This window comes from Indicator indicator, chromosome 14 (genome assembly GCF_027791375.1).
Source record: "Indicator indicator isolate 239-I01 chromosome 14, UM_Iind_1.1, whole genome shotgun sequence".
NCBI classification, from domain to species: Eukaryota; Metazoa; Chordata; class Aves; order Piciformes; family Indicatoridae; genus Indicator; species Indicator indicator.
Genome location: NC_072023.1, coordinates 4,668,101 through 4,739,629, shown reverse-complemented (window position 1 = coordinate 4,739,629; position 71,529 = coordinate 4,668,101). Strand labels below are relative to the sequence as shown.

General features: G+C 42.5%; 2 protein-coding genes across 4 annotated transcripts; both read right to left on the bottom strand.

Moving 5' to 3' along the window:
• Nucleotides 1-14,305: 14,305 nt before the first annotated feature.
• GAS2L3 (growth arrest specific 2 like 3) lies at nt 14,306-25,162 on the bottom strand. Its single transcript, XM_054386899.1, has 8 exons — nt 25,133-25,162; nt 24,176-24,344; nt 23,673-23,791; nt 22,087-22,228; nt 18,731-18,794; nt 17,922-18,060; nt 16,840-16,947; nt 14,306-15,667 (listed from the first exon to the last, which is right to left on the bottom strand). The coding sequence occupies exons 1-8, from the start codon at nt 25,160-25,162 to the stop codon at nt 14,306-14,308; spliced, it is 2,133 nt and encodes a 710-aa protein (XP_054242874.1).
• Nucleotides 25,163-32,562: 7,400 nt separating this feature from the next.
• On the bottom strand, nt 32,563-68,438 carry NR1H4 (nuclear receptor subfamily 1 group H member 4). Of its 3 annotated transcripts, none has more exons than XM_054386740.1 (9): nt 68,354-68,438; nt 59,100-59,462; nt 53,132-53,284; nt 48,419-48,543; nt 47,828-47,926; nt 46,614-46,713; nt 44,835-44,981; nt 34,589-34,702; nt 32,563-32,801 (listed from the first exon to the last, which is right to left on the bottom strand). In XM_054386740.1, exons 1-9 carry the CDS (start codon nt 68,436-68,438, stop codon nt 32,563-32,565), a joined length of 1,425 nt encoding a protein of 474 aa, XP_054242715.1. The 3 variants fall into 3 exon arrangements, with proteins under 3 accessions (XP_054242715.1, XP_054242716.1, XP_054242717.1); XM_054386741.1 differs by having other exon boundaries at nt 53,144-53,284; XM_054386742.1 differs by lacking the exon at nt 53,132-53,284.
• Between the last annotated feature and the right edge of the window lie 3,091 nt (nt 68,439-71,529).

Here is a 71,529-nt window from a genome sequence, read left to right as displayed (position 1 = left end):
AAACTAAAATCTAGAAATATAGAATGCAATGAATATGTACAAAAAAAAAATACACAATATCTATATATATATATATTTGTAAACAACACAAGAACCCCCCCTGGACAAAACCAGGGGGTTCCCAACAGCTTCCCCCTCTCTGCTCCTTTCCCCCCAACCCAAAGAGAGAGAGAAGAGCAGAGAGTAGCTTTGTAGTACTTAACCACAACAAGAATGCAGCCAAGGCCAGCAACAGCTAAGCAAAAGCTAACAGCTAGTATCTGCTAGAGCAAGGAAGCCAAAAAGAGAAAGTGTTAGCTTACACAACTAACTTTATGGTAGTTATTAGACCAATGGATTATTTAGACTTCATTATTGCTTTTCTTTTGCATCCAATGGTAATTTATTTACATTCCACCACTTTCCTACTCCATCTGTGGAAAATTTTCCTAGGCACCAGCCTAAAACTACCACACATGGATCCAAGCTCAACAAAGAGTTGGTCTACAAGTTTTAGAGCAAAGATGCAGTAATTATATTAACTGTGGCTGAGAACATGCTGCTCCTTGGTTCTGATTATTACAAGCAATTTGCCTTGTGGTTTAAAAAGAGAACTTACTTGGCACAAGCATAAATTCTTTTGTGAAGTTCCTGTGGCCTAAGCCTTCCTTAGGAGGCAGTCAAAGCAGTCTGGCAGCAGAAACAGCTATTTAACTTGAGCACTAAAACTGCTGATTAAACTGACATGTAAAAGTGAAATAATCACTTACCTGTAAAGTCTTGACTCAAAGTCTCTTGACTGCTGCTGCTGTAAGAAGGCACTGGAGTGATGGAAAGTGAAGCTGGGCAGGATAATGGAAATGAGAAGTCATTTTGTGGAGTGAAACATGGAAATACAGGAACACAGGCATCTTCAGAGGTGATGTGAGGGAGATGAGGGTCCCCATGCACACAGGGATTTCTCCAACGAAGCAATCCTGTTGGAAGACAGCCAACAATATCAGAACCTGGCAATAAACACAAGTTAAAACCTGTGTCCTTGCATTAGAGCAGCTTCTCAGTTTGGAGAAGACAGCTATAATAAGACAATCTAAATTCCTGGGTTTATCATTAAGTTAGTCTGCTGCCTGTAAAAGAGTCTCATCTCTTCCTCTGCTCCACTGTTAGCAATGTTGCTAAATGCTGAAGGTATGGGCATGGAACATGCTTTATTTTCATTTCTCATTTTAATATCCATTTTTAATTTTAATTTACAGCATTTAACATGAAATAAGACAGCATAATCCCACTGTAAACCTACAATTTGTCATGGTCTTGCTTATGTCTGGATTTCTGCAGGGCCTCACTCACACACTACCAGAAAGCCAGAGTTGATCATTTTAAATCTTTAAAGAACCAACACCTTGCTGCCACTGTTGCACTGAAGCTTCTTGGTTCAGAGCTCGGTGGAAACTGAAAAGTGGGAGGCATAGCTGCCCCACTGCCACTTCAGATCCCACTCTGGGGTGTGCAGGATGTGCCCCGATGCAACTCACTCTTGTTCTGCTATAGTCTCCAACAATTCTCTTATCCACTAATCACCAGCTTGGTCGTTGTTTTTTTTTTCTTTTTTTCTTTTTAACCCTATTTCACGTTTAAGTTAAACACAACACCCTGGATCATTGCAGGAGGCAAGGAACATTGGCTAACCCTGCAGGAGCATAAACACAGGCACTTAACTGCACAACACACAGGCTGCTCCTGCCTGCTTGCTTTTACCAGCTGACAGAAAAACAACAGCTGAAACAAGAAAATACCTAAAAAAAGGAAACTTCTGCAATGAGTACATAATTTTCAAGTTGTGCCAAGAGTTTCAAAATTACAACAACAACAAAGGAAATCAGCATCTAGCTCTCAACACAGTTTCTTGACACCAAGGCAGGGAAAGGGTTGCTGAGATGGGCTGAAGGAAGCAGCCTAATAGAATTTGTGGTTGGAAACTCAGCGACACCAAGGACTCTGCAGACAACGTTCTTGTTGCAAGCTTAATGCCATTCCCAGTTATTCAGATACAACTACACTTTGGGGGACAACAAACACATGCACCCTCGATTAACGCTATGGAAATGAAATTAAATTGTATATCCTGGAGCTGTTTCTCTTTCAGTCAAGAGGACTGAAAGGAGCTTGCTAGTCCTCAGAGCTTTGCAGATACGAGGCACTGAGGAGTAAATCTTAAAGTTTGGAAATGGGAACAAGCCTGGCTACCCCAGCCCCTCAGGTTTTCCTATCAGACAGACACATTTCATGGAGTCCCTTGACTGTTACAGATGTTTCGGTTTCTGTCTGCAGTTCTCTGTGAAGTGGTTGATTTGCATCTCTGAGTTTTCTCCCTGCTGTGCCTGGATTGCCCCCAGGCTTTTTCTCTCACAGACACTACCATGCCCTGAACCATTTAGCTTTTCTCCCTGAAAAACTAAAATTTTGTATATCCTCCTGAAGCAGTAATCCTCAAAAAACAATCCCTTAATATTCCTCCTCCTCTTCCTCTACAAACACAGTGATGCCAAGCAGCAACCACATTAACTCAATGAACTCCTGCCTCTGCTCTATAACACCATGAGCCAAAACAACCTAAGAGAGATGGAAGAAAAAAATGTATACCCTGCACGATCCATGCATGCAGCCTACTTGAGCCAAAGCAATCTGAGGTGGGGGCTGGGAGGGAATTTATACCCTGCACAGTCCATGCATTCAGCCTACCTGAGCTCCAGGCTGAGTTTGCTTCAGGGTGAGATGGGAAGGTCAGTCGTGCCCCGTGCACCTGCAGACCCCTCCTGCCTGCAGGGGTCTGGGAATCCCCCATCCTGAAACACCTCTTCTCCTCTCTGCTGCTTCCCAGCTGGAGCCTCCTGCATGTACTCCTGCTGCCTCCTGATGCCTGTATGGCACATGCTGGCCACATGCTATAAGCTCAGTCTTGCCATTTAAAGCTATTATTCTCCTTTTTGTTTCACCTCCTCTCTCACTTCTCCAGCTAGTCCTGATCCTACTGATCAGGCACACCTTGCCCCTCCTGCAGCCGAGGTGGAGCTCAGGCTGCTGTCTCTCCACATGGTGCATGTGGCTGCTGCTTCAGCTAGAGCTGATCCGTAGGGAGCCAAACTCCCTTGGGGGTGGAGGGGGTGGGGCTCATGGAAAAGGCACCAACACGCAGAGGAGGGTTTGCAGACACAGGTGTGTGTATTCACCTAGCACCTTCTTTGGGAAGAACCCTCCCTGAGCCATAGTGATAAAGGATAATCAGGCACAGCCACTCTGCATGGGGACTTGAGACTGCTGCAAGATGGATCAAATGAATCTGCAGAGAAGCTTGTACAAAAGAGGTGTGTATGTGAGGAGAAAGCCCCCACAGGGTCCATAGCACAAAACAAAGATCAGTCCAAAAGATCTGACTGATAAGTTTTACTGCTGTATTACAACCTGGGATGCTCTCCAACCTCACCTGCCCCTGTTCAGAACAGGAGGCAGAAAGGCAAACAGATTAGCTGGTCTTAATATTTAGTAAATCAGGACCTAGCTGGTTCCTCTCCTCCAGTGAACACACAAGAGGGAGATTGTGTCCACCTTAGGCTCACACCCTGATGGAAACTCCTGAAACCTCTTCTCAGACCGTCCTACATTGAATCCCTCTAACACAGTAACATCCTGAAAGGCCTTAACACACTGAGGAGAACCTGCCATTGCTGGTGAGAGCTGGACCTGGCAAGGCAGAATACCCTTTGTCTTCTGGGGTAAAACTCCCCCAGTTGCAGTAATAGCTCTGAGTTTGTCCCAGGAGGCTAATTATAAGCTCTGCAATGCAGAGTGGGAGGACAGAACAGAAGAAGAATGATGCCTGGGATCAAAGCTTGTCTTGCTGCCTGATCAGCTTGCTTACAATCCGACCTGAAATAACCCACTGGAAGGGTTCTCAACCACTAGGATAGGCTCCCCAAGGAGGTGGTTGAATCCCCATCCCTGAAAGTGTTTAAAAGGCACAGAGGTGTGGTACTGAGGGACATAGCTTAGCCCCAGACTTGGGAGAGTTAGAGAATGGTTGGACTTGATGATCTGAAAGGTCTTTTCCAGCTCAAACCTATGCTTCTGTGGTTCTATTTCCTAGGGGTACCTACTCCAGAATATGTTCTCTACATTCTCTGACCTTCTAAGCAGTCAAAGGGGTTGAGAGATCTCATTTCCAAATTTAGTTTCCTTCTTTGAAATAATTTGTTCTGAATAAACCTTTTGCATTTCTTTCTTCTGGAAAGATCCCTTTGGGCTTTATGTAACACATAGGCAACCACAAAAGAATATCTTACTAACAGACAAACAGGACCAGTCCTCAAATAAATTTAAAGAACTCCTAAGTTTCTATCAGCATTTTTTTTTAGGCTTGCATATTTCTGGTATGTGTGTAGATATATTTAGCCAAATGGGATGGCCATAATTACTTTCAAGCAATTCTGTTCCAGCTAAGCACATTTGACATTCACACACAGCATAAAACTGAAAGTGCATACGTGGGATTTTTTCAAAGTTTGGGTTAAGCAGAAAAGTAGCTTTTAGCTTTATGCTGTCCATATGTGCCCCAGTTCAAGCTTTTGAGCTTAAAATCTCCTGGCCCAGCTTTCAAATACTGGTGTCAGCTAGTAGGCTGGTTAATACCTAACAGGATACAAAGAGAAATTTGACCATGTTATGTTAGCAGGGATTTGCCAGGACTGATTTACTTTTCATCTTGGCAATCAGGCTGTCCTCTCCCCTTTGTGGAAAGGGAATTATTCTTTAGCTGCTTCTCATTTGGATACATGCTCTCATTTGGATACATGCTCTCTAGGGCAAGCCACATTTCCCATGGTTGTTGTCAGTTGCTTCACATCTAGAGGAGACAAGAACTGCAATATATGCAAACTCCTGAGAGAAAATAAACACAGCCATTTACATCTCCTCTACTAAAGATCTAAGTGCCATTCATGCATGTATTTAAGAAACAACAAAAGTGCTGTTATTGTCTACCCTGCTCACATTACATCTGCTGAGATGCGAGAGATTTCCTATGGTCCTTCTCAAGACAAATGCACATCCAAGGACAGAGCTTTGGATTCACCAAGGAAGAGACACACAGCAGACCATCTGGCGTACAGCAGAGGGGCCTATTCTCACTGCCTGACTTCAGTTAGCTGGGTTAGATGGCTGCTGTCCATAAGTTTCTTTAATAAATAAAGCAAGGATGAACTCAAGAGCAATTTGTAGTAAGGTCCTAACTGTGGGTCTGCTAATCTTTCCTGATAAGAGCTTTTCTTTGTTGCCATTAAGCACACATACAGCACAAAGGAACTACTTACTTAATTTATCTGGCTAAGCTAGTTCTCTGTGATGGGAAGTATAAAGGATAAGCCCAAGTGTCTATTTTGTGATTCAGTCTCTTTCCCATTATTTCTGGATTCAGTAGGCACTGCAGAGCTTGTTTCAGGGAGGTGATTCCACAAGTGCATTTCCCAGTTGTGTGGGAAAGAGCAACATCTACCCTCCACCATCACAGCTTGTCCTCCACTGCACAGGGGATGCATCAAAATCAGGACAGAGTGCAAATCATCAGCAGATGATGCAGGTTACACTGGCCATCTCTACAGCTGAAGATAAAGTATGATAGCAGGGACACAGTGTTTTTGTCACAGGTCCCCCTGCAGAACAGTGAGCAGGACACCTGGCAGAGCCAGAACAGCCAGAAGCTTCAAAAACTGCAAAAGAGTTCCTTGTCCTCTGAGGATTTTGAGACTACTTCCTGTGAGAGTGCAGATAGGAGCTTTGGGAACGTCTGAAAGGAAATAACAGGGAAAACTTCTGCTCTGCTTATGCACAAAAGGATCTCTATCAGTGACAAAAGCCTTGGTCTTCCGTTTATCAGCTCAGACTCTGTCAGATGACTTCAGCTTGATTGAAAGCTCTTGGTGAGTCTTTTCACCTCACTGCAATAGAGTAGGTTGTTAGGGATATCCACAGCATCAGGGGTGGGGCTGACAGATTGGACGTTTTTGAGAATCTCTTTAGCTACAGAGGATGTTGCAGGAGCACTACAGATCACTGCTGTAGACACACCAGAGCAGAGGGACTGGAAAGAGTTTGAGCACGTGCCTGGGAAAAAGATTTCATTTGCATCTTCAGTAGGGACTGCAACTTCATTACCAATCCCCACTGCTGAAACAGCTCAGGAGAATAACTATTACCAACCTCTTCCCTGGAAATGCTTAGTGCACAGCCTAAGGGAATTCTTCTTACTTATGTGTGAGGTGTCCCTGCCCATGGCAGGGGGGTTGGAACTAGATGATCCTTGAGGTCCCTTCCAACCCTAACAATTCTGTGATTCTATGATTCTATATCCTTTATATCTCACCAAGACAGCAAAAGCACTGCCTAACAGAGTCTCTGAAAGCCATTTACCCCTCTCCCAAGCTGGAGCAAAGATCTACTTAATTCTCCACCACTGCAACCAGTATGAAATACTCTGACTCCTGCTTCCTCCCCTCACTGACCTGTAGCCCCAGGAACAAACCCAGGCATTTTGCTAGAGCCTGGGCAAGAACAGAGCTCTTGAATTCTGATCATCACTCCACCTGTGGTTCCATGGCTCTTTCAAACATTTAACAGAAAAAAACACTCTGCTAATTTTATTACAATTCTCTCTTATTTGTGTTCTTACATGTGGTAAGGAACATGGTAGTTGCTTTCAAGTAAGGCCAAGGAATTGATGGACAGGCTAGAGTAGGAAGTATTCAGAGAGTCTGGAACCTAGATGACTCAAGGTGTGGAGTTGATAGTCATCCTCTTTCCCAGTAGTGGTTTATAAAGGTTTCAGTAATCTATTTTAATTGAAAAACAGCTGGCTTGCTGCATTCTGTATCCTACAAAGGGAGAAGCCTTTAAAAGTTTTGACATCCAGAAGTACCAAAACACACAACCTTAGCAGCTCTTCTTCCCCTCAGGAACCATGATACTCTAACTACTAAGAGTTAAATACATCCTAGAAGCTTTAATCTTTACTGTGGAAGTGGGGAATACAATATTAAGCTTCACAGCAGCATGAAATTCACCCAGGGCTCTCTATTTAACTAAGTTTTCATACCTAGAAAAAAACAGAAGTGTGTTCAGAAAACAGCCTTGTTGCAAGTGCTGACAAATGGCTAACACAGGGTTTGCTACAAACCTTGACAAAACATAAATGAGACCATCAATCACCATCTATTTGGGAAGTCTCACTGTGGATTAGATGCAAGTCAAGAATGTACCTCTCCAGTTCAAGCATTCCATCAACAGGAATGAAGAGATGCAGAGTGTCAGCTGCCTGAAAAACATAATCTAACATAATGACAGATTATTTAACTATCAGTTTAAAGTTAACTTTTTACTTAAGGAGAAGAAAAATAATCTTGGCATAAACTCTTGTGTACTTTGAGCAATTATCTTCAACATTTTTCCCCTGAATGTATTCTTCCTGTATGTATTTTGACATAGCTGAATACCACTACTATAGCAGAGCATCCACTAAAATCCAGACCATACAACTCTGGATTCTCAAAAATCTCCCAAATCTAAAGTAATGTACAGGGCTCAAATTCCAGGACTACAGACCCAAAGCGCTTACATTTAGTTTGCTTTTTGAACAAACTCATTTTGCTGCTTTCATTCCTTGAACATTGAATGCAGCAATAAACATCTTCAAGGGTCAATGCTGCAGACTCTACATAATAAAAATAATTTATTATGGTTTTGCTTCACAGGTGTCCATAGAATAGTTTACTCAGCAAAGTGAAAAATAAATAATAATAATAAAAAAGTGCTGTGAAGAAGCTCTACTGTTCATCAGAATGACACACCGTGGTAATTATTGCTGTTCTTCTGGGAATATAGGTTCCAGTACAAGGAACTCTCTGTTACAGCAGCCTTGCTGCAGAAAAGTGAAAAATAATCATGCTAACCTAAAAGATCAGCAAATTACAAGATTCTACACTTGAATTTCAACAATTCTATTTCCAAATGCAAGAGAGGTGAAGCATCTGCTCTCACGCTGTAAATACACATGGAAAAAATTAAAAAGACAGTTTCAAACCATCACAAACTGATCATCATCTGGCTCTTATGAGGTGCCACATCTGTGTGCTTTAACAAACACTAATGAGGGAGCTGGGGCTCTTTAGCTTGCAGAAAAGGAGATTAAGGGTGACCTCATTAATGGTTATTAATATGTAAAGGGTGAGTGCCAAGAGGCTGGAGCCCAATAAGGGGCGATGGGTGACAGGATAAGGGGCAATGGGTGAAAGTTGAGGCACAGGAAGTTCCATGGAAACATGAAGAAAAATGTTTCCACTGTGAGGGAGATGGAGCACTGGAACAGGCTGCCCAGGGAGGTTGTGGAGTCTCCCTCTCTGGAGATATTCAAAATCCACCTGGATGCATTCCTGTGTGACCTGGTATAGGTGATCCTGCCTTGGCCAGGGGGTTGGACTGGATGATCTTTGGAGGTCCCTTCCAGCCCCTAACATTCTGTGATTCTGTGATGCATGCTGCTTTTCCTGTGTGAACATTGAGGAAATATGCAAGTTTAGCTTTGTTTTGGAGGACCTTAGCTTTGTACACCACTTTCTGACTCAGCACTAAATGCCAATTTGATATCTAAATTCTCTGCTGCAATCCTACCTCCTAAAAACTCTTAGCACAACTCATCTGTCAATATTTTCTGCCTAGCTCCATTCCTTGGAGAGAAGGCCAGCTGCTCCCACCCTGTAAGGTTTTTCTTCCATCTGGAATGCAATATTTCATACAAAGTGCTGTAACAGCATTGATCAGACAGCATCACTTCACCTCCCCAACTAGAAAGCCATCCACTGCTGGCATGCCCACCAGGTCACAATCCTGAAAGTTCATTTCTGAGTTAAAAGGGATTTCTGGCTAGCTGGATCTATACTGTGAGCAGACTTCACCTCCCAAATATGTTAATGTTTTAATTTTTTCCTTAAGATGTCTGAAATGGGTAAAAGTGTAGAGCTTGTTTACATTTCACACAATTCATTTTCCAAAACTTTTATTTTCTTTGATCTTGGCTCTTAAAAAACAAAAAAACAAAACCAAAACAAACAAACAAACAAAACAAAAACAAAAAAGTGAAAAGAAGGTTTTCCAAAATCTATGTGCATCAAATTAAAAGGTCTCACAAAATTAAACACCTCTTGCATTATTTATTGTGTGCCATGTCTGAATTTTGTTAGCTACAAGGTTTCATTTGAGTCAGTGAGAAAGGTTTTTTTTTTCCCGTGGATTTTAAGTGAAGTTCAAAGTCTCACATTGCTGGAGGAGCTTTTGCTAACTTCATAGACACCAGGTGGCCCCATAGCACTCACTCATGTAACTAACTGGTTTTGGTTTCCCTATATGAAAATAGAGCAGGAGCTGCTTGAAGTTTTAGAAGGAAAACTGCCTTGCATTTTATCAGATGTACCCATGCGTGTGTAGATGTGGGTGGATATAAATATGTGCACTTGAAACCCAGAAGGCCAATGGTATCCTGGGCTGCATCAAAAGAAGTGTGCCCAGCAGGATGAAGGTGGTGGCTCTCACCCTCTACTGTGCTCTTATGAGAACCCCACACAGAGTACTGTGTCCAGTTCTGATGCCCCCAGCACAAGGACATAGACCTTTTGGAGCAGATCCATATGGACATAAAGATGACCAGAGGGCTGGAGCACCCACCCCACCCCCACTTCCCCTTGGGAGCATGACAGTTACACTGAGTAATACACTTCTGGCAGAGGAAATGGAAATGTGGTTGTAGGACATTTTGTTGTGGAGTTGCACAATCAGCACAAGGAGGAAAGCCTGGGTAGGAATTCTGCGTGGGAAGAGTAGCTGGAGCCCCAAGTTAAGCATCTAGAATACACCAGAGAGGCTACTCTGAGTATGGTGCATCTATAAATTAGGGAGGAACTATCATTTTCCATTGCCTAGTTTTGAGCAGGGCCACAACTTGAAATTATATTCTGCAATAAAGTTCAAGAAGCAAGAGCTTAAGACTTTAAGAATACCTCTCCACTGAGCTAGAACAATGGCTTTGGACTGCAGACAGTAGAAGCCACCCTCTCCTCCATCCCCAACCCCTCTTTTTTTTTTTTTTCTTCCTCCCTTCTTTTTTTATGTTTGGAGTAAGAGCTAAAACACCTTCCACATCTCCTTTTAAAGCTTTACTGGTGAACAGGAAGTGATTTAAGATTCCCTGGGACAAGGACACATGAGGTCTTGAGCTGAGAGGCATCCCTGCCCATGGCAGAGAGGTTGGAATAGGTCCCTTCCAACCTAAGCCATTCTATGATACTGACCTGAGTCTTGGTCTGTCTGCATTTTATTGGCCAGCTGTGATGTCATTATCCCTTTAAAGAAAGCCATAACTAAACAACTCTACAAAGCTTGAGGTATGGTAGATGCCCCAAGAACACACTTAGTAGGCAAAACTGAAGTGGAAGGATGATTAGGCACCAGCCTCAGAGTGGCAGGAACTGAAACTACTTTGGAAGAGGCAAAATATGCAGGTATTAAAATATTTTTGTAGCAGTCAGGGAGAAAAAATAAATTAACTAGGAGCCCCCAGTGAGAAGGTCCAATTCTCCTCCCAACAAAACCAGTTAAGTTTCTGTTATTGACAGCAACATGGGCCTAAAGTTTGTTGAGAAGATGTAAGCAGGGAAAACATTGGCACACAAAAGATTTACATTTCATAGAGCTGCAAAGAATAAACTCTCAGAAGCACAGATCTGAAACTCTTCAGGCACATTGAAAAGAGTAGGAAACTCTTTCTACACCATTAGTTGTACTGAAATGAGGCTCAGAACAAAGAGGTCCTGTACTCCAAACAAAGCAATGGATTAGGAGAAGCTATTTATGTATTTATAATACATTTGGATGTTAGGAACAGGTTCTTTACCATGAGGGTAGTGGAACACTGGAAGAGGTTGGGACCCTGGAGATAGTCAAGGTGAGGCTCAACAGGACTCTGGGCACTAGTTGAGGATGTCTCTGCTGACTGCAGAGCAGGTTGGACTAGATGACCTTTGGAGGTCCCTTCCAACCCAGACCATTCTATGAATATCCTGAGGTAGAAACTGCTGTTTATGTGATGGTAGAGTAAAACCACAAGCCTTCTGAAATGCATTCCCTCTTTAACCCTACAAAAAGATAACAGTAGGGAAGAAATAAAGAAAGTGTGCACGTCAAAAAGGTGGAGTATATGTTTATTTAAAACAAGCACTCATACAGAAGGACATTGATAACACATGGAGAATTCAGGCAGATTCTTGCTCCAAGTTATCATTCCCTTACAAGATTAATACAAGCTGAAGATTAGACTTGCTGTTTGGCAATGCAAACATTGCTAAAAGAGGGTGAATTTCCATCAGCAGGTACTTGGCTACATGTTCCTCTTGGCTCACCTCATGACACCTGCAGTTAGAATATGACTAGGAAGGTGAAGACTTCAACATCCACACAAGTTGGACTCTGCTCAACTATTTTTGTAATAAATCCAAACCAAGCCTACCCACATGTAGCAGGTGAACCATCTTTAGATTAGCTGATTAAGGTTTCAACTGTTAAAAGCTTATGCCAATTTCATTTTGAACCATAAAATTCAGTCCATTACAAGGCAATGGATCACAAAGATGAAGCCATCTGCTTTATTTTCTCTGAGGTTATAGTTCAAAAAGGTAAATGTTGAGATCAGTTTGCACTGAGATCCAAGAGTCTCAATGTTTAAATTGCTACTAAAATCCTTGTAAACTGTTTCAAAGTGGTTGTGGGTTGACCCAGCCAGCAGACAAGCACCCACAGAGCTGCTCACTCTCTCCCTGCTCCATCCCCTGCAAGACAAGGGAAAGAAGAGCAGCAAAAGCCAGAAAGCTCACAGGTTGAGATAAAGACAGTTCAGTGAGTGAAAGGAACCAAAAGGGGTTGTGCAAATACTCTGGAGATACTCAAAACCTGCCTGGACACTATCTTGTGCAGCCTGCTCTGGATGAACTTGCTTTAGCAGGGGGGTTATGATATGAAATAGCCCTTGGCCAATTTGAGTTGGCTGTCCTGGCTGTGACCCTCCCATCTCTTGCCCATCCCACAACCCACTTGCTGTGGGGGCAGAGCAGGAAAAGAAGAAAGCCTTGACCTTGTGCAAGGACTGTTCAGCAAGGGCCAACACATTGGTGTGTTATCAACACCCTTTTAGCCACAAATCTGAAACACAGCTCTGTACAGGCTGCTGTGAAGGAATTTAACTCCCTCTCAGCCAGACCCTGTACAGGAAGAAACCTCAGGAATTCAGCTATTAATCTGCATGAGACAGATCATGTTGTAACTCACTATTTGGAAGCCTGAAATCAGCAGCAAGTCATTTACTGTAAAATGCTTTCAGCATAGGCAGCTGCATGTCATGCAGTCCATTACAGTCAATGCTGTTCTTAAAGACATTAGAAGCTTTGACCAGTGTGTATATAAAACAAGTAAGCCTAAGGCCCACAAGGCTGTGGGACTTTTTGTCCACATTATTAAAACTGATCTCTTTTTCTCCCTACAGTTTGGATACTCATGTTTACTGTTTACTCCCAGCAGGTTGTAAGCAGTATTGTACAGTAGATATGCATAAATAGAATCATAAATACAACAAAAAAAGCTAACAAGGTGCGCTCAGAAAGGCAGCTCAGTGACTTTGCCACTGCACCTGAGGACTCAGTCTGTGATGCTTGCTTACTCTACTTCCAGAGGAAAAAAAAATAAAATTAAATAGGTAACATCAGAAACTGCAGTTTCCATGCATCTCTTCTCCCACCCATAAGTAAATATCCTGGGAACAGAGAGCAAAAGTAATTGTCTGTGGAAGTCAGCAGTGACTCTTCACAGACCCTGAGAGCTCCTCAATGTTTGTAGGAATGACTTGTAGTTAAGCCCCAAATAAGCCAAAAAAAACCCTACTCCCAAAGACAGTAATTTTTATTGATTGACCAAGAAAGTTGCTTTTGTTAAGGGTAAAGGTTTAGAGCACCACAGATGTTTAACCCACTGAAGACCTTCAGTAATTGGGCATAAACACTGCAGAGCTTTTTGAGATTTGAAGGTAAATGCAGTCCCTCAGTACCTCTCCAGCGAATTACTCCTTACCTCCAGAAAGCAACAGAGGAGAGCCAGCAAGGAGGTCTCCATAAATAAAACCAAAAAAAGGCCACTGCACACTAAGACTGCCCACAAAAATTAACTTGTAGCACTAAGTATTTAGTGACTCAGTTTTACATGTAAAGGCCACTCCTGCAGAGCAGTAAGACTCTGCCAGTGCAGATCAGTACTTGCAGCTCTGCATTGCTGGAGCAGGAGCTGGTCTGGGGCTCCATCCCTGGAGCAGGAACTGCTTTGGGGCTCCTTCTTAGGGAACAGTGAACTCCTAGCAACTCAGGACCTTTGCTTCATGCAGCAAGAACTTTCTGAGAAAGTTTGGGCTCTCAGATTTGCACATGAACTAAGGAAAATTGTCTGCCCAGGGTTTTAAAAGCGACATTGCTCACTGAACAGACCTGTCATGAATTTGAGAGGTTAAGGCACCATGAGTGAGGTCATAATTTTCCCTATTCTACTTAATAGAAACCAGGAAAGTTCCACTTCCAAGTGAGCTGAAGCCACTCTAAGGCATGTGGGGGGCACAGTGAACGCTGGTTATGGCAGCTGTCAAATCAAAACATGACTAGAGATTTCTTTCTCTTTATACATAATACATACAGGTGACCCAAACTTGGATTCTGGGACACTGGTGAATTAAAAGCCATAGCTTTGTTTGAGGTATTAGAAATTTTACAGCTTGTGCACAGCTCTGTTTCTTGCCAGGGGCCTCAATGCAGGTGTGCCAGAACTACCAGAATCACTCAGGCTCTGCCCTAGGTAGATGTTTCCTGGGCAGGCTTCGCACCCTTGAAAACGATCAGCAGCAAAAGCAGCAGCCCCAGCTCCCTTTTCCTCTCTCCTGCCTCCCCCATAGCAGGTCAGGCTAGCAGCAAACAGGGATAGTTTGTTCCATGGCACTACACAGCAGCAAGCTCAATTCTAAAAATATCCAAATAAAACTTTCTAAACCACAAAATACAGTTTGTACTGTAAGTGATGCAGCAAAATGTAGGTTATACCTAAAATTTCATGGTAAGTGTAGTGTTAACTTTTTTTTTTTCCCTGCCTTGTCCTCAGGGTAGCAGATACAAGAGGCTCATGTCAACAAAACTAACAAATAAGTTTACTTTCTGGGTTTTTTACTCCCTGTCATAACGAAATAGTGATCATCTTGCTTGTTCTTTTTAAGAGGACCTTTTGACACCTCAGGCATTCCTTTGTTACACACTGCTGCTGATTTTCCCTTAGGCAGAGGCTTCTTAGCTGCTGGGGCCAAGCCTGCATTGGCTTGCAAGTTTTTGGTTGAAGGCTGAGCTTTTGCAGAAGGCTGTGCTGGGCTTTTGGTCACTGCCGCTTTGGCTGAAGCCTGAGGAAGTCGCACAACAGATAAGGGAGTGCGCTCAGGAGCTCTGCATGGAGTAGGTCCAACCTGAGGGAGTTTACTGACATTTGGCTGCTTACTGACAGCTGCTGATACTTTTTTGCCTGCAGTTACCAGTGTAGGTGGTGACTTTGATGCTTTGCTAAGCGCAAGGGAAGGTGCAGAAGCTGAGTGTTTCAGGACTGAAGCGTTTTTCGTGGTCCTTGCCAGGTAAGGAGCCGTTTGTGAAGCTTTCTGAGGCTGCCGAGATGCAGTTCCTGAGGTCTGAATAGCTCTTTCAGAAGGAGGTTTTGCAAGGAGCTGCTGAGAATGTGCAAGCTTGGCAACAGCACGCAGATTTGTGGCAGGGTGCTGAGCAGCCCTCGGAGCAACAGGACTCGCTTTGGCTTTGGCAACAGATACAGGTTTGCATTTAGCAGGGACACGCTTCTGCTTTGAAGCCAGTGTTTCAGCTGCCCCAGCCAAGTCTGATGGCTGCTTTTTTGGCAGGGCAAGGTGTAGTGCTGGTGCTGGGGAACCCTGAGGCAGGGCAAACTTCTCTTTGGGAGCATCAGGCGAGCGAATCCGTTTGCGCAGTGTTTCGGAGTGGACAAGAGCTGCTCTCGTGCCTGCAGAGGAAGAGCTTTTGCTGGCAGGAGCAGAAGCTGGTGAGCTGTGTGCAGGAGACTCCAGTTTCTTTGAGGTGCCACCCAATGTTTTGAAAGGAGACTGCATGCCTCCATTTAACCTGGACCTGAAGGTCAGTGCCTTGGCTGTGGAGGATGGGAGTGCTGGCACTTTTGGTGATGCCAGGGCAGGGGACTGAGGACGTTTGGATAAAGCCTTCTTGGCACCGGCCCCAGAAGCTGAAACAGGAGTAGTGGGTTTTGCTGATTGCTTCTGATACCTACTGACAGCTGACATAGGATTCATAACAGGAGGCTCCTGAACTCTAGCTGAGGAGCTGGGGACACTGTCACTGGTGACTCCTTTCTGAAAGGCCAGGATTTTTTGTTCCAGTGTTGCAAACTGAAGCACTCGGCAGGGATCGTATTTAAGGAGAAAGCCTTGCAGGGTGTCCCAGCCTCCACCAACACGCACCATCACATGCTTGCCATGTAGCATCTGAGAATGGGGGAGAAGGGGGTGGGAGGAGGAGAAGGACAAGAGAAATTTCTGTTTTGTTTTATGCAGCATTATGCCTTCATCTTCCATTAACATCTATTGCTATTGGCTGGAAACAGAATCACTTTTCTTTCTGAGAAACATTTAAAAAAAAGAGAACTTACATGATAAATAACAGTTTATGCTTCCCACTTCTTTCATTAGATAGTTTATCCTGCAGAGATAGTCATTATGTGTGGGGAAATAATGAAAATATATACATATCAAAGACATTTTAACCATTCTGTCAGCATATTTTTTTTAGTATATGGAGTTCAGCATTCAGGTTTTGTTCAAATTATGGATGTCCTCATAACACAAACTCTTATGCCTGGCTGAAGAGCGTGCTCAACTACCCTGCCAACTATAAACCCCAAGCATTATCTTTATTTATATTGCAAGTTGTGCCTGAAACTTTAGAAACGAAAACAGGAAAGTATTAGCTTACTTATTTTGGTGTGTTTGTAAAACCAATGGTTGCAAGATACCAGCTGTGGGACCCCCAACACAAAAGGGGCATAGGACCTATTGGAGCAGGTCCAGAGGAGGGCCACAAAGATGATCAGAGGGCTGGAGGACCTCTCCTATGAACCCAGGCTGAAAGAACTGAGGATGTTCAGCCTGGAGAAGAGAAGGCTCCAGAGAGACCTTGTTAACTACATTTCAATATCTGAAGGGGATCTACAGGAAGGCTGGGCAAGGACTGTTCAGAAGGGCTGGTGGTGATAGGACAAGGGGCAATGGTTGCAAACTGCAGCAGGGTAGATTTAGGTGGTACATAAGGAGGAAGTTCTGCACAATGAGAGTGGAAAATACGTGAATAGGCTGCCCAGGGATGTGGTTGAGGCCCTATCAAGGTCAGACCTGATGTGGCCGTGGGCAGTCTGATCTAGTTGGAGGAGTCCCTGCTCACTGCAGGGGTGTTGGACAAGATGACCCTTGAGGGTCCTTTCCAACCAGATACGATCTGTGAATCTGCAACCTGTGACTCTAACTAGCCACACCTACTTTGAATAGGGACATAGTGTCCAAGCCCAAATCATTCTGGAGTGCTAAAACAATATCACAGAAATGAGGTATTCCACTTAAAAGCATTTCTCTCCCCATTATGAATATAAATTGGAACTACTTACTCGTATGAAAAGTATTTTATCTCCCAGCCTATAACGTCCCTCTGCTAAGTATTCGATCGAAAATCGATGGGAACAACTGCAGGGAGGATCTTCTGCTATATGTTTAACCTAGTTGTTAAAATTGGAAGCATTTGTTAGCATTTGGACAGAACCATGTATTTAACAGTTTACTGAGATATTTAAAACAAGAGACTGATATATTCATCCCAGCATCTAAGAAAACAGTAGAACTCTATTTCCTCACAAGAAAAATCTCAGCTACGGAGACCTTTAAAATGTAGACTGAAAGATTAAAAGAACAAACTCTAGTACAGACAAATATTTCAAGTTGCTTCAATACCATTTTCATTACTTCTTTAATTTTAAGTTATTTCTACTTTCCTTTTTCAGATTTGTCCATAACACTGGTGCACAGAAGCGTCAGTTCCGAGCCCCAGCTGTCTCCCTGGGCAAGCTGTTCCGGTGTTCCACCACCCTCATAGTGAAGAGCTTCTTCCTGATATCCAATCTAAATCTGTCCTTCTCTAATTTGAAGCCATTGCCCCTTGTCCTGTCACCACAGGCCCTTGTAAACAGCCTCTCCCCATCCTTCCTGTAGCCCACTTCAGTTACTGGAACGTTGCTATCAGGTCTCCCTAGAGCCTTCTCTTCTGCAGGCTGAACACCCCCAGCTCCCTCAGCCTGTCCTTGTAGCAGAGCTGCTCCAACCTCCTGATCATTTTCATGGCCCTCCTCTGGACCTCTCCATCAGGTCCATGTCCTTCGTATACTGAGGGCTCCAGACCTGTACACAGTACTCCAGGTGAGGTCTCCCCAGAGCCAAGTGGCAGATCACCCCTCTGGCTCTGCTGGCAACACATCTTTTGATGCAGCCCAGGATGTGATTGGCCTTCTGGGCTGCAAGCTCACACTGCCTGCTCACGTCCAGCTTTGCACACTGTCTGCTCATGTCCAGCTTGCCCTTCTGTTTTCTATTTAAGGAGGCTCACAAATATTAAATGAAAACGAGCCTGTGCTTACTGAGCCAGATCACCTTAGAGTTTGATTTAAAGCATGTATCCTAATAAATAAGGATTACTTACTGCCTCATGTAGCTCCCCGTGGTGGCAACATGACTTTGGTGTGCTAACAGGTGATGGTGGCCCAGAGGTCATCAGCAGTGTTTCTTCTAGCTCAATTTCCTTCTCTAGCTTGATTAGTACAGGAGGTTCAACTCCATAACTCAAATATAAAAGTAGAGTTTAATTGCTAATTTACCAAAGAAAACAAAAATAAACTGATGATAATAAACATACAAAACTCTGAGTGGCTTGACCAAATCAGTCAGAGGAATAACTGCCTTGATAATCCAAAGAGAAGCAGCAGCCCTGAGTTTCCAATAAAAGCGCTCTCTGGACATGGTCTTGGAGCTACCAGAGAAGGCAAGAAAAAACACTGCTAAAACCACACTATTTAGGTCACCTCCAATTAAGATAAATTATCTTAAAAGTTTCCAGCACTGCACTAGAAATAAATTACAAAGTCTAAATTTAGAGAAGGATCGAGATACCTGCCAAAAAGCTTAAAAAAAAACTAAAGACCTTCAGACTGTATTACTTGTTCAGTGAGTTCTTCCAAGATGTCCACACATATCTGCAGGTTCAAGGTAGCATTTAAACATTCAGCTGTACAAAGCAGTGTGGATCATCTCCTCTCCATGCAAAGAGTCTGAAGAGTATGTTTTCAAATATTTATATAGCACAGTGGGCCTAGAAAAGCTACTCATTACTTTCTGTGTGGAATTAATACTCTACTGCATTGCACTTAATGACTGTAGACTGTCTTTACTTTGTCTTTGCTTCTACTTCTGCTTCCTCAACTTCATTTTTCTAAGCAGGTGTGGATCACATACCTGGATACAATGCGTCCGATTTCCAACAGGCAAAGATAAACTTGTCTTGGATTCTTGTGCAAAACTAAAAAGAGAGATAAATAAAGGGAGTTACAGCTCATATTTACTGTGAAGAGGCCTGTGCAATTAGATACAGAGAAGGGAAGATAAGGAATAGGTGACTATAACTTTGCCATCATTCTACCCACAGATATTCTACCCATTTACATCATCATGGATAAAGCACTCTATGGTTTCCAGCTCTGATTTTCCAGCAGGATATTCCAGCTCTGTTCCATAAAGTGTTTAAAGTCATCCTAGCACTCTTGAAATCAAACTTCTCTCTCTCTCCTAAGAAATATAGCCTTTATTTGGTTTTAAGCTGTTCCTTCTTGAAGAGAACAGAAAAAGACAGAGATCTGAGAGCCCCCCTACCCCATGCTATATTCACATTTCACCCCTTCCTATCATCCTTCATGTCCTGCTCCATCCACCAAGAGGTTTTCTTCAGAATTTAGTATCTTTCTGAGGCTGTAGCTGAAAAGGATGGTCAAAACCCCTGACCATAAGAAAAGATAAATACTCAGATCGAACATCAGAACCTGGCTGTGATCACAATAAAAAGCAACACTATTTCAGATAGGTTAGCAGCACAGTTTTGCACTAGGCTTTGCTTCTCAAGGACTGTGCCCACATTAACCCAACTAGTGCCCAATGCAGAGTCTGCTTTGCACCCCTCAGTTCAGAGCAATTCTAGCAGCTGTATGCACTTGACTGTGTAGGAACACTAAATGATGTTCAGGAGAGCTGAAGAACGAGATGAAAGAGTGGAGTAATAGTCAAATGGTGTGAAGGTGATTGTGGCAGGTCCTCTAGGTTTTCTCAACAACTTTGAAATTAAAACGTTCAATTATTTCTACTGCTGCACTGAAGAATGGAAGAGGCAGAAGGAAAACAATGCCTGCTTTGGTTTCTCTTTCTTTGGTTTCTGAAACGACCATCTTTATGTGTGCAAAAAAGGAAAAAGAAACAAGGCCATAAAGAGGGAAAGAAGAGAGTTCAAAATCTAACACACAAGTAATAAAAGCCTATAAAAGCCTCAAAATTGGGATGCTTTTAACATGCTCTAAGAAGAGTTGTGAGAATGCTTTAGAAAACAAACCATCCTGGTGCTGCTTTTTCAGCCAGCTAGGAATACTGCCTAACAACTCAGAAACCAAAGGCTGGGAAGAAGGTCATTCAGTTCCCCTCAGCTCACATCACATGGCACAGTTCTTTCCTCCACCAACATCAAGTAGGAAAATGGGAAAAGCTGTAGCTGCAGTTTTCCTGTGATGTGACATTTACATGAAGAAGTCTGACTTTCTTCACACTGTGCCATCGCAGTATGCAGCAGAAACTGGAATTTCACTCTGAAACCTAATGAGCCAGCTCTGTCTTTACAGATGAAATCTCACCTCTTTCTGATGTTCAATTTGATATTTAAAATGACTTTGTTTTAAATAAGGCTGAAGTGTTTCCTAAAGCATAAGCTGACTGAAGTCAGATGTTCTTGTTTACATCATCTACTCCAGTCTGTAAGTCTACTTTGCAAGGTAAACCTAGAATAGAAAATTGATCCAAAAAGTACTAGAGGTAATTTAAATTTTGTGTCAGCTGTGACAGAAGGTATAATTTGCCTAAATCCAGAAGAGAAAAATCCACATATACCCCTAGCATTTGTTTTTGTGTGATGTCAAAGGGCATCTCATGATGTCTGCTCTCCCTTTCTGCTGTCTCAGCAGCCACTTGTTTATGTCCTTCACAGCCATTCAAGCTTTTCAGTAGGTGCTGCTATATATATCCCCTGGGAAAAAGAATTGTCAAATTGTCTTTCCCCTATTAGGTTGATAAAGAATGGCTTGGAATTTTGGTGGAGAACATCAGGGGAAAGAATGTTTAATGAAGAAGGCTGCTCGGCTGCTCATTTTGACTGCCAAAAGAGTTCACAGAAGACATTTATGCCATAAAGAAAGTTTGTGTCAAGAGTTACAGCCAGACTTCAAAACACTTCTTGGCTATGAGGGAAAGCCACAGCATTAGGAAATCCTGTCTGCTTATCTCAGGGAGGCTGAACAGGTTCTAGTTAGCCATCCACTTACAGGAACTAAGATGCTTAAGCAATACAATTCATACCAGTTGAACTGAAAAAAAAAAATATTAAAACTAATGTTCTTATAGATCAGTTTACTCATCTATTTTGCATGGCTCTGAAAACAAACAAAAAAGATACAATCACTAGTTAAATCAGAATGAGACAGACACAGGTGAGGATGTTATCTCAATCAACTATTTCAAAAGATGACTTATCCAGCAGAGAAAGCATGGGCAATTCAGCTAGCAGGGAGGAGAGCTTGAAAGAAAAGCAGTTCATGAAAAGAGTGCCCTCCCATTTAAATAACATTGGGGTGCACAAACTCTTCCAGAAAAACCTGGTAAATATTGGGACAAATTCATTTGATTACTAGAAACAAAGGTACTTTAAAAAAAATATTAATATTCTGCTGGTAGGAAGATCTTTTGCCTTTTATCTAACAAAAAACCCTGCAAACACCACAGCAGTATATGGCTTGTCACAGAAAGGTTTATGTGAATTAATTTTTACTGACATAAGAGACTAGTAGAAGAGCATTTCATTATTTACCATGTGATGAAAGCTCAGTTCCCCTTAATTAGCAGTCAAAACCAAAAATGTATTCCATCTGGAAGTATCAGTCTGGACGCTGTTTGACGTAAGGGGCAGGCTGTGCACTGAGGCAGGCACAGGCACAGTTGGCAAGATTTGTAACTATGTTGTGAAACGGGAAAACACAAACGGTTTAGAGCTGTGTCAAGTAGGTCCTGAAGTAAATGTTAATCACCAACAGACCATTGCCACTTCAGGCACAACACCCTGCTGTAGTTACCAAATATAGCTGTCATGTCATTATTCTGAGGGCTTTCTTGCACCAAGACTGAGCTCCAATACCAAATAAAGGATCTTATTGTGAGTTGACTCCATGGCCCTTGTGGTCTTCCCGCACAGGGAAAGCAAACCCACGCTCTTCTCCTCTCTGCTTCTCAGTGGGCCTTTTACTGAAGGGAAGCATGTGAGTTTGCTGCACAGCTGTCACTCCCCTCATCCCACACAGCACCTTGGAGAAGTTTGGAAAAGCAACATGCAAGTTAGAGCAGTCACCAACCTGATTTTTCAAGGTTTTCACTTGCACGCTGCCTTAAAATAAATAAAAGCATTAATAGCTTACATGAGACAGGCACAGTCATAACAAAGAGATCTCCCCCACCAAGTAGTTATCTACACAAAGATCAAAGCAAGTCTTAGAAAAACACAGATTTACCTAAACCTTCAGATTCAAAGAGATAAGTCTCATCAACTCCAATGGCCCTACACCAGTTAAGAAAGTTGGCTGTATTATCTCGGGCAAAAAAAGATCCTGATGGAGCATCCTTCTTACATGGAACTTTTCTCATAGGAAAATTCTGGCAGGGGAAGAAAACAAAAAGTACATTGTGCACATCAACATTGCCAACAGATTCCGAAGCACATTTGCAAAGGGAAATAAACCCTAAACTCAGAGTACAGAAACAGTGGTTAGTGACTACTTTGTGTTCAACCCACCATGGATTCTGTTAAAAAAGCCAGGCTAATCTTGACAGCATTCCAGCTTATCACTGTAAGCTGTCACTGAGTGAATGATCCTTAGCTCAGCAGCCTCTCACAAAGCTGCCCATAAAGTTGCTTCCCCATTTCCCCACATGCTGGGGTAGAATTCTTACTCGTGGCTTCACAGGTCTGGATAATAATTACCCCCTTCCCAAGCTCTTTTTACAGCAGCAGAATGAGCACAGCTAGACAACTCCAAATCACCTAAACTATACTTAGCTGCTAGATTTCAACATTTTACAGCATTTTAGAGTCTGTCTTAGGAAGCAGAGGGAATGACAAGGGTGCAAGGAGCAGTTTCCTTTACAGCAATTCAGTATTTATTTGTTTTTAGATTGATATCTTCAAAACTAAAAAAAAACCCCACAGTTGAGGATACACAAGTTGAGCATCTTGCCCTCTCTAAGGCCAGCAGCATTCATATGGCTCTTGTAGGAACACCATTTGGCATCCTAAGATTGCTGTCTTGTCCCCCTCCATTTAATAATAATTTTAATATTAGTAATTTTGTTACCTTTGGGTCAATATCCATCATTTAAAGCTATTGTTTTGTTAGATAAAACAGGATAAAGTTAAACACAAAAAAAGGTCTGGATAAAATGAAACAGTTCCTCCTGCTCCCAAGGGAAACACCATCAATCCAGGCACATTAGCTGGTGATCTACTACTTGACAAATGGAGGCATTGCTGTAGCTACAGAAGTCACCTTATACACTGAACATATGCTACCTGAACCAGGGTTACACAGTTTCATAGTCAAAAAAAAAGTGACAGATCAGTATTTTTTTATTGTACAAACAGATTGGAAGCAGCTTGAGCCTGACATTTCAACCCACTGAAGATTGGCATTTCAGAAATGCTGCAGCCCCTTCTCCAGGTACATCTCATTTGGGATATATTCTTGCTGACCCATACACTAGAGTTCAGCCACCAGTTTCTGGCACAAACCATATCACCAAGTTACCAACTCACTGATTTCAGGGCAACAAACTCCACACTTGGATTGGCCCTTGCTCTGGCAAGATTCCTCCTGAAATCAAGCTGCAAATTCAGTAAGGACTTGAAGATTTAATTAATAAATCAAGTCAGTAATTTGTTGCATGAGGCTAGTTTACCCATTCTATAAAGCCACACTGTTGTTAGTCAGCCAGGACACATAGCACACAGAATTCTATTTAAGTAAGTCTCACTAACCTGCTTTTCCTTTTACTAGTACTTACAATAAAGAGTTTATGAAAAAAAAATCACAGTGTAACTCACCCTTAAATTATTTGAGCTACAGCATTTTTTAATGGTGTTTTGAAGAACACCAACCAATTGGCAGAGCAGTACCCCATTATCCAGTTCTTCTAGCAGTTGCTCTGCTTTGACTTCTGTTCCTAAAAAAACAGGTCAATATTAAGAGTTATTCCACAGAAGGTGAAGAAGCTTCAGATGGCCTTAGAGGCAACTCAAACAGCACTCCAGACTGAAAATTACTAGACATGTGTAAGTAAACTATAATCAATTATCCACTTAATTCCATTTTAATTAGACTAACAAGATTCAGGAATATAAATCAGAACACTTAATCATCCTCCCTCTAAAAGGTGGCAGCTTATAAAATCCAAACCTAAACTATGCATTTGCATGCAATCCTCCGAGCCATTCGTACTCAAACACACCAGATCATAACAGTAGTAAAGATATTAAGTGTCAGCATTGTCTGCAGTATTGGAAAGGGCTTTGAAATTCATTAGAGAGTGATTTATTTTTAACCTCACCCAGCAAGCCAGACAGCCAGATTGACAGATCTTCCTTCATGGGCTCCAAGGTTGCTTCGTGCCGCACAGATATCCACTGGTCATACAGGCACACGTCCGCCAAACCTGGCCCATGTCTGGGAGTCAGAGGACTTCGAGGACTTAAGGGAAGATCATCTCCAAACCACACCTGCAGAAGATTTCAGCAGGCTCTAACACTTGCAGCCAAATGATGAAAACCCACAGCTCTGGATCTGTTATTCAAGAGCCGATTCCAGATACACCCAACCAACACAACAGCAGCCGTGAATGGTACTGCTCTCAGCAGTAACTCCTGCATCTGAAGTACTACTGCATCCATTCCCTTGACTTCTTTGGATTTAGAAATTACATACTTTCCTGAATGTTAAAGTCATGCATAACATGTAGGGTGGGGTTTTTTCATTTGTTTGCTGTTTTTTTTCACTTCAACCCATTTTAAATAATGAAATCTGGAGTTTATCACCTAATTTACTACAGGCTACTGATTGACTAATCAAACATTTCAGAGGCATTTTGTGCTTAAATCCTTAAAATGATGATGATATGAAAAAAGGAAACAGATTCCCATGCAAGAACATAACACACTTCTTGAATATGAATCCTCAGCATTTCTCCTAAGGGCTGTATGTTTTCAAACTCAAAGCTATCTTTACATTTCAAGAACAGGACAAACTGAGATTTCATGTATGAAATTCACAAAGTCTTGCTGGTATTCTTAACTACCTTCAGCTCAGGAAGTGTATGTGTTTATAAAATACATTTCTTTGTATTTTTCAAAAAACATCTCTGAATCATCAAGCAAATTTTAAAATAATCTCAGCCTTTGACTTCAAAAGTGTCTCTAGGACATTCTAGCATTTCCTCTGCTTCAGGGTAGATTTTTGCATTAGAAGAAAAACTTTTATACAGGATTCAAGCATTACAAAAGGCATTTACCTGAATTGCATTCTGCATGGTCACCTGCATTCACATTAGTTTCTCTCCCTGGGAAAAGAGAAGAGAATTTTTAATAATGTCCCTCCTGCTTTCATTATAAATCCCAAGAAAAACCCACAGTTTTGGAAAAATAAGAACAAGTTTAAACAGGAATGGAGTGGGAAGGATTTTAGTCGCTGAGGTTTTCATCCACTATTCAGTCAACTTCAGTTCTCTGCCCTTAAATAAAACAGCAGTTATTACAGCACAAAGCAGCAACTAAGCTCATATGCATAAATAACACTCAAAGGTTTGCACAACTTCGGGAAGCTCTTTGCCAAAGAGAATACTTCTAACCATTCCTGGGTTTAACAATGCTGGCACTCATCCTTTTCTTCTAGGCTATCACAACTGAATCTTTTACATGTGTGCATAGACATATATGCATCCTGAGTTGACATAACACACTTGGAAGATTATGAATATCTTCAAGGAAGGAAATAATTTTGGAGAATGAAATTTCTTCTTGCCTACATACATACATACATACATGAGAGAAATCAAGGGGTTTATTAATTTGTTGGGATTTTGACTTGCCAGGCAGTTAGCAAACACCGATGTCTTCAAACAATTATTGCAGCAATATGGGTTTCAGGACAATTTCCCTGGAAAACAATCCTTAAGGAAAGTTTTAGAGGCAAGTTGGTCTCCTGAAGCCCACCCAGTATTTTCCAGCAATGCTTTTGATCGTTGGCAAACTCAGCACAAACTGTACTTTGAGCTGAGGTTTTCCATGTAGGTTCCAGGTCTAGAGAGATGCACAGTATTATCAGGTTACCTGCATGCACATATACCAGAAAGAACTTCCTCAGCATAATACTCCACAGTGGTAGTGAAGGGCATTACAACCTCAGGTTGTGTCCTGAAGCCAATTAAAAACAACTTTCTTGCTCCATCACTTAAGAGCTGCATTAAAATTTCATTTTACTGATTAAGCTGGAAGCCAGATGGCAAGCATTGTCAGACAGTTTTAACTTTTCTGCTTTCCTTTAAAAATAAATAAGTTCCCTTTCCAGTCCCAAGTGTTTAAGCTTTTTACAAGATGGCATTCTTCTCTCCTCCTCTATCTGTGGCACAACCTGCTCTTCCTACAACAAAAGGCCAAATAGCCCATCACAGAAAACCCAATTCTTGCAAAAATTCTCCCCTTTCCTTTTACCCAAAGAGCAGAATGGTGCTGTTACCCACCATTTTTCACTCTCACTGCCTTGAACTTCACACTCTACATAGGACCATAAAGGTCAAGAATTTCAATCAGCTTACCTCTATGACCAGTAAACCAGCAACCACTTTGCTTTTGAGCTGAAGCTACTTCTTTGTATCAGGACTGCTAGCACTTGTCAAACTTTATCAGAGGTACTCCAAGTGACCTCTTTCCCTGCTTCTTTTATTCCTAGGGAAGGAAAAAAAAAAAAAAAAGAAAGAAACATCCTCTCTTTGATGTCATTTTTCCTTCTATGAATGAACAAGGGAAGGGCAGAGTATATACCAAGCATTACTAATGAGCATTTATGCTTCCCACAGCTTTGTCCAGGGGAATACATTTTCCTTTAGCATAAGAAAGCTATTGTCCCAAGAGAGTCACAGTAAGAGGCTTCATTGATTAAAAAAAATAAATAAAACAACAGCAGAACAGGCAGCAGAGAAGCTGGTCTCATTAAAATAAGGAGCTCCATATAGGCTAACAAGAGCTGTAGCACACTAACTGCCAAGGGAAAACAAAAGGCAGCCTAATTCACAGCAAACACGAACAAAGCAAAATATTCACACAGCAGCTATCACAAGAATGCTCCGCATCTGCAGTTTTGTGACATGACTAACAAAAACTAGCCTAAAAAATAAAATTAAAAAAAAAAGAAAAGAGAAGATTGAAGAGAATTGTGGCACTTGAACTTTGAGGGCCTGCTCTTCTAAACCAAGTTATTTTGTAAGTCCATATGCCAAAGGGCTCTCTAAAAAGTCAAACGGCTTCACTTATTATCAAGGCATCTGAGTAGCATGTAAAGAAAATCCCCTCTGAGGATACAAACCCTTCTGCACAAATTTTGAGTTGAAAAATCAATATAGCAATGATTCAATTAATATAGCAATGATTAACATTTTTCAGATCCCAAACAGTCCAGCTCTGAGATTGCAGGGAATACAGATCAGGGTAGCCTTACCACTTAACAAGGAGAGGCATGGGATGAGAAGACCCAGAAGTCTGCCAGCTTCAAGCAGTCAGCCTGCAAAGGTGGAAAAGCTGCTGTGGCAAGGCAAATATTGCAATACCAGGCAGAGTCATAACCAAATCTGACTTCTTATAAAACCAGTTGGGTTCCCTGCATCAAAAAGCTGTACATAACAAATGAAGCAAGTATTTGATACTGAATTCAGGCTGCTCCAGCTAGAACTGTATCAGTTTCAATGCATGCCAGTTTCATCACCTCACTTTCATTCAAGAGGCATTTGGTGTTCAGGGATCACAGTTATGAGAGAAGAGACCTCGGAATGTAAATGGACTGTAATGTTCCACGCATATCCTGAAGGATATGCTGAAGCCATACAATTCACATTTCCAGGCCAACTAATATCTCCAAGGTCCCTAGGAGAGCTCTCTACCTGCTTCACCCCTTAAAACACCAGCAACCTGCAAGTGCTTCCCAACCAGGAGAGTAATCATTCATCTCTCAGCAAACAGAGAGGCATCCCTCATCACCAGCACCACTCTCAGAAAACATGTAGCTCATTTCTGCTGGCACCTCTCTGTGGGATGGGAGGAGATAAGAAATACTGCCTAGTAGCACCTTCGGCTGGATTAATACAGCGACACCGATTTCCTGCCAGACAGTGGTCAGCATCAAATGATATATTGGGGAAGGCAGGAGCTGCCTTTGGCTGGCTGACTGCCAAAACTCCAATAAAGAGCTAGAGTTATGGATCAACATTAGGAAAGACAGGTGAGAAAAATGTACCTATCTACTGAGATGTGGCATTTCTCAGGAAAAGGCGTGCAGACACGCCTTGGACATGACTCGCACAGGGCAACCTTGCAAGACCACAGTCTGCCTCTGCTCTCCCACCAGATGCCCACCACTTTGCCTCCAGGCAATGTCAGAAACAGCAAAGTCAGCAAATACTAAAGCACTTCACACAAATACTTGAGGGTGCTAAACACATGCTCTTAAACGCTTAAACGAGATAGCCTGCTTAACATCAGTTGTATGAGGTTTTATAGATCCTTCACTGGGGTGCAACCAGCAAGACACCCTACACTAACTGCAGCACAAAATTAATCAGGTCCAAGTCCCATTTTATGTTACTGTGGCATTTAAAAAAGAAACAACCACAAAAAAATCCACAACTCCACATGAACATAGGTGAAGCAGCCACTGATATAGCTGAAGTGGAACCTAAAGGGATTCACAGACTCATTAAAAAAAAAAACTTGGGCAGAAGCACTTTTAGATCTTCACTCTCTATTTAAGATGTATAACACAGCAACTTCTGTTCCGTCGACACTCAAAGGCAGTCACAACAGACTAACCCAAAGCAGCTAGAACCTGTAGATTAATCTTGACAGTACCTACTGAAAGCCACGTTTTAAAACACTCTGAAATGAAAGATGCTGTCAAGTCAGTATCTGTTGAAACCTACTTCAGGATAGCCAAGATTTTTTTTTTGGTACACATATCCTAACCTGCAGAAGAAGTAGGCATAATGAGAGACATCCATGAAGCACTACTCTCTCCCCCACTACAGCAATTACAGAACCCTTTTGTTGCATTACTGAGTCAGCAGGAGCTCTGTTTCCCTGGGGAGGCCTCAGAGGCACAAAAGAGAAAGAACCAGACCAGTGGGTCTAAAGTGAAGGTCTTTAAGGTGGCAACCAGCTCCTTACATTAAAGCATGCTGGCTGCTCTCCTCAGGGATTGCCTTTCTGCACCTCTCAGTGACAGCAAAAAGCATGCAGCAGCAAGCCTACTGTCCCCTTCCAAAGGACAAAGGCCCTGGATTCACCTGTCAGGGCAGAGAAACCCACTTGAAATCAGGGAGGAGAACTTCATCTCAACTACTTACATCTCCACAGGAGACTTGCAGGCGGCTCCTTTACCACAGGAGCATCCAGTTTGGGGAGAGGCAGGTTAACAGGAGGCACCTACCCCTGCTACTCACTCATCTTCACAAACACTCCTGTCCTTCCCCATATAGGCTCTGATACAATGTGACTATTTCCACCTGACACTTCTTCCAGCAAAGGACCACAGGAGCATCACTTATGTCCAGGGAGCTGCAGGCTGCTGGCTAGTCACAGTCAGGACGAATTTATGATGTCTTAAGTATAGAATCTGTCTTATTATGAAAGATCCACCTAGCACATTTAGAATTATAAACGCATGGGCTGGCTATGCCCTACAGGTCCTAAATGAGTTTTTTCCCATGTCTTGATCTGATACTGTGCCAAAGGTGACACAGCATCCCTGGAACAAAGCCAGCTTTTGGGCAAAGTAAGGAGACAGACGTTTTGGGGCTTACTAAGCAGTATGAATATTTTAGCCAAGAGCACTAGGGCAAATTTCCTACAAAAAACAGCACCGCATCCTCAAACGCCTGCGTGGGGCACAGGAGAGACTGGTTTGAAGGCTGCTATGCAAAAACTCTTCTCCCCTCTCCCTTCCCCAGGGTAAGTTTCGCAGCACTTCGCTTCCAACATCCACGTATGCGACTAACCCAGCCGGCCGGCCGGGCACTGCTGCCCCGGGAAGGGTGACCGTGCCGGTCCCTGTTGCAGGCTTAGCCCAGACGGGGGTCTGTGCCCGCTGCAGGGACTCCCCGCGACACTCAACGCGTTTCAGTGATGCCCCTGTAAGTGACCGAGCGCCACCGCTCCGGAACTGCGCCCAATGCACCAACACAAACGGAACCCGGCAGCAGGACCCTGGTCCCCACGAAGGGCTGGATCCACCACCGCTAGGGCGCCCCTCGCCATCCCCACGGGCCGCGTCCGGGCCCCCACCGCCACCCCCTGCCACGCCCTGCTGCTAGGGGGAGCCGAGCACCGCCGCGCTGCCACCGCCCTCTCCTCCCGCTGCCGTCGCTCCCCGGCGAGATGCACATCGCGGTACTCACCGGCAGCTGCCGTGCCGTGCCGTGCCGTGCCGAACCGAGTCGAGCCGAGCCGAGCCGAGCCGAGCCGAGCCGAGCCGAGCCACGCTCTCCCCGCACCAACCACCAGGCCAGCCCCTCCCGCCCCGCGCCGGCTGCTCCGTTCGAAAGGGCCAATCGGCGCCCGCGGGGCGGGGTGGCAGGGCCGGTCCCTGTCCTCCGCACCTGGCGCGGCCTCTGGCGCCCCCGCGGTGCTCTGCGGTACCCGATATACTCGGGGTCAGCCCAGGGGTCACCACTGCAGACCCTCGCCGGGTTAAGGGAAGATGCTAGCTAGCAGAGCCGCCCCTCCAGCCTCTTCCAGGACGCAGCTTTCGAAGCGGTGCGGTGCCTAAGGTCACGGCCGCGCTGGCAGCCTGGGCCCCCGCGGAAGCCAGGCACAGTGTCCCACCCGCTGCGGCGGCGCGGGCAGAGCGCTGCTCCTTGGGACGTTGTGGCAGATGGTCCTCCCGCCCCGGGGCCGCTTCGGCTGTCATGAAAGCGTCCCCTCCTTGTGTCATCAGCTGTGCTTGGAAGCAGTTCTGATTCCCTGGGGCAGCCGTTGCGGGGTCTGGTCTGGGAGCAGGGCGCTAAAGGGAAGCGTCTGCCCGCAAGGGAACTTGCACCCGAAGAGGCCTTTCGCAGAGGGGGCAGAGCCGTACCCAGCACCTTCCCGTGCAGCTCGCACTGCCAGCAGTGCAGGGCTAGAGTTCGAAGCACGGCGTGCTTGGCAAGCAGTGGTCGGCTGCCATCGGTGTCCCCGCGGTGTTCTTTCACTTGCTGAGAAGGGGGCCAGGCACAAGGAACCTACCCACCCAGCCAACGACTCCTCTTGGCATGGGGGTCCTCGCACCACCTGGCACAGGGTTTGGACATGCATTTTGGGATGTTGCTGACAGTATTTGTCAGAGCTGCTAAGCACCAACAAAGTTGTCAAGCAAAACAGCCAGTGATGCACCTTCAAAAAGTATAGACACTGTACCATTTTTGTTTTGAAACAATAATGCAAATAAAGTTATGTGCTTACATCATGGAAAGGGATTTTTTTTTGGGGGGGGGGAGTGTGTTTTTTCTCCATTACATATTTTTTGTGTTCTGGAGAAATAATGTCTTGCACATCTTGGAATCAGCGAATTGTTTTTGTTGGAAAAGACCTCTAAGATCATTGAGTCCAACCATCGATTTAAGACCACCATGGCCATTAAACCATGTCCCAAAGAGCCATGGTCACACACTTCTTGATTCCACTACCTCCCTGGGCAGCCTGTTCCAATGCCTCTTTCAGTAAAGAATTTTTTCCTGATATCTAATCTAAACCTTCCCTGGCACAATTTCTGTCCATTTCCTCTCTTCCTATCACCTGATACTAGGGAGAAGAGACCAACCCCCCACCTCACCACAACTTCCTTTCAGGTAGTTGTAGAGAGCAATGAGGTCTCCCTTTAGCCTCCTCTTTTCCAAACTAAACAATCCTTTTCTCCAGGCTAAACAACCCCAGTTCCCTCAGCTGCTCTTTATAAGACTTATCTCCAGACCCTTCACTGGCTTTGTTCCCCTTCTCTGGACATGCTCCAGCACCTCAACATCCTTCTTGCAATGAGGGGCCCAAAACTGAACACAAAATGCGGCACTTTGATGATTTTGCAGTGGGGTCCAGTGCTGAGTACAAGGGTATGATCACTTCCCTGCTCCTGCTGGGCAAACTATTCCTGATCCAAGCCAGGACGCTGTTGGCCTTCCTGGCCACCTGAGAACACTTCTGGCTCATGTTCAGCTGGCTGTCAAACAGCACCCCCAGTTCATCTTACGTGAACACATTTCACAGTTGAACAGCAAATGACTATGGCATGAACCATTTCAGCTGGTTTATTACCGGTAAATATCTGCAATATATTCCTTAATGGAGGCCACAATGGAAAAATATGAATGGAAACCCACATTTCCCTGTTTGTCAAGAGGAACAGTAACTGCAGCTGACTTAATTACAGCAGGAATTGACAGGGTTCCTCTGAGGAGCTGGTGAAATCTTTCTGATCAGAGAATATAAATACAAAGAAAGTTATACTGAAGATCTGTTAGCTCTGCAGTGTTCTGTATACAGAGAACAAAATTACTTTTATGAGCCTTTGGCATGTTTCTATAAAAATGTAGTAAAGAAAACTTAGTGTACTGTGGGATTTGTTTGTTTGTTTGTTTTTCCTATGAAAACAAATGCTACATGGTCCTTTAAGAAGGTATTTCTCCCAAAATGCAATAAAAGGTATCGATCACTGCACATCCCAGATCTCACAGAGAAGAGGTGTGAATTTGTGATCATTCACTCTCCAGGACATCAGCATCTCTGCATGGTGATGGTTAAATGTCCGTAGTTCTGGGAGACGGCCCAGGAGACAGGCAAAGTGTTGAGGGTTATCTGGGTGGTGAAGTTTGCAGCATTTCTGGAGAATATCCAGCAGGGGTTCTTGAAGCCTTTCCACAGACTCTCTGTCCTTTATGTATTGTCGATCTGGTTATGGTGTTGAAAGAAAAGAATTAGTTAGCAAATGTAGGCTCTGATACAATGTAAATGTTTACACTGATAAATGATTATAAAAGTGTTCCAAAATTTGCACTGAGCACTGTGGTTCACCCCTACCAAGAATAAAGAATATGCATTTTCAAATTAAGAGGGACTGAAAATGCTTTATATTGTATTTTGGCTTGGAGTTTTCATGTAAGCTTCCCTTCTCTAGCTAAAGAAAACTCTCAACTTTTCCAGAAACTGAGGAGTTTTTACTTGGATCTGTTGCTCTGGTATTGTATCATCACCTCCCAATGGAGTTCTGTGCCTCAGTATGTCGTGCAAGAACTGCTGCAATGCACTGCAACAACTGAGCAGCATGGCTAATGATCTTGGAGGTGCAGTACAATTGGGGAATGTGGTCAGTAGACATGCAGGTCATCAAAGGGAAATCAAAGAACTTCATCCAGAGTCCAGAAGAGGGCCACAAGGATGATCCAAGGGCTGGGGTACCTATGCTATGAGGATAGCTAGGGTTGTTCAACCTGGAAAAGCGAAGACTCTGGGGGCATCTTAGAGCTGAATACCTGAAGGGATCCTACAGGAAGGCTGGAGAGGGACTTTTCATAAGGGTGTCTAGCAATAGGACAAGGGGGAATGGTTTTAAACTGAGTAAGAGTAGGTTTAGACTGGATCTAAGGAAGAAGTTCTTCAGCACAAGGGTGGTGAGACTCTGGAGTAGGTTGCCCAGAGTGTTTGTGGATGCCTCCTCTCTAGAGAGGTCCAAGACCAGGTTGGATGTGGCCTTGAACAACCAAGTCTAGTTGAGAGGCATCTGCCCATGGCAGGGAGATGGAAGCAGAAGATCTCTGAGCATCCCTTCCAACCTAAGCCATTCTGTTGATTCTGTGGTCCTCAGGTGAAATTTCTTTGTTAGAAAAGAGTTATCTTTTTCTTCTGTGCATATGGAAGTAAATGTTCAGGTATTTGGAGAAGGAGGGAAAGAAAAGAATGAAGGCTTTGGTCCCTGAAATGTTTGGTGTAAACAGATTTTCTGAGCCACACTGATTCAGTGAGTGATGGAATTGCTTCACCATTTGCATGAAATGAAACCTCAGTGTCTGCCTTTCATTTCCTTGGAGCATCAGGGCTCTTCCATCCCTATGACAGTTTGTTTGAAACACTACACAATTTCTCCATGTTTTGCAGGTAGAGTTGGTTAGTTTTGTGTTGTCAAAGTTTTTAGAGGGAGGGGTTGGGGGAGTAATCAGGGCTGAGATTCTATTGTGCAGGTATTTCTGGTCAGTTTTCATCACTTCGTAGTTGTGAGGGCAACTAGCTACCATTCTTCTGCTTTTGGCAGCTGACTTAGTAAAGGCTGAAGACCTTCATTGCCATTCTGTCTACTAAGTTATAGAGTTTCCCATTTTGCCTCCAAAACTATGACATTCCACAGTAGTCTGTAGTGAGAAAATGCCATCTGGGATTTTCTGAAGGAAGAAGACTACCATGGTCAGCTATGAAGATATACCAGTTATGGTTTTTAAAGCAGGGAATTTAGGCACCTTTTGTTTTTCTTGCCTGCAAAACCAGATGGTGTGGCAGGACATCTGGAGTGTGGATTGATGTACTTGATTTCTAGTTTAAAAACTAGAATTGTACTGATTGTACTGAATAATGCTCACTTACTCTGTGTAGAATGTAGGTTTTTACAAGTCTCAGGTCCCACTCTTCATGCTTTATTTCCCCCCCCTCCCAAAACCAGTACCATTTAATTTTAGATTAAAAGTTACCTGGAGACAGAATAATTATGGCTGTGAGCAGTGCATATTCTTCTTGTGTCATCTTCAGCTCTCCAATGCTTTTATAAAAGTTAAACATTGGAGTTATGAAATCATCTGAGATACCTGTGAGAGGGAGGAAAAAAAATTATAATTTTTTTTTAATTGTTGAAGTACTATGGTTTGTTGCCACAGAGTAATTATTAAGTATTTGGCTGTTGTGGTGAGACAAATTTATTGCACAAATCAACTGCAAGACAGTTATAAAAGTGCAAGAATGTTCCTATTTTCCAGATCAAAGTAGAAAGTGCTGGCAATTCTTTTTGCATGGTTTCAAAGTCTCCTTTTAAGCAATTCCTTTTCCTCTACAAGATTGTCTCTAGCTCTTCAGGACAAATCTCCTATGTGTTCTTCTGTCTGTCTGCTGATATTCAAGCTGTCTTGTGATTCCAGGATGCACAGTTTGTGAAACAGTCCCCATGTTCCCTGCATTAGATGTATGGAAATCTCTCAGGGTGCATGGTTTAATTCTAGCCTAACTCAACCCTACAGCAAACTGCCTTAGGCAGTTCCTTCAGTTCTCTCCATAAAGAGACTTAATCGCTCCTTTTATGTAGCCTGAAACTTCAGCTGGATCTAGGATTACCTGTAGTCCAAGACCAACTTGCTTGCATCTACAACTACCTTATAGCATAAAGCAGTATGTTATAAAGTATGGAGACATAAATAATTAAAGTGCAGCCCAGTTTAAGGGTGGGATCATGTGATTCTCTCACCATCAGCAAAACCCTTTGGGGTTTATCATGCCAGCGGGGCTTCCTCTGACTTTGTCATCAGATCACGATGTTCTTACTTAGCCTTAAATTACAGATGTACTCCATTCTGCTTTTTGGTGTAAAAGAGAAGTAGGTCCTGTGACATAACTTTTTTAAATGGTGTGTGAGTCACTCAGAGCAGCCACTGGACTGTTGACAGCAGCTGCTTGCCACTGATGCAATGGCACCAACAAAGTGTAGGCAGCCAAACCTGTGGCTTGGTAGCAAGAACCCTTTGGCCCTCCTTGGATTAAAGGATGGCAGCCTCCTCTGTTCTCACAGATGAGTGCCACAGGATTTCTTCTCATTTTACTCTTAGGCTGTTGAAAGAGAAGCCTTTATATGACTTTATGTGGAAACTGCATGATATAATACAGTTTTGAGTGTTGCATACAACACAAAACTGAAGTCCAGGACCAGTGAGGTTTGGAGTGCCTCCAGTAGGGGGATTTAAAAATGAAACTCACAAGGTGGAACTCAAAAAATAGGAAACAAAGTCACTTGACTTAGCTATGAAACAGACAGTGAGAACTTAACTTCAATCAGTAGAATAGTTATGTGTTCCAACAGCCAAAGTACGGCTGGCAGGGTGTGGTTTATTTTGTGGCTGAATGATGTGTTCAAACATGTGACAGGACCAGCCTCTGTTCATTTCAGATTACAAGCCACAAATCTTGTTTTTGTAGCAAGTTCAACACTATTGAGGAGAGTCCAAGTCAGTTAAGCAGATATATATGATGTGAATCAGCTCATCCTATGGAAATTAGTAACACAGCTGGAGATTTATACAAAGCGAACACCAGTCATAGCATCAGAAGTCCTACAAGGTTTATGTTGCTGGTCATCAGTATTAACTATTTACAATTTTGAATGTGTGTTATTATTAATTTGGGGGGAACTACTCCTCTCCCTCAGGCACTTTTAAATGCCAAAGCTCCTTACAATATGACAGATGTAAGGAACACATCCATGCAACACACCAAAGTCTCAAAGTTCACATGAATCCAGAAAAAGGAAAAAAAAAAATAATAAGCCTAGCTGAGCCCTAAAGCAGGGCAAACGAATTCCTCTCATGGATGTGAATAGCTCAGCAATGACATGAGAAAATGCCAAGACAAAGTGGATATTTTTAGAAGTCTCTGTGCAAGGTATTGTGCTTCTGGGCATGAGCATCTTGGCAGCAGACAGGAAACGGGAGGGAGTGGACTGTGACTATGACTCCCATTGTTTCAGAGGGCTGGAGCACCTCTCCTGTGAGGAAAAACTGAAAGAGTTGGGATTGTTCAGTCTGGAGAAGAGAAGGCTCCAAGGAAACCTTATTGTAGCCTTCCAGTATCTGAAGAGGACTCCAAGAAAGCTGGGGAGGGACTTTTTAGGGTGTCAGGTAGTGATAGGACTAGGGGAAATGGAGCAAAACTAGAAGTGGGTAGATTCAGATTGGATGTTAGGAAGAAGTTTTACACCATGAGGGTGGTGAGACACTGGAACAGGTTGCCCAGAGAGGTGGTACTTCGAAGCCCCGTCCCTGGAGGTGTTTAAGGCCAGGCTGGGTGTGGCTCTGAGCAACCTGATGCAGTGTGAGGTGTCCCTGCCCATGGCAGGGGGGCTGGAATTGGATGATCCTTGAGGTCCCTTCCAACCCTGACAATTCTATGGTTCTATGATTGATCATTTGTTTCTCACAGAACCACAGAATGTTAGGGGTTGGAAGGGACCTTGAAAGGTCATCTAGTCCAACCCCTCTGCCAGAGCAGGATCACTTAGGGCAGACTGCACAAGAACACATCCAGGTGGGTTTTGAAACTCTTCAGAGAAGGAGACTCCACAACTTCTCTGGGCAGCCTGCTCCAGTACCCTCACAGTAGAGAAGTTTCTCCTCATTTCAAGATGAGAGCTCCTGTGCTCCAGCTTACAGAATCATAGAATGTCAGGGGCTGGAAGGGACCTCGAGACATCATCTAGTCCAACCTCCCTGCCAAAGCAGGATCACCTGCACCAGGTCACACAGGACCTCATCCAGGGGGTCTTGAATATGTCCAAAGAGGGAGATGCTACAACCCCCCGGGCAGCCTGTTCCAGTGTTCTGTCACCCTCACAGTGAAATAATTCTTCCTCCTGTTTCCATGGAACTTCCAATGCCTCAAGCTCATGCCCATTGTTCCTTGTCCTATCACTGGGCACCACCAAAAAGAGACTGGCACCTTCTCACATAAATGATTTGGTTGTTTTCTTCTCTCTCTTTTTTTTCCCCCTTTCTTTCTTTTTTTGGGGGTGGGAAGGGGATGAATCAGGTTTTCCACTGGATGAATTCATTGGTTTGCTGGCCACAAAGCTCCTTGAGTCCTATTGTTCAGTAGAGCAGAAGTGGGATGAAAATGATGCTGGTGAGCAGGGTGTGAACTAACTAATTCAGGCCCTCACTGGTTGAGGTGCTGTGTAAGCATGCAGTACAACAGTCCTCACCCCAGAAGCTAATAAGCTAGCATTAAGCAACTAAAGCGTGGATGGGTGAGCATAGAAGCAGATGTAATCCCAGCAGAGAGCTTCTCTGCATTACTGTGCTCCAAACAGAGAATTAAAACAAAGCAGAAGAGGTGAAGGGAAGTAAAAAGGGATATTTCAGCAGCAGAGCCAATTTACTCCTTCTACTACAGAGAACAGAACTTTGAAATCTTTAAACAAGTATATTGCCATGAGACAACATTGAACAAAACCATGCAAAAAATAGCAATTTTTAAGCTAGGATGATGGATTTTTTTTTTTTTTTAAATTATTATTAGTTACTAGTTTTGCCCTTACCCCATCTGTGCTGGAGTTTCCCTGTATGCATGTTACAGAGACCATTCTATCACAAGAGGGGGCTGTTTTCTAATGCAATTGAAAACACTTGAGTTTGGATTTATTAAGCTCACTAAGAAAGCAAAAAAGAAGCAGGAAACAGATGTTTATAGTTCTTGCCTTTTGGGGTTTTGGTTTTGTTTTTTTTTTTTCCCCTTATCTACTGTACAAGTTGTTGTCACTTCAACTCTTGTTATCTGAAAAAGAATTAGAGGTGATTCAGTAGCTCATAACTGGAAAGGCTAGAGGAGAAATGAATTGTGTGACTTTTCAAAATCATTGTTACAAATCATACTTCAAAAGGGGAAAAAAAAAAAAAAGAAAACCACAAATTACTAAATAGATAAAGTTATATTTCTGGCCTCACCAAGAACAGAGAAGTTAGCTCTGCCTAATTCTCTTTATTTAGATCAGACGAAGGCCCTGCACAGTCCTGCAGAGCTTCCTGGTCAGTGTTAACGGTGCCTCCTTAATTTTTATCAAGAAGGTTTCAAAACCTTTGTTTCCCACAGTGTTATGGGAATAAGAGCATGTCCTTCCTTCCTGCTGCATTATGCATCCTTCTGAATCACAGAGATTTCTCCCTAACCACCAGCCCAACTCTATCAGCTGGAGAATAAACTTGAATTCCTTCAGTTGATTTCACCGTCTTAGTGTATGACTAGCTGTAAAACCCAGCATGGGCAATGGGAAGCACCAGCTTTACTTGCAGCATTACAGTGGTGCAGATTTAAACCCTCGACCATTGTTCATTCAGCATCCCTCACTTCTTGCCACAGTTTCATGCTCATCTGTAGCTTAAAACACAACACTGGTTCAGACTTTGCCTTTTTTAGGGTTTTGTTCCTATTATTTCCCTTTGAATTTAAGATGATTTGCTTTCATACGGTTTACAGTTTCAGGCCATAAATAATGATCTGGTTAATGTAATCCTGGAATAGATTTTTTTTTTAATGTGGTTTAATGTGATTTTAATGTGATGGCAGTATTAGCATCTTGGTTTTGAGACAGTATTATCTCTTCTTATTTGGCTGTTTGGTGAAAGTGAATATATTAAACTGTTGCAAGAAGAAAGCTTGAGAGTAAGTACTAATTAACAGTAACTAGCACTGCCTGATTAATATGGATAAAGAGATCTTTTTTTCTTGATAAACAGAGGTGCCAGTGGAGATGAAACCAAGCATGCGCTAGTAGCTGGGTTATGAAAAAAAAATAATTACTCCAAAATTAATTGTCTTTCACAGTGTTTCATCTACCAGAACTACTTTACATGCTGCTTATGAGCTCTCTCTTTTAAGCTATATAAATGCCTCAGTGGCCATGACCAAACTCACCCTGAAAGGAGGGAGATCTAGCCAGTGGAAAAGATACACCATAGCACATGCAAGTGACCTCTCCTCTGCCATCATCTTGTAGATGTTAAATGACAACTTCAATGAGAAGTTAGCACATGTGCAAAGGAGAGCTCAGAATCAGGGCAGCAAAACTACATCTTCTCAAAAGCCACTGTGAAGCCAACATTGCAAGCAAAGAAACCTTGGTTTAAAAACACCCAAACCAACAACCAACCACAAACAAACTACATCTGCAAGGAGGATGCAAATGACTTTGCCACATACTACCCTTTGGTATTGGACTAAGTGCCTGCAGCCAGGAGACAGGTGAGGTCTGGCACACAGCAGCAGCATCTGCACTGTCTTGAGCAGGTCAAGTCTAAACAGGGTTTTGGCCTGGAGAAACACACTTGTGCAGAAGAAAAGAGATTGGTCCCCCTGACATCTGTTCCTGTTTTAAGGGGTATAAATTAACTCTGCAGATATGAGTTGAACACTTTTAACAACTTCATTTGTGATTCAAGAGCGTAGTACTGGCTAACTCAGTGTGCTTGACTGTGGAGCTCTCTATAGGAACAGAAAAGCTCTTTCCTATACTCTGCAATTTAAAGTGGTCCTAATTTCCAAATGTTTTGGGCAGTGTATCAATTTGGGTTCAGGTCACAGGATGGTGAGTGTCTCCTTCCACGTGGTTGCACATGACTGCCATGGGGAAAAGGACCTTGAGGGACTTGGTCGACAGCAGCTAAAGATGAGCCAGTGTGTGCCCTGGTGGCCAAGAAGAGCACCAGCACCCTGGCTTGGAGCCAGGGTATGGACAGCAGGACCAGAGCAGGGATCATACTCCTGTAATGGGCACTGGTGAGGCTGAACCTCAGACCCTGGGTTCAGTTTGGGCCACTTACACCAAGACAGATATTGAGGTGCTGGAGTGGATCCAGAGAAGGGCAACAAAGGTGGGGAGAAGTCTAGATCACAAGTCTTGTGAGGAGCAGCTAAGGGACCTGGGGTTGTTCAACTTAGAGAAAAGGAGGCTGAGGGCAGACATTCTGGCTGTCTACAGCTCCCTACAAGGTTGGAGCCAGGTGGGGGTCAGTCTCGTCTCCAAAGGAAGAAGTGACAGGACAAGAGGTAACAGTCTCAAGTTACCCCAGCAGAGGTTTAAGTTGAGCAATTTCTTCTCCTTGAGGGTTTTCATGGCCTGGCCTAGGCATCCCAGAGTAGTGGTGGATTTCCCATCCCTGGAGGGGTTTCAAAGCCATGGAGATGGGGTGCTGAGGGACATGGTTTAGTGATGACCTGGCAGTGCTGGTATAACAATTAGACTCAATGATCTTAAAGGTCTTTTCCCACCAAAACCAACCAGTGATTCTGTGACCATTTTGAGGGTTAGACACTTCAGACTCTGCAGTGAAGATCAGTTCATTTTGTTTCTCTACCCAAACCCCAGCACAAGAGGGTTATAATCGAATAATAAAAGCCAAAGGCAGTGGAAGTGGTTAAGTATCCAATGTTCTGGTGTCAAATTTTGCCTTTGGTTGCAGGAGTCTCTTGTCCAAATCAATGGGAACTTTGTCTCTCACATTCAAGGGGAAAAGGTGGCCTTTTGCCAGTGCTTTGCAACTGTGGCTGGTTTTTTTTTTTTTCCTTGGATTTCACTGTACTTCAGCACCTATAACCCATCCAGGAAGACAACAATATATTTCACAATGTCAGATAGCTTGCTGCCAGCTGAAAAATTTGGTCCAGATTCTTCTGGTTTTGTCCACATCACCTAGCATCTTATTCCCCCAATACTGAAATTAGGAGAATTGAAGGCTGAAATAAAATTCTCTCTCCTCATGACTCCTGAAAGGTAGTGACCTTAGGCAAACAAGCTATAAATGCTCCCTGAGAATACATTCAGTATCTCAGCAAGGTGTTTTTAAAATGTTGTACTGCTTGATAATGAGGAAATTTTGCTCTCAAAATAGCAGAAAGAAATTAAGCATTAAATTACCAGGATGTCAGCAGATTTCACAGAATGAGTCAATCAGTCACAATGTGATGTATGTGTAGTGAAGCATCAAATAAGGTAAGTGGCACAAGCTTTCACTAGCATAGTGAAAGGGGATAGCATAACAAGATGTCTGTCTGTATTTCTCATGAATTCTCAGTGTTAGAGTGAGTAGGAGAAGATTTCAGTCTCAGGAGCAGCTGATGAAAGAATTTCCATAACACCTTATGGAGAAAGACCATCAGGGGACCAACAAAGGCAGTCCCCTGAGATACACACACCAGGGCTTGAATAATGTGCTCAATAAAAACACAACCCATCAGCATGAGAATAAAAATGAATACTGCCAATGCTCAAAGGTCATCACCACCAGATCTCTGGTTTCTTTATCAGAAAAAAAAAAAAATCATGACTGCTGAAGTCATAAATATTAATAGATGAAAGCAGCTTCAAAGTGGACGTGATGGCAGGTGACAGAAGTCTGGACAGCTTGTGACTTTTCAGGCAGGATCCCTACCACCCTCCCTGATTTTATGGATACAGACATCAAGGTTGGACAATAGGGCTTATGTGACATTCAGGCATTTGTCTGCACCTTAAAAAAATGTGGACAGAGGTTCTGAATAACAACAATAATTTATGGCTGAGGACCTGATAGTGGTTAGGAACTCACTAGGAGCTGCTTCTTCCTTCTTTATCTATCAATTTAATTTCTGAACTCCCACTTCTCATCCTTTTCCTCTGCTGTTCTCTCATCTTTGAAGGGGTGTTTGGGTTACTCCTAACTCACCCTTTAACACAAATCACTTATTATAACAAATTTGCTGCAGTTAGTCTTTTTCCATGAAGTATATAGATCAAGCTGGATGAGGCTCTGGCCAGCCTGAGCTAGTGTGAGGTGTCCCTGCCCATGGCAGGGGGTTGGAACTAGATGATCCTTGTGGACCCTTCCAACCCTGATTAATTCTATGATTCTGATTTTATATATATATATATATATATATATAAAGAGGAGAGAAGCTTCAGTAATCTGCATTGATATGGATTAATTTATTTAAGATCTATTCTTAGCAAAAATTTAGGTTATAATTCAGTTGGAAAAAAAAAAAAATCTCTTAATGAGGACATTTGGATCCATGACAACTGATTACAGTTTCCAGGAAATATCTCTGGCCTTCTTGGCAGAACTAGACCAGAAAACATTTATATCACTCTAAAGTCACCATTTCCAATCTATCAAACAACAGCCTCTTGTAACAAATAAAGCAAAACAAAAACAACAAACAAACAAACAAAAAAACCCTACAAACTGTAAACCTAAAATTTAATGTGCTAAGCCAAACTCAATACATACCTTCAGCAAGTAAATTATTCTCAAGTTTCTTAATTATTTTCAGGGGTTCAAATGTGTTAATTTTGTATGCATCAGTGGTACCTTCACATTACTGATTTTAAGTTTCAGAACTGGGTCCAGCCTATTTCTATGACTAGTATTATGATTAAATGTTCTCCTGCCTCTTTGCCTTCTGATGATTAAAAAGAAGACCAAAAGCCAGCATATATAAATATATAAATATGCACACACATACATAGGTGTATATATAAAATATAGACAGACTCTCTGATTCAGAATTGTTATTACACTTGAATTTTGAATGATAGGTAGCTGAGGGTTGGATGAAGTTTGATGATCAACACAGAAAAAGAACAAAATAAACATCCAGAGGGGAGCTGTGAAGATGATCAGAGGGCTGGACCACCTCTGGGGACAGACTGAGAGAGCTGAGGCTGTTCAGCCTGGACAAAAACAAAGGCTCTGGGAAGACCTTCCAGTACCTGAAGGGGGCCTTCAAGAAAGCTAGGGAGGGACTTTTTACAAGGGCTTCTTGTAAAAAGCTGAGTGGGAATGGATTGAAGCTGGAGGAGTATAGATTTAGGCTGGATATTAGGAAGAAATTCTTTACAGTAGGGCTGGTGAGACACTGGAACAGGTTGCCCCCTCCCTGGAGGTGTTCAAGGCCTGGTTAGATGAGACCTTGAGCAATCTGGTCTAAGGGGAGGTGTCCCTGTCCTGTGGTGAGGGGGTTGGGACTGGTCTTTATGGTCCCTTCAACCCAACCCATTCCATGAATCTAGGAACATGCAATGTTTATAATTCTTCTCTGCACCTTGTGCAATCTGACTCAATTTTACCAGACCGACTCTAAGAATAGGTGGTTCCTCTCAATCATCTCCAGTAGCATCTTGAAATGTATTTGTTTATTTCCTTCTTATACTGATTGCTTTTGAAAGCATAAATATTGAATAATTTGAAATGGTGCCATTTCTTCTTCATCATTCTTTCATACTTTCTTGGAGTGCTGGTGGACAGGAAGTTCTCCATGGAACAACAATGTGCTCTTGTGGCCAAGAGAGCCAATGGGATCCTGGGATGTATCAAGAAAGGTGTCCAGCAGGTCGAGGGAAGTTCTTCTACCTCTCTACTCTGCCCTGTTGAGACCACACCTGGAATACTGTGTCCAGTTTTGGGCTCTCCAGTTCAAGAGAGACAGAGACCTGCTGGAGAGAATCCAACTGAGAGCCATGAGGATGCTTAGGGGACTTGAGCATCTCCCCTATGAAGAGAGACTGAGAGCCCTGGGGCTGTTTAGTCTGGAGAAGAGAAGGCTGAGAGGGGATCTGATCAATGTCTATAAATATCTGAGGGGTGGGTGTCAAGTGGAGGGGGCCAGGCTCCTTTCAGTGGTTCACAGTGATAAGACAAGGAACAATGGCTTCAAACTAGAACATAGAAGATTTCAGCTCAACATGAGGAGAAACTTCTTTACAGTGAGGGTGACAGAGCCCTGGAGCAGGCTGCCCAGAGAAGTTGTGGAGTCTCCTCTGGAGACTTTCTTTCCAAACCCACCTGGATGCATTCCTGTGCAGACTCCCCTAAGTGATCCTGCTCTGGCAGGGGGGTTGGACCTGATGATCTCCTGAGGTCCCTTCCAACCTCTGATATCCTGTGAGACTGTGATCACTGGAGACTTGCACTGGGTTTATTTGATACAGAGCAATTCGCAGTTCTTGCCATGTACTTATAAATAAACCTTTACCTTGTAACCTTTAGTCTCAAGGCTGAGTTAGATTTGTTCCAGATAATATAAAGAACAGCATTCAGATAAAGCTGTTTCATTGCTAATAAACACTTTTACTAGCTTTCCAAGGGCAAACCACTGACACAGAAGTGCAATGATGTGGTTTGGGTTTTGCCCATTGGACAAGGTACTTACCACTGTTGCGAATTCTTTCTTCTAAGAGGACAGTGTGTCCTGTAGGAAGTTTCCTGCTGAAGATCTCAGCTGAACGGAGGAACATGGCTTCTACTGCTGAGCCCTTCAGCAAAGCAATCTGATCTTCATGATCAAGAGTTTGGAAGCCTGTGGGGATATTAGGGGTAAGTAAGGCAGCAACAGAAATGTCCTTGCTGCTTTCTGCCCTTGAAGTTCTTCCATGTGAGGTGCTACACATACATGTGATTTTTTATGTTGATGTCAGTAGGGTTGCCAAGTGCTGTGCAATTTGAAACTCAGGTTCCAGAAAATTCATAAATTCATAGAATGGTTTAGGTTGGAAGGGACTTTTAATATCATCTAGTTCCAAATCCCCTACCATGGGCAGGGCCACCTTCCCCTAGACCAGGTTGCTCAAGTCCTCATCCAACTTGGCCTTGACAGAGATTTGGACCTCACTGAAGTTTATTAGAATTAGACTTCCATTTTGGTGTTTGTGGAACATCATAAGCAAAACCTAGTGGCATAGCACAGCCAATAGTGGGGATTTTGTCCAGCCTGATGCTGATCCCTAACATCTTCTACCTTGTTTCCATCAAAGCTCTCTATATGACTTTCCCACTGCAGTGCTGTATGCAGCTCTGCCCTTGCTCTGATGGCAAAAAGAGGGATTTGAAGCATCTCATTTTAAATGCTTCACCTTGCCTTTGGACTAATGTACTGTTTTACATGGAGGCTTCCTGCTGTGTTTTAAATATGCATACCTCTTTTTAGAGGGGAAAGACTAAAACTCACTGAAGAAATCAGGATTTTGATAACTTGTGGGAATACACAGCTGCTCCTCTAAAGGAAAACGAGGAGCTAAAGCTCATGGGAAGCTCTCCCCATACCTGTCAATGCAGGTACCTACTTTATACTCACCTTCTGAATCTGTGGGAAAGCACAGGAAAAGATAAAGCAGAGAATGAAAGAAAAAAGGTGATAAATTCTGCCAGTTGTACTGTAAATCAACACCCAAAAGAATAGATTATGCAACTACAAAACTCCTGCCTTCATTTCCTGCAAGCCAGCATCCCAGTTAGTGTGAAAACATGCAGTTACAACTGCAGTGCTAAGCTTTGAGGCAAGCCTGTAACACACAGAGGAAGGGTCCATACTGTGGGAATGCCAGATAAATAACATCTTCACACAGCCAAGCATCACAATGCACCTTCTTTAATAACCAGGAGCCTGTACCATGCCCAGTGTTCCTTCAAGGCAACATCTACCTGGGAGTTAAAAAAAAACCACTAATGATAAACTGAGGTTTTCTGTAGCTGTCCATAACACAACTGTGCAAGGACCATAAACATTGGTGCCACTAAGTAGGGAAAGCTCTTGTTTCAAGCTCACTGAGCTGGCATGATTTTGCTAGGAAGGAATGAATGCACATGATGCAGAGTCAAGTAAGTGCTGGTGGTAATTTAGAAGCAGGCTATTTGGCATTGCAGTGAAATATGAAAAGAAAATCTCTCTAGTGACCCAACCCTTTCTCTGAGCATTTTGTTTGACAACAGGCAAAGATTCTCCGAGTGGAGAATCTGAATTATTCAACATATCATTCCTCTGAGCACAAAGCTCCTTTTCTTTAGAGAGTGTCTGAAGAATGTGTATGTGTCAGAGGAGGAGGAGGAGGCATTTTTATGCAGTCTTCAAAATATACACAATCATTGCCAAATGGCAACAGAAAGGCAGGTGAATGTTGCAATAACAGATTCTGCCCCAACACATGGGACGTACCTGGTAGTTTTTTAGTGAACTCCACAAGAACCTGCACATGGCTGGTGGCCATTTCTGTCAAGATCAGAAAATTTCCTTCAGCGCTGAATTCCTCATGTAACTGTTAAAAAAGCAAACCAAACAAAATCTGTTAATGTTTGTTATCATTTCACATTTAAGAGCATAAAATGCAAGAATTATTAGACCGGATCAGGCAAGCAGTCCACCTACCACTGTGTTTTGTCTCCAGTGGTTGTCAAAACTAGGTATTTTGTAAAGCAACATTAAGTAAAAGTAGACAGCGTCCTTTCCTCTGTGTGGTGGGTTGAAATTACCCCCCCCAGATTAGGATTTCCAGACTAGCTCAGATGGAAGCAAATGAAGCTATACTTACAAGCAAAACGACAATCTAAATTTCCCTAGGCACAGCCTGAAACTACCAGAGTCTGGAATATCTGTCTCACTTTCAGCATCATGTCTAGCAATTAATGATTTAGGCACCTCTGGAGCTAGGAGTTCTGTATGTACCATAACATTAACCAAAACTCTTCCTACCCATTATCTTATTTCCTTTTTTAAGATGTATTTTGCCTTTGACATCCACAGCCTGCCATGGGAATAAGTTCATAGAGTCACAGATTCACAGAATGGTTTGAGTTCTACAAAACAGTTATGGGTTATTCAGCTCTCACTCTGCAAGTGTCTTCCTTTCAGTTTTCAAGGTTGATGACTTCAGAAATAATTTTCTACAGTTGCTTTGGTTTATTTTTTAAGATTGAACATGCCAGTCTTGTAGAGAGAGAGAAAAAACTTATTGCTTCTAAACTTTTCTTCTCCTCTCCCTGTTTCTCAACCTTTTAGCTCATCCTACTACAAAAACTGTGAGCTCTTAAAGGGAAAAAAAGAACAAGCCCACAAATCCAAAAAAACACCACCAACAAGAAGAATTACTAGAAGGTAGAGAGGAAAAGATGAGAGGATGAAAGAGAAATCCAAATCTGGAAAATGTTTACAATTTGCATTCAAAGAAATATTTTTAAGCTATCAGGGTGGTGTCTTTGTAGAAAGGAAGCTTAGCTGCAAGTAGAAATCAAATTGTACTGTAAAGCTGTAAGCTTTTACTCATAGCTTGCTCTACTACTTAGTACACCTAATTATGGCTGAGTACAAATATTTTCTGCTGTGTAATCCTCTGCTTCATTATCCCCATCCCAAAAACTAATCCACGTACTTACTAATTTTTTGGACACTTCCTGTGGTATTTGTTGTTTGCTGTATGAATCCATGATGTAATCAAGAAGATTCTGCTGTTCTGGGGTAAATTCTACTTTCTCCTATACTGACAAAAACAAAAGCCCATCATGAAATGCAGTCACAGAAATGATCTAACATCTCTTTAGGCAAAGGCTCTACACTTATTTCCCACACTTGAGGACCAAGCAGACAGAGACACAGATTTCTATAGGAGTGTAGAGAGGAGAGGTGAAGAATGCTTCTAAACTGCATGAGCTTGTGTGGTTTATCATCAGAAATAAGAGAAATGCTTAGCAAATAACTAGGTGTGTTCAAACTTTCATATTCCACTTCACTGTGTGTGATATATAGCTGACCTACATATCACAAAAATAAATACTTTATGGATTTTATAGATGCTTTACTGAATTTGGACTAAAAATATTAGAACCACTTCTATATCCAAGGTATTTCCTTGCCTTGGTGGGAGATAGGGTTTTTAATTAATAAAGAGAGCTCCAGAGAGTTTGCAAATACTCTGTATTCACGAGCCACGTTTAGCTCAAACATCACTGCCACAAGAATTTTCTTACCCTATATATTTTAGTTGTAGATGTCACTTGTTTCACGTCATGGCCTTCATTGTCTGTTTGATCTGGAGGCTGTTTCACATTTTTCCTTAGCCTTTTGGACTTGCATTGTATTTCTGTTAGCAGACCTAGAACATAGAATAGAACAGAGGGCAATTAGATTTATATATATGCTTCAGGCCCTAAACAGGTATGCAAACATGCCCAGGAATGCCCTTTACACTAACAAACCCACTTACCTGGGCAGATCAGTTCCTGAAGGTGGCATTATCCTGGGGTGTGAGTTTAATGAGATACACTAAGTACACACTAATGAGTAGTCTAGCCCAGCAGGAGCCCATCTGCAGAGCAAAACAGTTGGTTCTGGTCATCCAGCATCCACACAGTGAGAGTGTCAGGGGGAGTTTGCTTTGAACCAGCTCTGATCTGGTCTTAAAGGTAGCAATGGCAGTGTGCCAGAGTGTGCCTTTGGTTTAGTTCATCCCAAAGAAAACTCCTTCATGTGCTCTGAGACCCAAACCAAAGCACAATAAATGGGAACACCTGGAAAACTGCCATCAAGAGTGCTCCTTGCTTGATCCAAACTAGAGATCAAGGTGCCCTTGTTCTTGCACAGAGGGCATGGGATGTGTTCAGTCACCTCAAAGCAACATTATGGCTGTGGTGCAGAATCTTCACACAGAAACTTCACTCAGGAGAGAGGACTCCAAAGCTTTGACTGCTAGAGTGCTACTATGCAGATCAACAGCTGAAAATTAAGGCTCAGAAGTAACTCAGGCTGCCAAATACACCTTTAAAATTATCTATATAAAAGGTTACCTGGTTTGCATTTCTTTGTATTAGAAAACTGAATAAAGCCCTGGCTTTAATACAGGATTTTACTTGCCCTAATGAAAGGAATTTTACATTTGTGGGGGTTTTTTGTTTGTTTGTTCTAGACTATATTTCAGTACCTTGAAACAGGCAGCATCCTTGTGGATGTCATAAAAACTAGCAATTTGCTTGTGCTAACAAAAGAGAGGAACAATAGGTACCCTCTACAACCTGTGGAACCAAGCTAGAACACCCAAATGAAAAAGTAAAGAGCTAAGGATTCATCTAAAAATAAACTTATCAGCACAGAAGATTTTCCTGTCTTTTTTTTTTTTTTAATTTATTTTTTGAGCTTCTTTCAAGGATCCTTCCCATTCTTCCCCTTTGAAAAAGCAGAGCAGGAGAAGAGGCTCATTCTGTGAGTATGTGATGGTAGAGGAAGATACCATGAAAACAGTGAGTTCCGTTGTGAATGTTTTTAATTTCCTGTTTAAGCCCTATATAAAATAACCTACCTGAACCACTGAGAGAAGAGGAAATTTACATGATTAAAATAAGACCTGCAAAGAATACCTTGAAAGGAGTGGGATAGCAATGATGGAGATGATAATTGGTATCGAGCCATGTCATTTGTGCTGCTGCACAGCATTGTGCATTTCTTCCTCTAAAGTATTCAGTGCACCTTTGGGTGGCATTAATGGACCTGCACTGTTTCCCAGCAGTTTAGTAATTGGTGTACTACTTCCTAGGGAAAATTTGGTTTACATCTGTCCTAAGCAGTAAGCCTTTCCCTGTGCCCCCCACCCCGCTTCATGCTTCCTGTTGCTGAGTAGTGCCTTCACATCTTGTTCTGGTTCTGTTTGAGTTAGCTGGAAAACTCATGAGACACACAAGAGTTTATTTACTTCCTTTTTTTTTTTTTTTTTTTTTAACCTAAGGATTCAATTGGTAGTAAATGGATATTACCTTCCTGGAAGAGTGGCAGAACCTGGGTCTTCCCTAGGTAAACATTTCACTCCCCCCAACCACCCCAAAAGTTGTAGTTTATATCAAAAAGACAGCAAGTGACTAAAAGAAATGCTTAGTAATTTTCATCTGTCTGTGGTTTGTTTATAAAGGGGCAAGAATAGTTTTGCTGAGTAACCATGCCATAAACATTTATAAGATTTCACCTCCTGTTCAGAGGGGAAAAAAAAAAACCAAACAAAAAACCACCAACCAGAGACCTTGCAATTGCAATCCTACAAAATGAGTAAATGAAACAAAGTTCAAGGCAACCTTTTATTTCCCAAGCTGCTTCAACTTATTTCAAATAAATGCTCTATAGTACTAGCAGCTTTGAGTTTTACTGTCCTGGATTGCCTTGAACTAAAAGCAATTATGCAGCACACTCCCACTTAAAAGCCATTAAACAGCACCTTGCCAAACATCCTCATTGCAGTATATCAGAGCATGCTTATGGTTAAGTCATGAGCAACACGAGATCTGCAGTGTTTCCATTGCAGGGACAGACTCAGATGGCAGTGGCCCTCACTGGCTTTTGTTTCACATCTGCCAGTTTGTGAACATGATAGGCCAGCTTAAAAGTTTCATGTGGGCCCAGTCAGTATTATTTACACCAACCTTTTTTGCTTTTTTCTTTTTCTGTTGATGGGTTGTTTTCCTGTTCCACTGAGTCACTCGGGCTATTTTGAACCCTCCAAAATTTGGAACAATGGAGCTGGGAATCAGCACCAGAGGGGAGTTATTTTCTTCTGACAATTAAGAAGATAATAATAGAATCATAGAATGAGTCAGAGTTGGAAGGGACCACAAGGATCATCTCATTCCAACCCCTCTGCCATGGCCAGGGACACCTCACACTAGATCAGCCTGGCCAGAGCCTCATCCAGCCTGGCTTTAAACACCTCCAGGGATGGGGCCTCAACCACCTCCCTGGACAACCCATTCCAGGCTCTCACCACTCTCACAGTGAAGAACTTCTTCCTCACATCCAGTCTGACTCCCCCCACTTCCAGCTTTATTCCATTACCCCCAGTCCTATCACTACCTGATAGCCTAAAAAGTCCCTCCCCAGCTTTCTTGTAGCCCCCTTCAGAGTGCTGTCATCACAGTGGTAGTGCCTGCTCATGTATTTATGTATTGCATGAGAAGATGTCATATCTCTGGATCTTGGTAGCCTGTTCAATTTGCAGGATGAAAGATTAATTGCATTATGCTGGCAATGCATCCCAAATATTGACGGAGCTTTATTGTTTCTCACAAAACCAACGGTTAATATAGCATCTCCTGATCAGATGGAGGGGTAGAAGTATATTAAAAATTCCCAGTAGATTAATTTCCTGTATGAACCTAAATTGGCTTCACACATGTGTCTGCTAAAACGATTGGAGCCGTGGAGAAAAAAGAAATTGTAGCCTCGTTCATGGAAGGCAGAAGAGCAGACATTTGCAGCCTCTTTTCAAGGGGCAAACTTGCAAAAATAATGGGTTGACCAAAACTTTACTCAAAATGGAGTTTTAAATGTGTGAAACTCAATGAACTTTATAAGCTGTCAGTCTGACTAGAATATTTGCTTTCACATGAAACGTTCTTGAAGTCCATCATAGAACCATAGAATTGTTTCAGTTGGGAAAAAACCTCCAAGATCATCGATTCTTACCACCAACCTAAGATCATCATGGCCATTAAACAATGTTCCAGAGTGCTCTGCTCACATGTTTCTTGACTACCTCCAACTTCATTTCTGGAAAGAGTTCTACCTATGTGCCTATATGCAAGGCTGCAAAATCTGTAGTACAATGAGAAGAGCTAATATGGCTATAAAAAAGGGCTAGCCCTTAGCAGGCTTTGCCTGATTGCTGGGTGAGGTCTGGGAACACAAGCTTGGCAAGTCCACAGAAGCTTCCTGCTAGCAGCAGTCCTCCTCTTCAAAATGGCATTGTTTGAATGCCACAATTTGCACTTGGCTAGCAAGAACTTGACAGGGAAAGCCCCAGAAAAACTAGCAAAGGGAAGCACAAAAGCTTTCCTGCTCTGTCTTCTGCAACAGGCAAACTCTTCACTCACAAGGAGTCTCGCTTAGACTCACTTCTATGACTGCTTTTCCTTCCCACTCAAGCAGACTAATGGCTGTCACCTAGTGCAGGACCATCCTTCTTACACCAGCTCTCACATCCTTTGTTTCCCTGACCACCAAATAAATCCCATGGCTTTTAAGTGCATTTTGTCTCTTTCAACAGGACTTGACGCTAAGGCACAACATCATCTACAATGAGCTTTTTGCCTGCCAGATGACATCTTTTATAGCTGTTCTATTAAAACCAGTCTAATTAAATGTGGTGGGTTGAAATTGCCCCCCAACATAAAATTTGCCAGACCAGCTCAGTTGAAAGCAAATGGAGGTATATTTACAAGCACACTACAATGTAGAAATATGAAATGCAATGGATATGTTCAAAATATACAATCTTTACAATTTATAGCAGCACAAGAACCCCAAGGGGTTGCCAATAATTCCTTCTCTTCTCCCCCTCACCCCTGTACATGGGACAAGAGAAAGAAGGAGAAAAGCAGAGAGTAGCTTTTTAGTACTCAGCCATAACAAAGAATGCAGCCAAGGTCAGCAACAGCTAAGCAAAAGCTACCAGCTAGTATCTGCTAGAGCAAAGCAGCAGAAAAGAGAAAGTGTTAGTTTACACAACTAACTTTATGTTAGCTATTAAACCAGTAGGATTATTTACACCTTACCATTATTTCCCCTTTTACATCCAACGGTAATTCATTTGCACTCTCTCACTTCCTACTCCGTCTGTGAAAAAAAATTTTTCCTGGGCACAGCCTAAAACTGCCACGTGCACCAAACAGAGTATGTGATGGACACTGACCCCATGATGCAAATACCTGCATACATACATTCAGCCAACATGCCCATTTGCTTGCACTTCCTCAGCCGGCACTCCTGGCATTTCCTCCTCATGTACATGTCCATCTCGCAGTTGCCTCCGTTTTTACACTTGTAGACTGCGTTTTTGGTGATGCTTCGCCTGAAGAACCCTGCACAACAACAGCAGTGATACAAATCAAACACTTCAAGGAGCAAAGGAATCCAGCTGAAGAGCACTTCCACCTCCTGGGGCTTCCTGAACGTCACACGTGTTCTGCAGCGCTGCCTGGATGGCTGTGGTCACGGAATCACAGAATCAATAAGGTTGGAAAAGACCTCAAGGATCTGCAAAGTCCAACTTGTCACTCAAGACCACTAAACCATGTCACCAAGTGCCACATCCAATTCCCTCTAGTCTTGATATTTGTATTTATAGCAGTATCGAATCATCTAATTTAATAAGCTTACAAATATCTAAGGGTTCAGTGTCAGAAAGATGTGGCCAGACTCTTCCCAGGGGTCCCCAAGGACAGGACAAGAGTCATAAGCTTGAACATAGGAAGTTCCATCTAAACATGGGAAGGAACTTCTGTCTACTTTTAGAGTGGCAGAGCACTGGAACAGGCTGCCCAGAGAGGTGGTGGAGCCTCCATCTCTGGAGACTTTCAAAGCCTGCCTGGATGTGTTCCTGTGTCATCTGTCCTACTCTGCCAGAGGAATGGACTCAATGATCTTCAGAGGTCCCTCCCAACCCCTACTGTTTGTGACTCTCTGAAATCAACATGATAAACCATGGGCCCAAACTTCAGACATTAGCCCAAAGTAAGGACCTGGAGTAGAATCGCGGAACTGTTTAGCTTGGAAAAGACTAAGATTATCAAGTCCAACTATTATCTAACTCAACCAAATCTGGTGCTAAGCCATGTCCCTGAGCACCACATCTCTTTATCTTTTAAACACCTCCAGGGATGGGGATTCAGTCTCCTCCCTGGAAAGCCTGTTCCAGCATTCTAGTTTCTTCTAATATCTAACCTAAACCTTCCCTGGTAGAACTTAAGGCCATTTGCTCTCATTTTATCATTTGTAACTGGAGAGAAGAGACCAACACCCACCTGGCTGCAGCCTGGTATCAAGGAGCTGTAGAGAGCAATAAGGTCTCCCCTCTGTGAGAGGGGAGATCTGAGGAGAAAGCTACCAGTGCATTTATCAGCAGGCTGGAGAGCACTTTCATTGTGTGCTTTGTTAAACAGATCTTCTGGCAGAGGTGGCTCCTGCAAGAACTGTTGAAGGAGGGCACTGCTAGCTCATGTGTCATGCTGGGCTGGGAGGTCTCACTATGGACCCTCTGGAAATTCCAAAGGTGTCCCTATTCTTGGGAGCTTCTACTGACAGATCACAGGTTTGCAGTTCACTTCAAACCAGAGCTCTGTGCAAATTTGCATTACCCAGTTATTCACAAAACCTTTACTTTTTTTACTGCCACTGGCTGGCACAATAATAGCACCACCATTTTCCAGCCTGGCACTCTGATACACCAAGAGAAGCACCAGACAAGACCCAGTGTCCCATAATCAAACTCTAGTGCAAAAGCAGAGGTGAATGTGAATTTTCATAGAATCATTAAGGTTGAAAAAGACCTTTAAGAGCGAGTTCAAAAGTAACCCAACTACCACAACCACTAAACTATATCCTGAAGTGCCACACCTACAGCTTCTTGAACACCTCCAGGCATGGTCACCCCACCACCTCCCTGGGCAGCCCATTCCAATGCCTCACCACTCTTTCAGAAAAGAGATTTTTCCTGCTATCCATTCTAAACCTCCTCTGGCACAACTTAAGCCTATTCCCTCTCATCCTATTGCAACTTTTGTCCACTGTGGGATCTGCCTGTGTGTTTCCTGAATGCATTCAGCTAAAATCCTGCCCCACTGTGTGCTGGTAACAGATGATGTAATGATCTTGCCATTTCCAGATGACAATTTCCCAACCTTGGGCCACGTTTTTCTAGTTGCATCATCTCTTCCAAGCACCAGTGTGTGGCTACCAGTAAAAAAAAAATTCCACTATCTGGTCACAATAATCTGTCTGTATTTCCTCCTTGCAATCTCTTCCATGCTGTCTGTTTTATTGGCTGCTTTTCAGATAAACACAGTTGACTGGCATCAGTCCCTTTTGAAATGCAGATTGCTTAGAATCTCCTGCAGCCCCAGGCATTATTTTTATTCATTAGTCACCTAAGTGTCTAATATATTAATATTTTCTGCTCAGGAAAGGGAGTTAAAAGCCTGGATTTAAGCTGTAGGTTCTCACTGTCTGTTGAAAGAAAGTGCATCTGCTTTGCATAATCTATGACTTGTATTTGTTAAATATAAATTCTGTCATTGAGGATGCATATAAATTAGGGGTAAATGTTGGGAAAACTCTGCACAAATATTTATAACCTTCCAAGTCCAGTTGATTTTATCACTCACCTTACCCACAAGGTCTTAGTTTAATTTTTTTTTTTTTTTTTTGGTGGAGAGGAAAAGAAAAAGTTTAGAAAATTCATTTTTTTTAAGCACGTAAAAGAACATAAAAAATAAAAACGTGAATTAAAAAAAAAGCTGGGAAAGATCAAGATTCAGACAGTCAAATATTTTCTCTTCAAAATAAAGTTTTCAAAAAGTGAAATTAAAAGAAAAAGTAGTTTTAACACTACCCTTGCTTCAGTTTTATGACAGAGTGACTCTTGAATCACTGTCTTCTTCAGCAGACTTCATCATTCATTTTGAAGTCAGCTTTTCTTTTTAGCACAAAGGAAATTCAAATTATGCAGTAATTGTGAAAAATGAAGATAAACTACCTGCAATATTTTGTGTGTGAACTTTTATACCAAAATTCAGAAGTGAATCAGGAAGGGCATCTGTTAAACTAAGGAAAGGGTAGCCCCAAAAGCTGAAGGTTTTCCTGGCATGGTTCAGCTTTTATCTGATTTGGCTAAAATTACAAGAAGCTCACGTTGGCTGAAAATGCTGAATTTGCTTTGTTCTCTTAGCTAGTCATGAAGATGATTGATTATGGCTAGAGCTGCTCCCATGTTACTGATTTTTTTTTCTGGATATTATGAAAGTTTGAAGGAGGACAGCTGTTAAAATTGTTGATGGCAGCTTTGTAAATATCTCTGCCATTCCGATGCCCAACTGCTGGGAGTTTGTCAGTTTAGAGTTTTTGAAGGTCCCAACTGCTAAAAAAGCAACAGCTCCATGTTCATGAGGTGGTGTTAGTACAAGGAGAAGTTTAAAGAGAGACTCTTCTTTGCAAAAGTAATCTCAGTCTGGCATGAGGACATTAGAAGACCTCAAAAGCTCATACCCACCCACCACCCTGCACCAAGGGAATTCACAACTAGCTTTTCTCTCAGCAGAACTTACTCTGCAGCTTTAAGGGACAAGTGCAATACTTGTTCCATAACATCTGAAAACAGCCCTTAAAATCCATTATAAGCTGAGGCTGACACCAATAAGTCTTTGGTGTCTGTCTGCAAAGGTTGTCTCAGAAATGCCCTCTACAACAGCAGGCTTTAAAGCATATTCTGTTTCTCCCTGTACTGTAAGACTGAATGAACTGCCTCATTCTTTATGAGCCACCAACTCTGATGCTATTATTGTTAATCAAGGCAGCATTTTCTAAAGTGATATATCAGAGATAAGAGAAACCTCAAGGGAGCCTTTTTCTCTCTCTCTTTTTTTTTTTTTTTTTGCCACAGGCAAATGTTGAATGAGAGCAAATGTGCTGTTTAAGCTGCTTTTGCATAATAGGTAAAATATTAATGAAATGGCTCCTACTGACTTGTTAATGCATGGTGACATATCAAAATAATACACTGAAGTGTAGGCTCCTGCCCATGTCTTGAGACTAATATTCTCATGAGGGACAGAAAATAAGATCTTAATATTGTTCCTCCTGCCCAAGAAGGGAAAACGAAAATAATGGAGGGTGTTGCTGAATGCATTATCCAAGAAAGGAAGGAGGAAAAAAAAATTAACATATTAATCACAGAGGACTGAATCCCATAAAAACGTGTGCAAGGCCTCCCCCTTTGAATGAGAATTCCTATGGCGTTAAGGAGGCCAGGGTGCAGCAAGGCAAGCTCTAGTCCTGCAGAGAGGGATCTACATATTATTTTGGACAGATATTTAGCCTAAATTAACAGGCTTGTTGCCAAAAAGAACGTCTCCTTTCATACTGGGATGGGAGACACATGAGGTGATCTCCTGCACTGAGATAAACACAACTGAATTACCTAGCCCAGTTTTGGTCACCATGCTTTGCTGGTCATGTATAGCCATGTAAAACTTTCTACAGATAGACAAGAATGATCAGAGGTCTGGAAAACATACTACCCCCTCCAACTTTGTCAGGCAAAATCACTGTCCTCAGCATGTCCTTTTTACTGAATCAGCTGGCACTCTGACAGCCTCTGAAGTTTATTGTAGAAACTGAATGCATTGCCTTTAAATCACTCAGCTTTAACTATGTTTGATCAAGGCTGCTCTCCTCTGTAATTGATGGTGCAGTCATGAAACAGAATGAAAACGTAAAAGAAATGATCCCAATAAAACAGTAAAATTATAGATACCTAAGAGTGATTCAAAGTGAATCAGAGATGAACACCTATTTCCTTTCACCACAGATTTGAGTCCAAGTAGTTACCTGGAGGTATAACCTCTCTCCTAGAAACATTCTTTACAGATTTCATAGTTTAAAATTGTCTTTGACCGTTGCTAAAATTTACTAATGGAGCTAATAAACTGTAGGAATAGCTCACTAACAGAGTAAATGTATCAGTCTTCACATCAAAATTGAGTTTATTCTGGTTTCTAATGGCAGCATTCATGACAGTTAATTCCTATTTGTTTTGCTTTGAGACTATTCACACAGACAGCAGAAAGAAGTTAACCTCTTATTTATTGGAATTATTCAGATTAACTGTATGACCCTTGACTGGGTTCATGTTTAGAGTGATCGACCAGTGTGGTCTGTTGTGCCCTCAGAAATGAATTTGTGGTAGATAAAGCAAACGTTCCAAATTAGGTCCAAGTCCATGCCCAGGGACAGTGAGTTCTACACTCAGATATTTTAGTGTTTCAGTAATGTTCACAGAAGTGAAAATGAAATATTTATCCACAGAATAGAGTAAAAAGCTGAGGCATTATTTCTCTTTAAGAAAGCCTTGTCACAGAGTGACTGAGTTTAGGTATCATTTCAGTTATTCCATACCTTTTGTCCCTCTCTGCTAACATATCTGGCAATCATATTTCCAATAATGGCAATGATTTTCAAGATCCCATTCATCCTGAACCCAACTTGTGGATTCTGTCCTTCTAAGAAGCAAGATATTTATCCTACAGATATCACCCATTTCCTGAAGCAGCTCCCTCCCTAGGGCCAGGGCTATCCCTAGAAAAAAGTCTAGAATTACAAAACCTTTTGTTTCACAAACCTGAAGACACCCATCCATGTCCTTTGGAGCTGGGGGAAAGAGCTCCTCTGGCAACAGCCTGCAAAGTAGGAGCTGCCTGCCTTCAATTCCTTCAAATGCACACTGCAGGAGGCATTTGGGGTGGGTTTGCAGCTGATTTCTAGGGCAACCTAGCACTGAGCACCCAGGGGCCTCCATGGGTTTGGTTCCATCCACAGGCAATCTACATGAACAGCCTCTAATCATAGCCAGGCTGCCAAGCCCCCACATGAAAGCTGTTCTTCAGTTTACCAAGAGCTAGTGATGGCTCAAGAGCTGTTGGCTGGCCAGCTGTGCTCTGTAATCACAAGACAGTGATGGAGAGACTGCCAATCTGTTGTGAAAAAAAATACAGAACACCAAACCTAAACATTAATCTCTAAAATCCTTAACAACTCAGATAAAATAAGCAAGAGAGGAATATATTCATTTTAAACTGTGGTGCTTATTAGCTGACTTGCATCCTGCAACTGGCTCCATCCTACCTTTGCATCCTTCACAAGTAAGAGCATTGTAGTGGTAGCCAGAGGCTTTGTCACCGCAGACCACACAGAGCTCTTCTCCTTTCACTCTTCCTGTGGAGTGACTCAGTCTTGGCTTTTTAGCTGCAGGAATATCTGTGATCTCTGTCTCTCTTGTGAAAAAGGTCTCTGAAGGTAGTCTCCTGAGCTCGTACACCCCGGGGGAGTACCACTCCTCATGCTGCGGAGGGTAGAAGCCCAGGTTGGAGTAATAAGGTGGTGAGGAAATCTGAGGCTGAACTTGGGGGAATGGCACACTGTTGTACTGTGTGTAAGGTGACACATCTGCCTCTTGCACTGGAGAACTCATTGGCTCTGAAAGGACACCTGGAAAATAAGAATGCAAAATCCATTTCTAGTACTGCCATGAAACTGCAGTTATCAGAGAAGTTTCCACTTTCAGACAGGATCACAGAACCAGCCAGGTTGGAAGTGACCTCCAAGATCATCAAGTCCAACCAATCACCCAACCCTCTCTAATCAATCAGACCATGGCACTAAGTGCCTCAGCCAGTCTCTTAAACACCTCCAGGGACGGTGACCCCACCACCTCCCTGGGCAGCCCATTCCAATGGGCAATCTCTCCTCCTAGGAAGAACTTCTTACTAAGATCAAGCCTAAACTTCCCCCTGCACAGCTTGAGACTGTGTCCTCTTGTTCTGGTGCTGCTTGCCTGGGAGAAGAGACCAAACCCCACCTGGCTACAACCTCCCTTCAGGTAGTTGTAGACAGCAATAAGGTCTCCCCTGAGCCTCCTCTTCTCCAGGCTAAACACCCCCAGCTCCCTCAGCCTCTCCTCATAAGGCTTGTGCTCCAGACCCCTCACCAGCTTTGTAGCCCTCTCAAAACCAAGGCATAATCATAAATTGCTTTATCTGAGCTTAGATTTGCTGTGGCCCTACAAAAATGCATTGCAAGACGTTTTAGAAGTAACAGAGCCATTCTCAGTCACTCCTTTCTTGTTGCTGGAAGAGGCTGGCACTTACAGAAAACACTCTTGAAAGACACCATGCAGCTAATTACAGAAATATTCCATTTACAAGGGAGAGCAGTTGACACCATGGGGAAGCTAGCAAGCCAAATTAGGTCTTGTAGCAGAATAGAGGAAAAAAAGCTAAAAAAAATCCTGTGGCATTAATGAAAGTTAGATCAAGACTCAAACATCATGTTAATTTTTACTTAATTGTGAATGAAGGCATCATGACAGGGAAAAACTGCTTTGGGCAAAGGTAACAAGAGTGAGGCTTAATTAGAAGATGAAGAACGTGAAATAAACCTTCTAGAAAAGCCTGAAAGGGGAAAATGAGATTACCATGAAGGAACATGGAAGATATTCCTAATAAGGGTGGTGAAATGTGATCATCTTTGTCATCCAACCTTCAGAGGCCACCCAGCCAGCCTCTGCAGCCTGAATCTGAGCTGCTACAAGCCTGGGCAGCTGTGATGCTTATATGAAGCACCTGCAAGCCATCAGCAAACCTGGCAGTGGTGCAAGGAATGGCAACCTTTCCTGTTGGAATCCACACAATATCTGGAATCTACCTTAGCTTTACCCATTAAATAGCAGATTAAATAATGTAAACAACTGAGGTGTCCTTTTGTTTCTTTACTGCAACAACATCTAGCAGCCCCTGTATGGGGTAATTAAAACCAAGCCCATGCCAAACAGCTGAAAAGACTGATTTCAAAGTTATTTGCAAATGCTTCATGTTTGCTCTAGGAGAAAGCCAAGTCTTGCTCTTTCATAAAAACAATGACACAATTCTTTCATTAGTTCCAAGAAGAGAATCTGAGAGAAATGTTGCATATTTCCAGGAAGATGCTGAGTCCCACTTCTGTTGGAGTCAACAGCAGTATTTACAAGGGAATCATTGATTAATGTGGCCACTGCTTAACAGTGTTTCAGAAGCACTCCAAACCCATTTTTTTTCCCCCCCACATAAAATTGGTTCCCTGGCAAGTCTCCTGTTTCTGAGGATGCAAAAAACCAATGAAGAAATGCTAAGAGTTAAGAAGAGGGAACATCAGTAATAACAACAATAAGATCTATAGCAGGGGAGCCTTTGCTCTCCATTGTCTCACTTTAGTTACTGCCAGAAACTAACCTTTTCATTTCACCTGCTTTTTCCCTTTCAAGGTCTCACACTCTTGCTCTGCAGCTCTCTACCCTTCCTACTTCATGGTGCAGAACAAGCCATACAAGTCCTTTGGATCTGTGTAATTACTGCATTGTCAAAAGCACATCTTTGCCAAGAGCAAATGCTGAGGTCCCAGCTCATGAATAAGCAGCAAGATGTACCTCTGGGAAAAATGTGACACAAACCCAAATGAGAATAATGGTGCCATTTATTATTAACAATTAGTCAATTATGTTTGTATTTAGTTGCTCCAGAAGGGGCCAGGGGCTGAGGGAACTGGGGTTGTTGAGTCTGGAAGAGGCTAAAGGGAGATCTGGTTGCTTTCTACAACTACCTGAAAGGAGGATGTGGTGAGGACAGTATCGGCCTCTTCTTCCAAGTCACTGGCGATGGAATGAGAGGAAATGGCCTGAAATTGTGCCAGGGAAGGTTTAGACTGGATATTAGGAAAAACTTATTCACAGAAAGAGTGGTCAGGCATTGGAACAGGCTGCCCAGGGAGATGGTAGAGTCACCATTCCTAGAGATAGGCAAGCGTGTAGATGTGGTGCTTCAGGATATAGTGTAGTAGTCATGTTAGCTGGGTTACAGTTGGACTCAAGGATCTTAAAGGTCTTTTCCAACCTTAATGAGTCTATGAGTACTCTACTAGCAGAAGAAGAACAGCAGAAGGCACTCCCCAAACCCAAGTTTATGCCCTTTACATAAACAGCATAGACATATGTAGACCTGAGACAAAATACAGCATCTGAGAACTACATGGAAGAGCCTCGAGGCAAAGTTCCAGCTTCATGCATCAAATGCAAATTGTCACTGATACCTGCCAGCTGTAGCCATGGCAGAACAGCTAAAGGCTGAGGACAGCAGTGATTTGATGCTGACCTCTAATGTTGAAGGAGTCTTTAATTAGATTTACCATTTGGTGAGGTTTCTGCTCATTAAGATCGATCAAGGTCCTTTGAAATATCTTTTCGAAAAACATTTTTTAAAATCTCAAAAATATTTCAAGAAACATTTGGAAGAAAGGATGAGGTAGAAATAGAAACTGGGTACCTCAGAATTACTGGAACAAAACATTCCTGTGACCTGATTCAAAAGCACAGTTGGAGCTGTGTTCCCCATCCCACATTTCCAACAAAAGCAGAAGGGGGCTCTGCGTTCAGAGGCATAGGGTGAACTGCTGCCCTCAGTGACATTTGAAAACCAGACTGATTTTTGGAGTTATGCTTTGCAAAGTACATGTGAGTCTAGACCAAATAGTTTCTTATCACAAAAGAGGAATAATCTTATCTTGCCAGCTGGAATGTGTATGTGCTTTTAGCCAGATACATATTAGTAGAAATCTAAGCTGGGCTGGTCTCATGCCACTGTGAAGTGTGAAGCAGCCCACTGAATCCATGGGAGCTGCAGCAGTGCAAGCAGTGAAAGTGAAATCAGAAGCTCACTGCAATACAGCAAGACTCTATGCCTTAGCTCTTTTGAAATGTTTACCTGTTTTTCCTTTTAGAAACATACCTTTTACCTTTTCCTTTAAAGGCAGGCTACTCAAGCACACACACAAAAGTGACATTACCTGCAACTGTAGATCTTTCAGATTGTCTTTTGAAAATAAAATGGCTTTTAATTAAAAAAAAAAAACAAAACAAAACAACAAAACAACACTTCACAAATCTGGAAAGCTTTCTAATACCAGAGTAAAACCTTCACACAAATGATGTGGTCATCATTTTGCAAATATTTTTCCACAATACCACTTTAAACTGAAGCTCATTGGAGAGTTTTGCTTTGGTTCCTTTAAATTTTGCCACTGAATGTTTTACATAAGGCATTAAAAAAAAATTAACTGACTGGTTTAGCCACTTGTAGAAGAATCTTCCTTGTGGGAACTAAAGGAAGTGTTTTCAGTTTGGAGAATTATACTAAGGTTACGTGCAGATTGAAGGTGCTTTTATTCCAATCATTGCAGGAATTACAATGAGATCACATTTGAATGTAAAAGTTATTGTTCCACTAATATAAAGTTAATTAAAGAAAAAAAAAATCTAAGCAGGTTTAAAATATGAATCTCTGTCAACAATGCACAAAGGAGTTTAAAGTAGTAAGGATAAGATTGAGGATGAAGTCCTTTGGAAACCAAAGCATAACGATTAACAAAATCCTGATATAATTCCAAACAAATGGTTTGCAAATCTTTAAAGATCACTTGGTTTAAATAACCTTCCAGCATCCTACAGTTTCAAGAAGGAATAACAGAAGGCAGACACATCCAAGTGAGAACACAATATCCTACCTTAGGCTGTCTTCAGTCTGACCATTTCCTGAAGAAAAATATTCTCCTTAAAGTACCCAGTCTTCCTTTCCCTCTCTTTTTCTTTTTCCTCTATAGACTGCATAAAACTTAATTCTGCTTTGTCTGTATCCTGTTAACTTCTTTACTGTGAGAGCTTTCTTGAAGACTAGCAAAGGAGTGATACAGGCCAGAGGTTATATAGTTTACTGATTAACCTCATTGCAGAGAAACTTGTTTGGAAATGTCTGAAACAACAGCAGTGTCCATTCCCAGCGTGGATTCACCTGGATAAAATTTGGTTACTATTCAAGGGGTCACCTCCAAGTAGCCCAGCCACTGTAATTTTTACCTGGTGTGGTTTATTTACAACACTTTTATCAATATGGTTTTAGTAATGGCAGCTGATTCTGGGTAATGGATTCGAGGATCACAAGGAACATGTCCTACCTGACTGGATTAACAGATTGTTTTTAAGCACAGAAAAGTTGTATTCTCAAAAAAAAAACAAACAAACAAACCAACCCAAAAAAAAAACCCAAAAAAAAAAAAACCAACCAAAAAAGTCCAAAGTGCTCAGGCCATACTGGACATTATCTGTATGACAAGATGAAATTGTGCTAGAGAGGTGACCTTGCCCCAAGGTCAAATGCCAAGCACCAATTGTCCTCTGTGTGGCACAGGGGTAACTACCTCTCTCTAAACCAGGCAGGATGCATCTGCACTGCCTTGCAGACCTTACTTTTCTTGTCCCATGCAGCTTTCCTGTGGCCCTTGGAAATCATCAGTGTAGGTCAGTTCTCAGTGTAGAATCATAGAATCAAGAAGGTTGGAAGAGACCTCAAAGATCATCGAGTCCAACCTGTCACCCTAAACCTCATGCCTATCTAAACCATGGCACCAAGTGCCACATCCAATCCCCTCTTGAACACCTCCAGGGATGGTGACTCCATCACCTCCCTGGGCAGCACATTCCAATGGCCAACCACTCTCTCTGTGAGGAACTTTCTCTTCATCTCCAGCCTAAACCTCCCCTGGCACAGCTTAAGACTGTGTCCTCTTATCTGGAACATTATGAGGAGTGTGCTGGATGCCACCACAGAGAGCCTCCATGAAGGCTGGAAAGGGATCTTTCATGAGAGTGTCTAGCAATAGGACAAGGGGGAATGGTTTTAAGCTGAGGGAGAGTAGGTTTAGACTGGATCTTAAGAAGTTCTTAGGAAGAAGGGTGGTGAGACTCTGGAATAGGTTGCCCAGAGAGGTTATAGATGCCTCCTCCCTGGGAGTGTTCAAGGCCAGGTTGGATGCGGCCTTGAGCAGCCAAATCTAGTCAAGGTATCCCTGTCCATGACAGGGAGGTCCCTTCCAACCTAAGCCATTCTGTGATTCCATGAAGTCAGAAAATTTTGTGGCATGCCTTGGTTTAATGGCAGCTAAGGTATGAACACTCTGAGTGTTAGAGGACAGTGCAGGGTAAAATGACCAAAGCCTCCTGCACTTATGCCCATGATGCCTTTTTGGGAACAGTTCCTGGAGTCTTGAAGACATATAACTAAAACAATCCAAACCAAAGCCCCAGAGCAGTTAAGCAGTGTTAAGATGCACAGTTAAAGGTGCCGTGTGTCTCAGTTTCACCCTCTTTCATTTAGTACAGTGAACGAGTCCAAGGAGACCCACCGTGACATTTGTGACCAAAGGTATGTCTGAAAATCACATCTGGAAAAAAAATAAGCAAAGAATTAAGCCCCAGACTACAAGATAGCCCTTATTTCATGAAGGGGTCTCCTTTCTAGGCTATGGTCCACACATGACTCACACATGCACAAAAGAAAGCATCACACACATGCATTTTGGTTTTGCCTTGCTTGGTGGTACAACCTTCACCCCCTCAGAGCCCTGCTCATCTGCATTCCTTCTCTTTGAATTATTTTCTCTCCTATTGCCAGTCTGGTTTGTCTCTCTTCATGGTCCTTATGCATGCACAATGTTCTGTTTTAATTTGTGTTGTTTTGTTTCCCTTTGATCTGGGGGTCTATTACTGGCCTCATTATCTTCTCCACAGGAATAAAGCCAGATGTTGCATCATCTGCCAGGTGGTCCTAAAGACACATCATTATTTAACATGTCTTATGGTCCTGGAGCTGTTTAATCAGTTTGGACACTTAATCCTACTACTGGGGGTTTTAAATAAAAGCATAACTAGAGCAAATACAAATTTATCTCGAAGGAGTCAGCCATTTTAAACTCATTTTAGGCTCTGCTGTCTTCCTACATGGTCATACAGTGGCATTTTGTCTGTTCTTACATTGTTTGGAAATGTTTCTTTCTCTTCCTCTTCAGTACATGCTGGTTTTGGGTTTATTCTTCCTTGCCTACCTCGATTGTTAAGAGTGCTCATTCACCCCAAAAGCATCTTTCTCAGCTAGGGACATGTACAATAAAGGTGGGGTTTCCTCCCTTGATATATTTGGATGTCACATTACAAGAAAACATTGTCAAGACATCCAAAAAATGCTTCTAATAGTTTGCAGACTACACCAAATTGAGGGGGAGTGTTGATCTGCTTGAGGGTGGGGAAGAACTGCAGAGGGATGTGGACAGGCTAGATGGAAGGGCTGAGGCAACTTCTCACTTGTCTTACATTAGAGCTAAGATCTGTGAAAAGTCCTAAGATCCATGCGTATTCTAAGGGTCATTTAAAAAGAAAAGCTTTCTTCCTGCTTTTTGGGTTCCTACCTCCCAAAACTGAGTGTTGAAAAGCTGCAAGCGATAGGACAAGGAGCAATGGATGTAAGCTGCAGCACAGGAGGTTCCACCTCAACATGAGGAGGAACTTCTTCACTGTGAGGGTCACAGAGCACTGGAACAGACTCCCCAGAGAAGTTGTGGAGTCTCCTTCTCTGGAGACTTTCAAGGCCTGTCTGGATGTGTTCCTGTGTGACCTGAGCTAGATTATGTGGTCCTGCTCTGGCAGGGGGGTTTGGACTCAATGATCTATTTGGGTCCCTTCCAACCCCTGATATCCTGTGATCCTGTGAAGTAATTTACCAATATAAAATGAAGAAGCAAACCCATGCCCTACAGGCATTTTGGGGAGATGGAGTCATATTTTCACAGTAAGCAAGTTTCTCTGTGGACTCAGTTACATATTATACCTGATGGTGTTTTTTTTTTTTTTCCCCTAGCTATAAAAGACACCAAATTTGTAAAGAATTATCTTCCAAGACTTGAATGACATCCTACAAAACAGGACCAAGGGCCATACAAAGCAGCAGTCAGCTTAAGTGAAACATGGAGAGTGCTAAGCCTGCTTCCTAATGGGACCCCAGATTCAACCCCTTAATACATCATTCCTTTCTGTTACAGAAATGACAGTTTGGATTAATTCTCCACTGAATACCCATTATGGGAGACAGTCCCTGTGCTGAGGAACTCACCATTTCTGAGTAAGATTTCAGTGTGAAGGGAAAGTATTTTAGATGAAGGTGCTCCCTTCTCTTTTACCTGATCATTGCTGTTTAAAAATAATGAAACGATTAGGGGGGAAAAAAGTAGATATTAGGGGGAGTAATCTTAAAAACTTGAAGCAGTTCACTTACACAGGACTTTTAAGGGAATAACAGAGTGAAAAATTTGGCACCCTAGATTTGAGCATTGTTCTCTTCATGGCCTGACACTGGAATGACCAGGTAGCAAGGAAGTGGTGTAGCTATTCACACATGTTTTTAGCAACTGCAAAAACATTCTCCTCACCAAAACCCAACACATTTAGGGGAAGAAAAAACAAAACAAAACACCACAATAACACCCACTAATGCAAAGAGTTTTGCTTATCATTAGTGATAGTGCTTTAGCTTCACTGTATGGAGCCAGGAGCTGGACCCAGGTCTGATTTGGAGAGATGCTCCCAGTGCCTAAGAGCTCTGCAGCAGAAATGGCTCTGAGTGTTAGAGTCCTTCCATGCCTAGCTTCAGACAGATGAAATTCTTATGGTTTTAATTTTGCCAACATTAAAAAAATGTCAGAATTCTGGTCTTATTTGGTCTGGAAACTTCTGAAGTGTGGCAGCTTTCTGTGGGGGTCTCTATTGTGCATGAGGCCCTGAATGCATCATTTCACTTAATGAAGTCCCTTCTGCTGCCAAAAGGCTAAAAGATGTATTATTCTTTTTCTCTTTTTCCTTAGCAGTACATATAATAGAAGATAGCTTCTCCATGTTTATAAAATATTGACCAAGAATTCATTAACAAACCCATGCTTAGCCTTGAAGATTTCCATGGAGCTGGAGCAAAGACAATTTTCCAGCCTGCATCATAAATTTTCTTGTGCATTGAGGTTAACAGCTTAGGCTTTGAATAGTCTTAATAAGACAATGTTTTTAATTTAGGTGAAATTGCTTTCATAAATTTGCATAAGATGGCAATGCAAATAGATTGCAGTAGAATTTTATTACAAATTAACTGAAAATATATCTGTTCAGCTTGATTTAAGAGACTCACATGAAGATAACATCCAGCCTACATATAAAAGTCTGCCTCTCTTTAATGGTTTCAGGTGATAAATGGTAATCAAAACAGCCTACAAGTTCTGCTGTGAGCAGTGATGAAAGCAATAGCATGCAGGATTACATTAAAGCCACAGACAAATTAGTTGTTATTGCTACCATAGGTACTAAAACTTGAAGCAGGTTGGCACATGTCAACCACATATCCTTGAGTTGAGATTTCACTGCATTCTCTTGAGGTTTCTGAGTAAAAGGTGGCTTGCTATTTGGACCTGATTTGGTGACCTACCAAACAAATGAGGACCTTCAGCAAGAGAAAATCCATCTGCAGTGGCCAGTTGGTGATGTCCTATTAAATTCATTTCAGATCCCATTTATTCTTCAGTTTAGGAGGAATGGGCTAATTAAGAAATAGATTGAAAGGAGAGCCTGAAAAAAAAAGAATATTTAAAACAAGGTAAGTAATTTTGGTGTACATATTGCAAGGCATAATCAGAAGGTCGTTTCAATAGTTACTGTCACAAACTGTGGCTTGAAGTTACAATCCCTAATTCAGCCTTTCAATAAAATGCTGCATCTAGTTTGTTTGGGTTTTCCTTGCTGTGGTGTACTTCATTTGCCATGCTTCTGCTGTTCATTTAAAACTAATGGCATTGGATGCTCAACCTCATTCAAATATTCACAACCTGAAGCTCTAGTCTGACCTGCTGAGGGTATGCTGCCCAGCCCCCACCCTTTCCAGGGAACACCAACTGTTTGCATTGGGTTTTCTCATCACCCTCTCATTGTTTTCACTCACAGAAAAGGTTTAAGGTTAAGGTTAGGTCAGAAGAACTAAGTCAGGAAACTTGAGTTTAATTTCCAGCAACTGGCTCTTTATCTTGCCTGCAGTAATTACTGTCTGAACAAGATAAATGATGGCAACACCAGAAAGCAAACCTTGGTCTAACATCCAACCTTCACACTCACTCCCTTTGTGGTGTCAAGCAGCTGCATAACTCTCACTTGGGAGACGCCCATGCCCGCTCACTACTTTAATTTCCTATCAGGTCAGATGGAGCAGCTTTCATCTCTTGAGGTTTAAAGTGGCCCTGTACCTTCTCCTTCCTGCTTCAACTGCTAGTCTATTAGATAAGAGCCAAGAGACCTGCCATAGCCACCTACTTCTGCAGAGACTATAGCCAGAGCAGCACCACATCAAGGAGGAAAACATGCAAGAGACTCCCTTGCCCACATCTCTCACATGGGTGGGATAGGGTAACTCAAGATTGCATTTGAGGCAGGACCTTCAGCAACAGGAGAACATACAGCTCCAACAAGGAGGTACCTCAAGAGTTTCTGCAGACATCATGAAGATTCTGCATTAAGTTAACAAAACTCTCTTTGGTTTATAGTCTTAATGCTTTATTCAGTTTTATTCCCATGGGATTGTTCCCAGGGCCTCTGTATCCACTCATTGAAGGCATTTGAGAGTTATAGCTGAGCCTGCTTCCCAGCTCAGCATGTTTCTCAAGCAAAACTGAAGTCATCTGACAAAAACATGAATGCAGCAGGAGGCCCCAGTGCTGAGCAGACTGGGAAGCAGCTTGAGAGAGTGGCAAGCAGACTGTGTAATTATATTCAGATTTGTCCTAAGGATTCATTAAGTTCTTTCTTCAAATAAACAAAAGCCTTCTAATTAGACGGATGCATTTCTAGTGTCTGCCCACAGATAACTTAAACAGTTTACTCAGAAATGTCAGAAGCTGCTTCTATCACAGACCAGATAGGGTTCTTGTGGCAAGTGACATGTAAACACACAGTTTGAAATCCAGCACAGAGAACAGTTTTGCAACAGCAAAAAGACTGCACATATCTTGGGATGGGGGTTGTCAACCAGCCCAGGCACCCCAGCAGGCTCACAACCATTTCACTGCCTCACTACCACATTTGCTGGGTAAGTTATTTGCTGGTCCTAAGAGATGGAGCTGCCCACGTGGCTGCAGAGGGCTTACAGTTCCTGACAGTCAATTTTTGCATGAACTGCTCATGACAGACTGTTTGTAAGTGGTTCCTCTTACAGCATTTTACAATATAAATCCAATTGCCTGAGTTGTTTTTTCATCAGTTGCATATTAAGATACCTGAACTACATAAAATCATTAAGTATATCCTTGCCATGCCTCAGAACAGCCAATCAATGACTGTTTATGTATTCTATGTTAACTGAGAAAATTGAGATGTGTGTTACTGTGTGTCTTGTTCTTTCACTGTATCACAGAATCACACAGAAGATAGGGGTTGGAAGGGACCTTTGGAGATGGAGTCCAACCCCCCTGCCAAGGCAGATTCACCTGGAGGTCACACAAGAACATGTCCAGGTGGGATTTGAATGTTTCCAGAGAGAGAATCCATCATTTCTCTGGGCAACCTTTTCCAGCTCCAGCACCCTTGAAGAAGTTTCTCCTCATGTTTAGATGGAACTTCTTACATTCAAGCTTGTGTCTGTTATCCCTTGTCCTGTGACTGGGCACCACTGGAAGAAGACTGGTCCCATCCTCCTGACATCCACCCTTTAAGTATTTATAAACATTTATGAGATCCCCTCCTCAGCCTTCTCTTTTCCAGACTAAGACCAATTTCTCCCATTCTTTCCTCATAAGAGAGACATTCCAGTCCCCTAATCATCTTTGTAGTCCTTCTCTGTACCCTCTCCAGCAAGTCTCTGTCCCTCTTGACCCAGGAAGCCATGAACTGGACGCAGTATTCCCAATGAGGCCTCAGCAGGGAAGAGTAGAGGGGAAGGATAACCTCCCTCGACCTGCTTGCCACACTTATGATGCACCCCAGGATGCCATATGTACACAGAGGCATGTTTGTTCAGCTTTCCTGTGGGCTGCACGTTCGTGGGAGCCCACAAATCTATGTAAACACACATGCATGTGAGCATAGGTTTTCGATTTAATGTGGGCTCTCATCAGCAGGCAACCTCTGACCCTACTGTGCTCAGTAGGAAAGCTTCTCCTGGCTTCTGTGTAAGCAAAACTAAGCCTCTTAATGAAATAATTGCAGTCAAAATCAACTGGGCTCCCTGAAAGGCAAAAGCATCACAGCCCTATACTTTCAGGTAAAGCAAAACTACACATGAGCATCCGGAAAGCTCCACGACAGTCTAATTGGCTTCTACCTTCAGAAGAAGAGCAATTCAATCTAGTTTAATTACTCAGTAAAGAAAGATATAATCAAAGCACTGGGAAAAGTTTTCACAAGTACTAGTGAGGCACATTTCTCTCTTTCTGTCTGGTAACATTGGCCTGTTCTTTACCCATCTGGCTGCTAATTACTCAAAGAGAAACTTCAGTAACGTCATTAATCTATGGTCTGATCCAAACATCGTGAACATCAATGGGAAGGTTCCCCTCTAGTTCACAGGCCTTTGATCTGGCCTCATACCCCTTTTGTAGGATTTTTAATGCAGTGCCTCAC

Excerpts from the sequence above, each read along its gene's own strand:
- GAS2L3 (XM_054386899.1), bottom strand. The coding sequence starts at position 25,162 with ATGCAGGTGACCATGCAGAATGCAATTCAG. Across the intron at positions 23,792-24,175 it reads CTGGCTGTCTGGCTTGCTGG|GAACAGAAGTCAAAGCAGAG; the intron begins GTGAGGTTAAAA and ends CTGTTTTTTTAG. Across the intron at positions 18,795-22,086 it reads CTTTGAATCTGAAGGTTTAG|TTTTGCACAAGAATCCAAGA; the intron begins GTAAATCTGTGT and ends CTCTCTTTTTAG.
- NR1H4 (XM_054386740.1), bottom strand. The coding sequence starts at position 68,438 with ATGGGATCTGAAATGAATTTAATAGGACATCACCAACTGGCCACTGCA. Across the intron at positions 48,544-53,131 it reads GGCTGAATGTATGTATGCAG|GTCTGCTAACAGAAATACAA; the intron begins GTATTTGCATCA and ends TCTATGTTCTAG. Across the intron at positions 46,714-47,827 it reads AGGAAGTGTCCAAAAAATTA|TTACATGAGGAATTCAGCGC; the intron begins GTAAGTACGTGG and ends CTTTTTTAACAG.